The sequence below is a fragment of the Amblyomma mixtum genome, chromosome 7 (assembly GCF_055824585.1).
Source record: "Amblyomma mixtum isolate Tamu chromosome 7, ASM5582458v1, whole genome shotgun sequence".
In the NCBI taxonomy this organism is placed as follows: Eukaryota; Metazoa; Arthropoda; class Arachnida; order Ixodida; family Ixodidae; genus Amblyomma; species Amblyomma mixtum.
Genome location: NC_143018.1, coordinates 93,094,348 through 93,165,198, shown reverse-complemented (window position 1 = coordinate 93,165,198; position 70,851 = coordinate 93,094,348). Strand labels below are relative to the sequence as shown.

Below are 70,851 nucleotides of genomic sequence, written 5' to 3'. Positions count from 1 at the left end.
ATGGGTTCGTGCCTGTCTGTTGTTTGTCAAATAGGTGTTTGATGTAGTGCTAGACATCCAAGAGATGTCTTGGTAAGGGTGGGTCTTCTTGGATATGTTTGTGGCTGCCCTTTGTATGTCAGATAGGTGTTTGATGTTATGCTGGACATCTAAAGGATGTCTTGGTAAGCATGGGAACTTCTTTGATAGGTTTGTGAATGTCCTTTGCTTGTCAAATAGGTGCTTGATGTGGTGTTGGATATCTAAGGGATGTCTTTTCCAAGGTGGGAACTGCTTTGATAGGCATGTGGCTGTCTCTTGTTTGTTAAATGGGTGTTTGATGCTATGCTGGACATCTAAGGGATGTCTTATAGCACAGAAGGAAAGGAGACAGGGTTCGCTAGCACAGTGGTTCTCAAGTTGGGGTCCAGAGACTTGCTAGTCTCTTTTGGAAGGAAGGGGCAAGGGACTGTATGCCAGGCACATAAGATGGATAACTTCATACATTTTCTTTCCTAGTAAACTTCTACACCTTTTTGTGACTGCGGTGATGTTTGGCCTGCACCATATGATGCATTTACTGCGGAGAAAATTGAATCCAGAAATGCATCTTTTTTTTGGCAGCACTCAATTCAAACTCATAGTGTCAGGACCAAGAGCACTCCATGGTCATTTTCTGGGAGTGTACAGTGGTGTAGGCGCTAGCCTTAGACATTCATGCACAAAAATCAGACTTACTGCCATCCCAGTTTGCTTATGGAACCGGCCGATGGTGCTGACACCTACGTTTTATTTCTTGGCCTTTTCTAGCTTGCGTAGCTCAGGTTTTAAACGAAGGTATCCTCTTTGTCATTACAATCTGGCAATCTTTTGATACAGACCAACTTAAATTAGAAAAGTATACAACAGGTGTATCTTACCGGTACTCACCTATGGGGCAGAAACGTGGAGGCTAACAAAGAGGGTCCAGCTTAAGTTGAAGACAACGCAGCGAGTCATGGAAAGAAAAATGATATGTGTAACGTTAAGAGATCGGAAGCGGCGGAGTGGGTGAGGGAACAAACGTGGGTTAATGACATCCTAGTTGAAATAAAGAGGAAGAAGTGGGCTTGAGCAGGGCATTTAAAGCGAAGGCAAGATAACCGCTGGTCCTTAAGGGTAACGAAGTAGATTCCAAGAGAAGGTAAGGGTAGCAGGGGCGGCAGAAAATTAGGTTGGCGGATGAGATTAAGAAGTTTGCGGGAATATGGTGGCCGCGGCTGGCAAAGGACAGGGTTAATTGGAGAGACATGGGAGAGGCCTTTGCCCTGCAGTGGGCGTAGTCAGTCTGATGATGATGATGATGAGGTGGTTGAAACTAATCCCCCCTCCATCCTGTTGTCTCCTTCTCAGCCCAGGCGGGGCTGTTCCAGTGCTCCTACTGCCCGTACCAGTCGGTGCGGCGCCACACTCTGAAGTTGCACGAGCGCACCCACACAGGCGAGCGGCCGTTCAAGTGCGACCTGTGCGAGCGGCGCTTTGTGCAGCGCACCCATCTCATGACGCACCGCTACCGCCACCGGCCGGCCACCGCCTGCACCTTCCTCTGTCCCAAGTGCAACCTGCGCTTCCCGACCAAGAAGCACTTTGACTACCACTGGAACGTGCACAACATGGCCACCTAATTGGGAGGAGGAGTATGCACAGGTGAGCTCGTTCACCCCTTTTGACGGTCGCCGCCGCGGTGGCTCAGTGGTTATGGTGCTCGGCTGCTGGCCCGAAAGACGCGGGTTCGATCCCAGCCGCGGCGGTTGAATTTCTTTGGAGGAGAAATTCTAGAGGCCCATGTACTGTGCGATGTCAGTGCACATTAAAAAAACCCAGGTGGTCGAAATTTCCGGAGCCCTCCACTACGGCGTCTCTCATAGCCTTAGTCGCTTTGGGACGTTAAACCCCATAAACCAAACCAAACCTTTTGACGGTCTGTGAATGTTGACGCTGGAGACAACTTGCATTAGTTGGAAGTGCTCAGAGGCACAGATTTTTGTTCACATTCTTGGAAGTTGCTGAACTCAGGATTTGAAATTAACTCGTCGATTTGCTCACAAACAGATACTAGTATCAGATGGAACAGTAAACGGCTTGTGAAAATTTGTGTAAGTTTTTACTGTGGAGCAGTTGAATACTGCAGTTGAAAAATAACGAGCATGATGGGTCATCTCCCCTGCTCAGCGGGGTAAAACTTTTCTGCAATGCTAGGCTTAAACAGATAGGATTGTAAATTCACTTCCAGGGTCTATTTACTTCAGACGCCGATGCTAGTACATGCACCAAAAGGTGTTCTCAGTGTGAGATCATCCCTGTAGGTCTAGTTTGAAATTAACTATCTGTTGACTCTATTCCAGAATAAGCAAAATTGCTTGCCGACCACAAAAGTCAGGGTAAACGAGATGTGGTACAGTGAACAGTAACGCACACCCATGAATTAATCACGTCACCTGTTAACAGATCTGCATGAACGTATTTCCACTGCTTCTGCATACAAATTTTGTTAGCGTTGGATGATACGACTATTTTTTGCAACCCTGGTGAGATTTGTATTGTCGAGGTTTTACTGTACAAAAGCATGGAAGGTTTGGCACCATGAAAACAAATTTCTTTCATATTACGAATCAGACGCACACACCTAACACACAACTACTTGCTTCTGGAAGCACAACCACCGGCATGCAAGCACTGCACTGGCCCACTTTCAGGTACCGTATTTATTAGCTCTTGGTGGCTCCGATAGGAGCCGGTAAAAAAATGTGACAGCAAATGCCGTCGCTGAAGCCAGAATTGCAGAGTCGACTTCAAAAGGGAGTGTGGATTGGCGGCAGCAGCTGCATGGTAATGGTTCACAGCGGGTAACGCCGTGCAATCGCCTCCATCAGCCACAGAAACAGGCCCTGGCAATTGGTGCGACCGTTGATGGATTGCCACCACTGCCAGGACAGTTGCGACTGCAGCAGGGCCCGGGAGGTCTTCCGCCCGTTCCGCACAAGCATGCGCTTCAACTTCTGCCACGCATTCTCGATCTTTTGCGTGTTGGCTCCTGTCACCGGGTTGATGAAATTAGTGGCGTGGTTGATATGCCAATCTAGGTGCAGTGGACCTCCGTTTGCATCTTGGAGGCTGGGGATGCACTGGTAGGCGGCCCATTCGTCGCTGTACACTGTGGTGCCTGGCTGGATGTTGGCCGCGATGATTGCGCCCAACGTTGCGGCGTCCCTTCTCTTCACTTCGAACAGCCGGAGCTCGCCAGTGTGAGACCAGACCATCCCAAACACCCACGGTCCCTTGTCAGCAACACCGCCGTAGTTGCGGTGCCTTGGGGGTGCAGCGTCGCCGGTCAGGAGCAGACCCCTGTTCGCCTTCCTCTTCCCCTGCAGGAGGGTTTCGACAATCTGTACCTCCTGGCCGACTCCTCCCATGGGAGGACTTCCCTGATGTAATTTCTCCAGTCGTTGCGAGCGTCGTTCCACAGCTTAAAGTCCTTGAACACGAGCTCCCGTGTCTGGGCGGATGTAAGGCCCTTCGACATACAATAGGTTATCCATATAACCTCTTTCCTGGCCAACTTCACGTTGGGGCATCCGAGGCAGTCCCTACATGCAAAGAAGGAGCCTTCATCCCGTGTGCCTCGCAGAACGTCAGTGCCGTCCAGATGAGAAAGTTGTTACCTGCACTTGTTGAAGTGGAAGCTTAGGCGCTTTCCTTTCGTGGACTTCCTGTCTCCCTCGTAGCTGGGTTTGTCGGCGTTGATACCGAGGTCCTTGCAGACAGCCCAGTACTCGGATGTTGCAGGGCGGCCTCGCTAGGTGTTCGCTTGGAGTGGTCGGGCAAGTGTAGATTCCGGCGTCAGCTTTAGCTCCTGGAGGAACGCTTGCTCCGATTCAAAGCTCCTGATAATTGACATAATTGACAAACGACGCAGGTTGATGACGTAGTGCTGAAACTCCAGCAGCTTTGCTTCGAAGTCTCCAGGCAGCTTCTGTCGTATCGAAGTTGTTCGCCGCAGTGAGAAGCCGTTTCACGAACATTTGGGCCCACCCACTAGACGCTTTGAAGTTTCCCATCTGCAATGCATCTGGCCTTCCAGTAGATCAGTTCCGGTTGCGCTGCTCAGTGACAAAGTCCGCCACCTTTTCCTTGAGTTCGACATGACGGCCACGGCGAGGCCCACGGAAGCCTTTGCGGTCAGGCTCGCATTTAAAAAGCACCTCACGCTGCAGCCGTCACCCGCAGATGGTTGACCCGTTCACACCCAGTCGTCTAGCTGTATCAGGATTGCTTTTCTCTTAATGCGAGCGTCGTACTGAGCACGTGTTGTCATCGCAGTCGAAACGGGATCTCAATTATAGTGTTCTAGAACACTATATCTCAATCATCACAAAGAACGACCATTGACTGTTTTGAATAAGTTTTGACTTCGAATGGATTGGGATTTGGTCGGATTTGGCTTCTATGATACTCAGGTTGCTAACACAACGTCGCAAAACTGCGGAAACCGAAACTGTCTCGAGGAGTTCCACTGCTCCACCGCTGCTTCGGTCTGTGGTGCACTTTGCTGATCGCTGTAGGGTATTTCATAGAGCTAATATACCAACTTTTGTAACTCGGAGTTCCATTTAGTCGACCAGTGCGGCATTCTAACTTTTCTTTTTGTTTCGCGTAGTTGGGGGCCGACCCAACGTTACTAGGCCGACCTGCACGACGCAGCAGCCAATATATAAAATACCGGATAGTGTGTGTTTTTTTTTTTTTAATATTTGATTATAGCGTGAGGGGTGACTTTTCACTTCTATTTTTGTTAAAAAAAACTCGCACTACAATCGAGTAAATACGGTGTATTCATATCCTTTTAACCTGTCCTTTTTATGAGACGCATTGAAAATTGATAATTTATTTTATGAGGAAAGTAAATGGCGCATTAATTGTTTCACATCTCGGTGGACACCCGAATCGCACCGTAAGGGAAGGTAAGAGTGAAACAAGAGAAAAAAAAGGGCCGTAGTGGAGGGCTCGGGCCGCCGCGGCTGGGGTCGAACCCGGGAATTCCGGCTCTGTAGCCGAGCGCCCTAACCACTGAGCCACCGCGGCGGGTAAGTTGCACTCATTTTGGAAAATTTTGCAAATATCACACTGCATTCCATCATTCTCTTTTAATTAGGGGATCACCTTATTTTACCATTTCATGGTGTGCATTATTTTAACAGAACTAGGATTGTAGAGAGTATATAAAGCTTTATTTGTTATTATTACTTTTTTTTGCCAAGGTAACTTATTGAAAAGGATACCTCACAGCGCCAAGCATGGTAGCGGTGGTCAGAAGTGGTCAAAAGTGGTCAAGCTGAGTAACATCATATTTCTTCTCTGTTCGTATACATTCTTTTCCTTGTCTCTCTTTTCCTACAGCAGACAGACATTATTGAGCCTCCTCAAGCGGGATTTTCCAGCTGTTCATTTTCTTTTTTCTTGACCCTTCTGTCTACATGTTGGCACGGCAAATAATGACAGTAAAATTTGTTGCAGATATAAAAGGGATAACCAGTGTTTTTCAAAAAGTATGCTAGAGTCTGCTTGAAGTAGAAACTTTTGTTATTGAGTCGGTTGTAAGTGTGTTAGTATTTTTCTGCACAAAGAACGAATTCAGTGCCTAAGCGAATGTGCCATTTCTTTTTCTCTTTTTTTCTCCTGTATTTCTGGTGGTAATTGCTCAAGATTGGTGCTTTCATAGCTGTGGAGCCCTTACTACCAGACGGTGCCAGGTGAACTTGGTGCCTGAGGACATCATCACTCTTTTTCTCCTGTCATAGCCCAAAGTCGAGATGCCAGCAAACATTGGCTGCCAACGTTACGCAAGTAACATCGTCTATGATCTTCTGGCGGTCACCAAGGGAAGATGTGTGCTCGTTTGTGTTGTTGAGGCCTCCTCCAATAAGCTGTATTGGTGCCTTTATAGAGAAACATTGTTATCCTTTTAAGTGAGAAGTAGTAGTACCAGAGCAAAACTTTTACAGGTTAATCACAGTACAGACAGATCTAAAGGCAGCTGTAGAATAAATATACATCACCTTACATACACTCAGAATAGTTCTCTTGTTTGTGTTAATGCCCCTCCTTCTGTTTCTCGCATAGATACGACTCCTGAAGGCCCTACAAATACTAGGCATTCAGAACACTATTCAACGAATGCCAAATAAGCAGTCAGTTTTTGCTTTTTAGCAGTGTTGTTGTTATTGACCTGCACAAGTTGCTGTCCAGGGCCACGCTCAGACTGTTATTTTCTAGGACAGATTGCCCCATTTTTCAAAGAAGTAGAAAAAACTGGATTGATCACCATAATGACACCTTCACCTGATTGCGAACATATGTGATATAAAAAGTTAGGGTATTCTCCCCTGCATTCACGGGTGTTTCTATATTTTTTAGCACCCTTCGGTGTATTTTTGTTTGATGCCAAAGATTACTTTAAGTTATGAATAAGGAAGAAAGCATCATGTGATCCTTGCACAGCCAAGCAAAGTCTGTTGCTCGCTGAAAACTTCCTGCAGCGTTCAGCTAGGAGTCCTGCCATTGCCTCTGGCAGCTTGCCTGAGAGGTTGATGCATTGTCTGATGATGTGATGTCATGCTTGACATTGTAATCACAAACCAGCGTGCCAAAATAAATGTTGATATAATATTCGTTCTGATCGTCGTTGCTTGCCTGTCTTCAATGCTGTAGATGTTAAGCCTTCTAATCATTTCGGCTATAATCCCTAATTTTGAGAACAGGTGGTGCTTTAGTCCTTGCACCCTATTTAGCAATTTCTACTTGAGCGCCAAAACAGTCGCTCCTTGTTGTTCTTTTGCTTCTATAGTACTAGTCCACTGTCGGCTTAGCCTTGTTCTGTTACTCTTGACAAAACTTGTAAATATAGTTGAGCTTTTGTGCTATCTCTGCTGTCGTATTCAACTGGTGCTGATGCTAGCCTCATACCCTTGGGTGACAAAGCAAGCGATCTTCCTCTCTGATCATTTTAGCCTGCATTTACACCACACTTGCATAACTTTTCGTTGTTTTGTGTTGCGCATAGTGCTAAGAAGTGTTTCACACTACAAACTACGGTACCGTCAAAAAAAATTTTCATTTGTGGCCTAAATGCAGCATAGATCAGAGAGATAGATACCTTTTAATGCGATAGCATCTAGGCTGTTGTCATGCAGTTTCGGGCTTCTCCGTAACAAAATTCCCTAATTGATCAATTCCCTGATGATGTCATTATGGTCATGTGACCCCAATTGACCAATCATAGAGCACCACGAAATTATTCAACCCTGTGTTACCACCCATGGGCCAATCGTACGGCACTGCCAGATTTGAAAATGTGAGGATCTCCAAAATTTGGAAGCTGGCCAACCCGCAAAAATTCCCAAGGACCCCCAAAATTTCTTAACTAGACCCACCCCAGAAAATGGATTAAGGTTAATTAGTGGGGTGGATTAGTATAATCCTATAGGATAATTTGATGGAAGGTACTCAAACATTCTAGAAGAAGATGACTCATGCATTCTACATAAGGGTAATGGAAACAATTCCAACAGAAGTTTTGGCAGGAAAATTGCAAGAACATTGGACCATTAGACACTCATTGTAAACACCGCAGCAGGCAGCTATCGCATTTTCTCTAAGATTGTGGTTAAGAAGCTCCCCCCCCCCCCCTCTTGTTTCTTCATTATTTTTTTTTTCATTGGCTGCTGTGTGTAGCTAGCTTCAATGTAAGGAACCAAAAATGAAGCACACGTAATGGCTCCAACTCCAGCCCTTATGCATGATTAGTTTAGAGTTGAGGTTAATGCATAGCATGCACTAGACAACAGCCTTGAAGCCAAAGTGTATAGCACATCTGTCGCATGGTAGGTAACCATAGAATCGTGAAAGAGAGAAACTTGAGGCTCAAGGTTTCACCTGCACGAAGGAAACCAGGACAAAAGGAACACATGCACTCACATAACTGCTGTTAAGCCAACTAAGAGTTTATGTGCACTGTGTTTTTGAATAGCCTGCTCCCATTATTTCCCTACACCATGGCACCTTTTTCACTGTAAGGTGTGAGAGCCGGTGTGTCAGTGGCCCTGACTACAAGAGCTGTGTGTTGTAAACAAACAATGCAGGTCAAAAATTATGACTACTTTGCAACTGGATGCATTTGTAGGATAGAAGCTCTAAGAATTCCATAAGTAATGGTCATGGGTTGGTTGCTTCTCAACGAAAACAGAGGTATGGGGTATATGTGATATTTCTCGCTAATATTCCTGGGGCTTTAAAAAAAAATTAGTTTAAATGCATTTAGTCATACAATGGAGAAGTGCAGAGTTGTGGTAGCATTTCATGTTGCGGTTTTGCCATGCAGCCTCTGCAAGCTTTGGTTTCATTGCTGTGGTCATTAATTGCTGATTACTGAGAAAAGCCAAGAAACCACAGTAAGTTCTATCATACACAGCTTAGTTCTTACGAGCAGTGGCTGGGCAAGAGTGCAACTCTAAGATGCTCTGCTCCTGTTTATAGCCTGGTTGTGTGAAGTGCTCATGGATTTGGTGGCGTGACTGCCTTTTTTGGTGCTGGCCAAGGCAAGTGCAGCATTTTTATATTTTTTTTCTTTGTTCTGATGTGTCATATGATCACACTGAAAACTGCTCTCATTTGTAATTCTACTTTAGCAGTGAAAGAGATGTAGCATGCCCTACATGGTGCCTTTTGTTTATTTTTAGTTTTTTTACCTGGCATGTGCAAGTGCAGACGTTATCAGTGCCTCTGCCTGTAGTCGCGGACAGAGAATTTAAAAGTATAATACATACAGCCAAATGACCAAACCAGCCCACTTCTGTTGTGCCAGTTTCCAGGTCGGTTTTGGGGTGGCTTCATTGAGAAACGTTGCTGCTAGATGCTGTAAGGATGACATTCCAAAATGTATTCTCTGAACCTGCACTTTGAGACACTTTGGCATCTGAGGCCACAGAGCAGCCTGTGGTGCTAGCACTGGAATATTATGATAAAGTATCTACGGACCTTGTCAGAAATACGCGCCCAGGTCACTCAGTAAGATGAATTTTGTGTAGTGAACATTCCAGGGCGGAAGGAACTCACCCTCTCAAGTACAGGATGTAGAGATTTAGAGAGCTACATTACATTGCTCAGAAGCAAATGCGAGCTGTGTATTTTAGTGCAAAAGAATTTCCAGCCAGCCGCCGCGGTAGCTCAGTGGTTATGGTGCTCGACTGCTGACCCGAAAGATGCAGGTTCAATCCCGGCCGCGGCGGTAGGATTTCGATGGAGGCGAAATTCTAGAGGCCCGTGTACGGTGCGATGTCAGTGCACGTTAAAGAACCCCAGGTGGTCGAAATTTCCGGAGCCCTTCACTATGACGTCTCTCACTTTAAACCCCACAAACCAAACCAAACCATTTCCAGCCACTATCCCCGGGTCACAGTGATGTCCGTTTATGTGAAACCTGGCCAAGTAAAAACTGAGGAAGAACATCAGCACTGCCGACAAGTAAAGAACAGCAGCGTGGGAGACCTCCATCGTGCTCTGAGTAGGTGGTGGCGTCCACCTACAAACTTAGTTATGCACATCTCCTTTCCTCAAAACCAGCGCAAGGTTTAGGCTGTTTGCACTAATTTGCATTTGAATGCTACTTTTTTAAATAGCCATTTCGTCGGGCCATATCCATATTGTATCTGCAGCAAAGTAAGTATTCTTGATCATAGACTGCAACTCTTGCACGAGTTCTGGACAGTTTGGTGTGAGCACCGTTAGATTACTGTTCGTTAACTGCGCATTGAAATGGGATGAAGGCAGCTTAATTTAATTTGTTTTTATTTTTTAGACCGCGTCCTATTGTTGAATGAAAAACGGGAGCAGGTATGGAGCCTCACGGTCTTGAGTCCCGGTCGCCGGTGCTGGAATTCTGAAGTAGATGAAATGTGAAAACGTTCGATAGGGTAACGGCATATCGGTTCAAGAGCCGCAGCCAGCTGCTATAGTCGATACCTTCAGCAAGCCTTACCATCTGTGTTAAATCAGTTTGCCCAATTTACAGTCCTGTTCTTCACTTGGATTCATATTTGCTAGCGCTTAGTGAACACACGGGACAAGAACACAAATACACAGGACAGACGCTAGCGTCTGTCCTGTGTATTTGTGTTCGTGTCCCGTGTGTTCACTAAGCGCTAGCAAATATGAATCTAAATGCTTTCCAACTAGCCCAAGTTTCCGCCTTAATAACTGTTCTTCACCTCACACCGGCTTTACGATGGGAGCAGCTGCTTCTGTTGGATGAAAACAGCTCATGTTGACGGAGTGGAATTGCCCTCCCTCTCGAAAACTCCCGCAAGCTGGTGTGGCCGTCATTTCAAAGAGCGCGCCGTTTTTCGCTGCCTAGTGGAGATCAGCGAAAATACCGTGTCGGCGTATGTGCAGAAGTGCCAACAAAAGTAAAGAAAGATTGTTGAAAAAAAATTAAAAAAGGAATCTACAATCAGAATACAACAGTTCCCCTTTATTTGTGACGCAGTGGTGATATAATTTCACGTGTGCGATATTTTGATTTGAGAAGTTGAGAACTACGCTTTTCGCCACTGTCACCATCTCCAAGCAATGTCTCCAAGCACTTGAGCCGAGACAAGTCAATCCCTACTACCTTCAACTGTTTTGTTTGTTGACAATCGGCGTTCGCTGTGTGGCTTTATTTTACCGATGGATCAGCAACAGTAACGTGAGTGCAGCGGACTACGCAACGGCATGAGCACGTAAAGGGCTGCTAGGCCCCGTTACCAGCTTGCCGTGTGCGAACAAATGTTTGCGCCAAATCGGGTCGTCAGTTAGCAGGCAGCGACTGCTGGACGACTTGCGGTAGCAAGCGGCTCGAAATCTGTTTGCATGCCGGTTTTTGAAGAATCGAGCGCTTTCCTTTGAGCACTGCTGGTCGACTGAAAACTCGAGGGGCGGTTAGACGCATTGCGAAGTATCTCGTACAGCTGTTACCAGCGGGTTTGGCTTGCCCTAGCCGTTGTCTGTCGCGCTTTAGAGCGATCGGTGACGTCCGAGGTCGGTTTCCGAAGTCGTTTTCGGAAACAAGCTAGGCTGTCGACGATTCGTCGTCATTCCTGCCTTTCTAACGCGTTTATCGGGTAGATCATGCATTTCATGTTGTAGTTTACGAGTCGGGGCGGTTTCGAAGTCGCTGATCTCTAACTGAAACGCAGCAAAGGTTGCAGTTAACAGCAGTTTCACAACTGCTGCACATTCCTCTTAGTGATGGAACTTTTGGGGAGGATTCTGTTTCAAAGGGCCTCTAAACACCGTTTGAACATTGCTAATGGACCTTCTTAATCGTTAATATGCATGGCGCTGAAAAAACCTGACCAAATGCCACTGCTCCGAGCACAACAAAGAACCTAAAACTGCACTGCCAAGATAGCAGATTGCAATTGCCATTTCCTACGCCTCGCTTTGAAGCCGCTGCATCATTTGTACTTCTTGCGCTTTCTGTTTATTTCTTATCAGAGAGGGCAGGCAGCTGTTGGTAAGATTTTTTCGGTGTCACAAAAGTTAGTATGACTGATTGAATGAATCCAGAACGAGTGCAGAGGTTGAGAAACCCGGCCAAGTGAAGGATATGAATGCCAGATCTGAACCGATAGTATTGGCGCATTTTCTCAAGAGAAGGCACAGTAACAAGCATAGCTAAATCACTTGTTTGTAGGAGAAGCATTGCAAGCATCTTGCTGTGTCTACAAAACACAGGCGCATAGACTTCATCAAAACTGAAATGAAGAGCGGAGAGGGCAGGATTCACACAGGCCCTTGAAATCCTTCAACACCCGTGATTCTCAAAGAACTGTTTCAAGGTCCCTTGAAACTCCTTACATTTTTGCGCATTCCTTGAAACTTGAAAAATTGGGGTCTGCCTGGTTTATCTCTAAAAAGCAAGATTACATGGTGAGCGGGAGCGCCCCTCGTAGGGCACTATAGAAACGGAGACGGTGGGCAAAACCTGAAGTGGCAGTGCGCTCCCGGCCAGACTAATGTCATGAGTGGCCCTCTTTCTACCTTGCCTTTATAGGCCATAAATCCTTCACGACATACTTTCTGCTACCCTTCTACACTTTCCTGTTTTTCCTGTACATGTTTTCCCGTTTCTCTAGACTATATTTCTCTTGCGCTAACTATTGTGAATAAATCTGTCTCTAAGTGGAACCCACTGAGAGAGCATTGTTTCCTTGCGAGTGTTTCGGGTGGTGAGGATGTGGTCTTTAGAAATACTTGCAACAGTTGCTGGGGACCATAGTGGGGAGAGTAACGGAGTGGATTCCAAGAGAAGGCAAACATGGCAGGGGGCAGCAGAAAGTTAGGTTGGCGGATGAGATTAAGAAGTTTGCGGGGACACGGTGGCCACAACTGGCGATGGACAGGATTAATTGGAGAGACATGGGAGAGGCCTTTGCCCTGCAGTGGGCGTAGTCAGGCTGATGATGATGATGATACCAGAGGTGCTTCTTTTCCCTGCCCTCTCCCTGTCTTGCAAGGTTTCCTATGAGGGGCGCTCTCCTCTTACCAACACCAGTGATGCAAGCCTTGGAGATCATTAAGCACAGTAGACATTGCGTCTCCACTAGACGTTGTGGCACCATGCCAGACGGAAAACGCAAGCTTCAGCCTGCCTTGGTTGTTCAGTAGATAAGCAACCTAATTAGACAGGTAGTCACCTTTGTCGTTGTCACCCTCTGTAAAATTAGTACATGGCTGCTCTAATGTCTGCATTTAGTTTTTGTTTTCTTTTTTTCACTGTTACTGCATGCCGACTTATTTTGGTGCCTCGATCAATTGGTCCCGATACTAGCCAGTCAGGCTGTGGGACCGAACAAGTTTTTCAAGGTATATGTAACACATGGATGGAAGTGTCAATACAAATAAACAAAACATAGAACATGGCACCTGGGTCAGAGCAGACTTGAGTGATCCGCATAGAGCAAAGTGCATGTTGTGGCCGAAGACGGTTCATGTGGCGACAATGGGTGACACTGAAAAGTCAGCGAAATAGCTTGGAAGCATATCTCTAGGTCAGTGGCGTGCAGAAGCTGTGCTGTTGGACATTTCATGCATGCTGGCAAGGAATTTCCTGGATTGCTTCCACGGCAGGCCGCAGCAGAAAGTCGGCAGGCATGTCAGAAAAAGAAGGCAGGTGAATGAAGTTCTACCTTTCGAAGTGTTCCAAAAACAGACAAAACAAAACTGCAGAAAAAAAAAAACACTCAGATTTCTGTGGGAGTTGGCTGACGAGAATGAGAGTCCTTTCAAGGTTAACAGTTTACGCCGAAGAGCCGGAGAAAGGGGAACACAGATGGTCATGGAGAGGGAAATTGGAGCTAAGCAAGAGTCAGATCTTTGTTATCCAAACATGGCTACTTCCTGTTTGTATGCTTGAATTCCTGTTACTCTTTAATTTCAGGCTAAATATTTGGTACGAACCCTGGGAGAGGGAAAGGCTGTGGAAGCACTGAGGACCATGATTGGTTGAACAGCTTCAAAGAGGTTTTGTACTAAGAGCTTCTGGAAGCGGTAGGCTTCTTTGTATTCGACAAATTTAGCAGCTTTGTTAAACGGTGTTTCCAGGTCTCCTTGTGCCTCTCTCGGTTGTGCCAGTAGCTTGCTTTGTTTGTAAAAGAGCAGAAGGGACAAGAGTACATCGCATTGTTGTGTCATTCAATACCTGTTATGTGTTCCCAGCACAACTGCAAGCAGCGGTTCGGACAGCAGGACCACTCCTCGTTTCTTGGGTTAATGGCCGGCACGTGTGAAAGGAGCGAGTGTGCTGTGTTAGGTGAATTGTCCTACTCCTTGATGAGCTTGAAATAGCAGTGCATCTACGACAGATTGCCACAGCTCTATGGAACACGGACACAAGAAGAAGACACGCAAGACAGGACAGCCAACTGGTCCTCACCAAAATCCCCTTAACAGTGCGTCATCATCATTAGGCACTGTGTTCCTCTTGATGTTTAATTGCAATGCAGTCTACTAGGCCTTTAAAGCAATCATTCTTCTTATGGGAATGCATGTGGGTGCTTTGAACAGAAGGCAGGCAGGCCTCCTTGAAGCTTTTCTTGTACTCGTTTGTGCAGACTCCTCGTCATTCAGAAGTAACCAGTGATGATAATGCTAGAACATGTGTTGAGAAGTGTGTTGTGAACGTGTAGTGGAAATAAGAATGCTCCTGCTTTTCCATCGTGGCACAAGAAAATGACACTGAGGGCTTTTTGAGCCCTCAGTGTGAATGCTCTCAGTGAATGCACTGAATGCTCTACAGTGAATGCACTGAATGCTCTACAGTGAATGCGCTCAGTGCATGCTTGAGCCCTCAGTGTAAATGCAGGTGTGAATGCTCCTTGGTTGTTCCACTGCCGATAGGTGTCTTTGCTTGATGTGTTCATCCAACTGGATCATCAGCCAGCCTCGATCATTTTCTTTTTCAATATTTTTAAGCCTCTTGTCGACAGCTGAGCTTGGGGCTCAGTAAAACTATTATTTGTCTAGTGTGCAGCTGTGTGAGTGTCAGAGAGGCAGCTAATGTCACTTGGTTTACTGCTGGCGTGCTATGTGCATAAAGGTGTGACGCTTCTCCTTTGCGGTCACTTTCTCAGTTATAACTTTGAAAATGTCACAAGGCTGTCGCCTGTACAATGCAAATCCTGTGTTAAAAACTCTATTTTCATTGAGAATGTTGGATGCAGAGCACGCGGGCATTGCTTACGAAATGTTGGCTTTGGCCCTGCTTTTTGTGGCACACAATAATGCTTGCTGTCTCCTTGTTCCAGAATGAAGCAAGATGCTGAAACTTTGAGACAAACTGGCAAGACAAGTGTGCGGTGGCCTCACTTAGACGGCAGTGATTTCTCGCAGTGCTGTATATTAGACCTGTGGACTTATTGCTTTGCGTAGTGTCTTCAAAAGAAACTCTTCAATGCTGGGTCATAGTCGAGCAGCATTTGGATCCTTAAAATACACTTGTGTGCACTTGCGTTTTGCCCTTATACTATGTGTGTAATGTCCTTTAAATTGTGTGCTTGCGTTCGGAATGGTTCATGGTCAGATTCAGAGCATCGGTGTGCTAGTGGTCGTGTGGTAGTTTGTTATAACCAAGTTATTTATGGTGGTTCAACTTCACTGTGAGTTTTTTTCATGTTTGCCTTTTGTTTTCTTTACTATGCTGCTCGGTGCATTGAGCTGTGTATGTTTGAATCAATTTCTGTATGGCAACAGCAGTTCAGCAACCTATGATGAAGTGGTGGCTCTGGAGTCCAAACCGCAAAACGTGTACATTGGCAGGCTGAAAGGTTGGTTGACTCCTCCTAACGTCAGCGGTGAGTTCAAAGAAAGGCGGGAGCCAGGACGTTCAATCTGATTTTAATTAGGAAAACCGGCCGCACAGGACAGTAATTCGAAATTTCTAAGAATGAATGCTCGGAACGTGTACATTGAGTTCCCGCAGTTAAAAGACCAGTTCAGATACCGCTTTAGTGCACCTTTAATGTGTTGGAGTTAGCATTAGAACTCCATGTTAGATAAATCTGTCCATCCATCTGTCTCAAGCCTCAGTTTGCAAGTGGAAAAGTGGAGAGGGGGGAATTTCCAGTTTACTTTCATGGGTGAGTGGGAGGAGAGGGAAGATGAAGAGAGGGTGGGAGACAATGTGTGGTGTAGCAGCTCTTGGTGGCTTAAATCTGTGTGGTAAAGCCTGTCACTTTTTCTAAAAAGAAAAGCTTGGCTTGTTGCACCTACAGTGGGGCTGAACCATGTCCTGAACTGATTTAGAATTGTTCCTTTGAATCGTTTCAGTATATGTTTGGTTCGGTTCCTGTTTGGAGCTAAAATACAGGATCTGTTCCGGTTTCGGGTTCAGTTTCGGTTTCGGTTCAACACCCTGGTCTTAACCGCAGAAGCTGCGATTACTTCTTCATCCTATTTAAAGGGACAGCGAGGACAAATTGAAATCGTCCTGTATCGATCGGATACTGCTTTCTAATCACAGACCACTCTCACTGAAAATGGAGCTTTTATAAGCTAGAAGTAAACCAAAAACTGAAATACTAGTGACACTCTCGTCGGCTGATTTCGCAAATAAAATTTGTGCGTTGTTAGTAAATATTTGGGCGCAGATCCCAGAGGTTGCACTACATCACCATTCATTTCAAAACAGTGACCTTTTCCCCCCGTCCTTTTCGGTGAGGACGTCACAATTTTAAGTCGAATGGCGGGAAGGTTTCTAAATCCAATTTTCTCAATAATAAATGAGTCTTTTGCTGCTGGACAAATGGCAACGTAGCCAGAGCAAGTAACGCTATTTTTGCTGATAAGAATAATTAGGTGGACTTGTCTTGTGTGCCCCTTTAATGTCTCCTCTCCTAATAGCCCCAGGGTCATATGGCGGGGTTGCATAATTTCAGTCACTTCACCCTAATCATTCCCCTGTGTCAGGCTGCAGTTGATAGCAATGCGTCAAGCTCTGACGTTGTTTAGCAAGTCATGTGACAAGTTTCAAGAAATTACATCCACAACTGGTAGCTACTGGACTGTTTAAAACTGGCCACTAATTGCAAGAGCTGTAAACTCTAACTGGCATGTTGGCTTTGTCTGGTGTGTGGTATCCGTTACTTGCAAGGCTGTGAACCTCTACATTTCATTTGTGCTGTGCATTTATTTTGTCCTTCTGTTCTCTTCTCATTTTCTCATTTAACATGGCTGCTCCACTATCAATCAGTGCTGGTCATTTTTGCTTCTATGCTTAAGGCTGAGCTAATCTACTATAGGGAACCGTTAATATGATTTTTTTCACTCTTTTGTCTGAAAAAAGTCCTCATTTTTGCTGTTGGAAGCACATGCTGGTTTCATGTTGAAGGGAGTGCATACCTTGCTGTGAAGTCCCTCACTCAGTTTAAGAACTGTGTATTTTGATACGCATACTAACAGCAGTTTACACTGTTGAATCATGTGCTGTTTCTACTTGCTGTGTAGATCCATTTTGATCCTTGCTTTGTCAGTAGGTTTTAGGGATATTGCACCAAGCACTTGTAGCAAGGCACATACCACAGCAGAAATTTGCAGTTCAGTTGTAATTAAACAAGAGCTACAGTAGTCTACAAATGCTGGAATGGTGGCATTCTTTGGGGCAGTTCTATTATAACTGCTTCAATCTAATCAAAAAAATACTGATATGTTTACGTAATTTTGCACAATGTGAGAACCCAGCGATAGCTGTTGTGCTGTGCTACATGTGCGATGAAAACAGTCATTAAAAAGGAGCAACATTGTACGCGTAGCTCACTGTAACAGCTATTCCATCTCCCTCTCAATCTCTCTTATCCTCCTCACATTCCTTCATTTTGCAGACATCTATGTCGATGTCGTGCATCCAGTGGTCGGTGCCATTAACAGCTCTCGCTGTAAAAAGTTTTGCGCTACTGGTTGCACTCGCGCTTGTGTTCACTGCCTTCCTCTGCTCTGTCCTCGCAGGGCTGCGCATATCTTTGGGCCGACGGGCGGCGGCAGCGGGCGTGGTGCGGCGCTTCTACTGCGACCTGTGCCAGTACTCGACCGTGTTCCGCCGCAACCTGACCGTGCATCGGCGCACGCACACAGGCGAGAAGCCCTACTCGTGCCGCTGCTGCGCCCGTCGCTTCACCCACAAGAGCGGCCTAAACCGGCACATGCGTACCCACGGCGAGCAACCCCGCCACGAGTGCCCTCACTGTGCCAAGAGCTTCCTGCAGAGCGTCCACCTGGTGTCACATCTTCGCACCCACGGAGTCGCGCCCCCCGACGGCGAGGGCGAGGCAGGGGAGGAGGACTTGCAGCCCATGAGCTGCCCACTGTGCCAGCATGCATTTCCGGGCAAGAAGGCGCTCATGCAGCATCTGCGACGCCACGTCACGGCCGACGGGCAGCTCTTGTACCCGTGTGCCCGCTGCGAGCAGGTGTTCACCGAGCAGTCGAGCTTGGACCAGCACGTGAGTGCTGACCATCCGCTGGATGTGCCCTCCATGCCGGCCAGTGACGAGGAGGACACCTGGGAAGGGGACAGCCTCCTGGGACTGGCTTGAAGGCACTGCGGCGGCCATCGTCGATGAATTTCCCACGGTCGTGCCTGTCATTATGCCCAAGTTTCTGCCAAGTCAGTGCTTATGGCTTCGTATTAGATATGAGGTTGCTGACACCCTGGGACTATGCTGAGGTGCTTGTTGGGCTATGTGTTGGAAAGAAGATTGTTCCAAGTCTGAAGTCGCATTTTCTTCTGGTTGCTTGGGAGATGTGTTTAACAGATTCAAAGGCATCGAGGCATCTTGCTTACCTCTTACCTGATGGAGGTGTCTGCACTACAAACAACTTCAATTGAAGTCGGAACTCTTGTGCTTCTATGTGTGCTTTCCTGTGAGCTTTGATGGTGACCCTCTCTTCAATCCTTCTTAGTGGCCTGCAGTCTTTCAGGTAGAGGAGAGCACGTAAAGATGCTTAGAGCCATGCAACGTCCTCAGCATTTCTTCTGTGCCTGTGATTGGAATACCAACCAGTCTTCTGCAACTGCAGTTCCAAAAGAGCAGTGCTTGTGTCTCGTGTGCCGATACTAAGTGCTTCCCACGTGCGTACTGCTGGACCAGAAATGCAAGCGTGAATCCAGTGGTCGGCTTCTTTCTTTGGTTCATCGTGAGGATCCCTAGAGAATCATTGATTTCTAGTAGTGCTTCACATCGAGCACCCTGAGCTGCTACTGGCCACAGTTAAGTGCCGTTGAACTCATGGACTCCTGTTTAGTCAACCCACCTTGTGTGTTTGCCATACGCCTTTTGTGTAGTCAGCATTGTACAGTCAGCACAATGAGCTTGCATTATTGACTGTAATGAGAAGGTTCAGAAGAGCATCAGTAGGGTTAGGTTAGAAGGCATTTATAACGTGAATGGCTTCTGCAGGGTCGACCTTGTTTGGGTCAACAGTGGAATAATTATTTCATGTACAACCATGGGTTAGTTGCTTCCAAATCAGATGCAGGAGTTGCGTTGTGCTGCGTGTTTTATTTCAAACTACATCGTGCACTAGCACTTGCCTGCGCTAATCGTCGTGTGTGAGGAGCATGCAAACAGATGAGGCTGCAGCATGTAGGGGAGAGATGCAAGAACGCCATCATTCCTTCCTGCGGTACTTGCTTTTTCCTGGCAGATCACAGTGCTCAATCCTCCTGGTCAAGCGTGACTTTGCGCAGTTGTTTGTTGATTAATTTAAAAAAACTACCAAAATCGCCAAATGTTTTTGATGATTTTAGGGGCTAATGACTGTTGTCAGGCTTAAAACACGTGTTAAAGGCAGAAAATGCATTTCATGGACAACTACTGCCCTTTAGTGTTGAAAATTTCCACCAACGCAGTTGCTGACTGCAACTTGTCTTTGGCAGTGGGAGCAACACAGTATCGGGCCGGACGAGTACAACTCATCATTGGTGATATTCAATCTCCCATGACCATAGCTCGGGCTTGGTGGTTAAAGGGGTAAGACAAGCTTGCCATGTACCGATGCCAAATGCTTTATTAACCAAAATAAGCTGTGAAATTTATCCCCGTGTGGGATTTGGTTGCAAAAGAGGCAGGCATTTTCTTGATAGAATTGGCCCAGATTTGTGCAGGTGTGCATAAGATATGGACTTGGTGCAGCGGGTAATTGGTTGATCGAAAGGCAGAACAACGTGGAATGGCTTCCCATTAAGGGTGTGACTGTCAGCCGCCTCATAAACTGGGAATAGCTTAGTATTTGTCCTGAGCTCCTCTCGCAGTGTTTTTCGGTGCGGACACCCAAAAGAGATTGCTGTGCTTGCTTCATATTATTTGTCTCTCGGTGCTGATCAGTAGTGCCACTGATTAGTGTGCTGTTCATCTGGAAGCTCAAAGGGTGCATTTAAAGTGTATATCTTTTCATAAGCAGTGAAAAGGGCGTAGCTCACATGGTGGGAACCACTGCTGAGCTGAGTCAAAGTGAATGACAGTTCTCCACGTAGTCCGAGAAGTGGCTGTAGCACTATATTGCATCTGTGTGTTTACAAAGAAGAATAACTGAGCATCAAGATGCGTGTGAGCTTGTTTTTCTGCTGTTGTACTGTTTTGAATGCTTCTATCTCATAGGCAGATCAGTTGCATGCTCAACTGTTCACTTCTAATCTGACACAGCTTGTCGTGTTCACTCTGAGAGTTGCCAGTTGCAGTTTGTTGGGCTGCGGCGACTGCCTTGGTGTTTTTTGTGTCCTTCTCGTAGATTAGTGTTGCTGGTTCAATTCCCACTGTTTCTTCAGGGACAGTGAAGGTTGCTGTTTTTATTGCTTCACAATCGGAGCTAGTTGTGATGGCCATTACATAGAAGCAGTCTAGCTGGATTGCGACTTTTATGGTTTGGTTTATCGGGTTTAACATCACAAAGTGGTTTGGGTTATAAGGGATGCCATAGTGGGGGACTCCGGAAAATTTAGACCTCCTGGAGTTCTTAAAGTGCACTGACACCGCACAGTACGTAGGTCTAGCATTGAAAATTGATTTTGAAGAAAGGAAATGGCAGAGTAATTGTCTCACATCTCGGTGGACACCCGAACCATGCCACAAGGGAAGGGAGGAGGGTGGGAGTGAAAGAATAAAGAAAGAAGTGTTGGTAATGGAAGGCTCGGGAATGATTTTGACCACCTGTATCTGACCATGATGATTTTGAATGATTTTGACCACATCGCATGGCACACGGGCGCCTTTTTGCGTTTCACCTCCATCGAAATGTGGCTGCCGCGGCCGGGATCGAACCCGCGTCTTTTGGCTCAGCAGCCAATCATGATAGCCACTGAGCCACCACGGCAGCTAGATTGCGACTTTTGATGACAACTTTCTTGAGCTGTTGTTAGTGGTACACATGCTGGAGTGCTTTTCGAAAAATTGCCGTTTTGAAAAGTTAGCGCACAAAGCGTTTAGTGTAGGCATTCTGTTTGGCTGCTTTGAGCGTTTTTGTTTTATGTGTTGCATTTCTCTCAGTCAGAGAGTTTATATTCATGCATGGGACACCAAACTAAATTTCACTTGCCATTGTTTGTTATAAGTTTTGTATGGCAGTGGCCGCCACCACTATGGGATGCCAGCCTTAATGATGCATTTTGCACTCGCAGATCGAACCATTTTCCACATTAGGCTAACCGCATCATTAACATCTATGCTTTCACCCACAGTTGCCACTGTGTGCCGAGAGCAACTGAGAACGTCCTTTACTGAAATGGTGGAGTGCTGTAGTTTGCAGTAAGCTCACTTTGTAAGCATAAGCTGCACAAGTAGAACCATATTTACTCTTGTAATGAACCCACTCTTCACTTTTTTTGTTGAAAATTTACTTTTTTTTTAAGCATTAGTTTTCCTTAGCCTTTTCCTCAGTTTCATGCCATCCGCATCGCAGACCTTGGCAGTGCACCAAGATGCTGCACGCCGGTAACATCATAGCGTGTTTATCTTTTGGCAAGAGCTTTGGCAGGGGTGGCACGTTCGGCGAACTTGGCAGAGTGCCAAGACGCCTTGCATCCTTGATAGAAGCACCAGTGATGGTGGCTTGCTAGGTGCACTGTGCCTGGTTTGCCAGTGTAGGCTTAGAAAGCCGATGAGCGCTCGAGCATCAGAGAGAGTGCAGCAGTTTGCAAGAGAACATTGTAAAACATCTACACTGATATGCTATGAAGGAAGCAGGACTTTCAGACCCCCCAAGCGATTTGGTGAGCTAGAGATTGGAAGCGAAAATGCCTGACCTCTCTCGCACCGTAACTAACACTTGAAATTCACATTGCACGCTCGTAACTGTCCTTGCGACCTCGAGAGTACCAGAAGCTTGGAAGAACGCTAACATTATCTTAATTCATAAGAAAGGAGACACCAAGGACTTGAACAATTACAGACCGATCAGCTCACTGTCCGTTGCCTACGAGGTATTTATTAAGGTAATCGCTAATAGAGTCAGGACAACCTTGGACTTCAGTCAACCAAATGATCAGGCAGGCTTTCATAAAGGATACTCGACAATAGACCATATTCACACTATCAATCAGGTGATATAGAAATGCGCAGAATATAACCAACCCCTATATATAGCCTTCATTGATTGCAAGAGAGCATTTGGCTCAGTGGAAACCTCAGCAGTCACGCAGGCATTGCGGAATCAGGGTGTAGAAGAGCCTTATGTGGAAATATTGGAAGATATTTAAACAATTGCACAGCTACCATAGTCCTCCATAAAGTCAGCAATAAAATTCCAATAAGAAAAGGTGTCGGGCAGGGAGACATGATCTCGCCAATGTTATTCACCGCATGTTTACAGGAGGTATTCCGGGGCCTGAAATGGGAACAGTTGGGGATAAGAGCTAATGGAGAATACCTAAGTAATCTGCAATTCGCTGATGATATTGCCTTGCAAAGTCACTCAGGACATGAACTGCAAAGCATGATCAATGAGTTAGACAGGCAGAACAGAACAGTTGGACTAAAAATTAACCTGCAGGAAACCAAAGTAATGTTCAACAGTCTAGCAAGGGAAGAGCTGTTCGCATTTGGTAGCGAGGTGCTGGAAGTAGTACGAGAATATGTCTACTCAGGGTAGGTAGTGACCGCAGATCCTGGTCATGAGAGGGAAATAACTAGAAGAATAAGAATGGGGTGGAGCGCATATGGCAGGTTCTCTCAGATCATGAATGGCAGTTTGCCAATATCCCTCAAGAGAAAAGTATACAACAGCTGTATATGACCGGTACTCACCTATGGGATAGAAACGAGGGAGCTAACGAAAAGGGTTCAGCTTAAGTTAAGGACAACGCAGTGAGCTGTGGAAAGAAAAATGATTGGTATAACATTAAGAGATCGGAAGCGGGCGGAGTGGGCGAGGGAACAAATGCGAGTTAATGATATCCTGGTTGAAATCAAGAGGAAGAAATGGGATTGGGCAGGGCATGTAATGCGAAGACAAGATAACCACTGGTCCTTAAGGGTAACGGAGTGGATTCCAAGAGAAGGCAAGCGTAGCAGGAGGTGGCAGAAAGTTAGGTGGGCGGATGAGATTAAGAAGTTTGCGGGAATACGGTGGGCACAACTGGCGAAAGACAGGGTTAATTGGAAAGACATGGGAGAGGCCTTTGCCCTGCAGTGGGCGTAGTCAGGCTGGTGTTGATGATGATGAACTGTCCTGCGAGTTTTTTAACCTCAAGTAAAAAAATGCCCACCTGACCTTCATAGGCTGTGTTCAGCATGTTGGCTATATCTCACCGCATTTGGGTGGTGGTGTCATGATATAGCAAGCATCTTTCGAAGCAAGCGATGCTAAACACCGGCGGCACAAACACAACTGACAACGTGCTTTTGTTGACGATGGATGGACGAATGGGCGGGCGGGGAGAAACAGGCGGATGTATGAAATTTCAGCTTGCAAAAAACTCTGCCAAAACTTTTTTTTTTTTTACCTTGCTTTATGAACCTTCTCCTCAGATTGATGTCAACTTTTCTGGAAAAAAAAGTGCGTTCATTACGCGAGTAAATACGGTAAATCGAAATGCTGCTGCACATTGTTATGGATTTAAGTTTATTTCAGGCTGTAGCATGTATAGATCCAACAGATCATGTAGACTGGTTGATTATGGTGAGTTGTCGACATTGTAGTTGAGTTGTAGCATGCGGATAATTCATCGGACGATGCTAGCTTGTTATGCCTTGGTTTGATTGCAAGGCAGTAGGAGGTAATGTAAGTTTGTCCGTATTTCTGTAGGGATACATACAGGATGGTGAGCACAATGTGACAAATTTTGTCATTTTTATCTAAATACCTTTTCATGCGGACCTTACCTCTTGAATGCGTGGGCATATTTTAAATAAAAAACCTCACCGGAAGAAGTGAGCAAAAGCTCGTCTGCATTCTGACTTCTGATGGTTTCTGCGTTTGTCCTGTAATCCGCCATTTTGAAATTTTTCTTGCAAATTTAGCCACCAGTTCGCTGATCCGTGTGAGGAGCTCATGACTGCTAGCTCAGGTCTGCATGATTTTTTTCTTCGGCTATGCTTTGAAAATGTGGCTTGAGCTGCTAGCGCTTCTGATTTCTTTTTACTGGCCCACTTCGCTGAGTTTTCAAGCTGCCTTCATGTGACAGCTTCCACTGTCCGTTGTTTCTGTCAGAAATGTGTCAGAATTTGTACAGTGGCTGCATCATATCAGACTGCAACCGCATTTTTTCACATTTATGCTGCGTGTAAAATCCTTAGAGGCATTCGCGTGGGCTAGTCATTCCAGCTCTTGTACGAGCCTCTTTGGCAGAGTTCCAAATCATGCCAGCATCATAGTGGGCGTCTGTTGAATAGCAGCTCAAGAGTGTCATCGTGCACCAAAGCAACCAACTTATGCATTTACAGCTGAAACTCTGTCCCGCCTAGTGACACGATGCTTACAGAACTTTTTTCACTTCGAGCTTAAAGTGGCAAACGTCTGATGCAGGTTCTGTTGTTCCCCATTCTCGTGTCAGTATTCACTGTGTGCTGCTAGAAGTTAAGCATCATTAACATTCATCTCTAGTCCATTACCAACTCAGTTGCACTGGCATTGAGAACACAGAGGAACTGCCTTCTCATTTTACGTACCTGTCCAGTGTGTTATCGAGTTCCACTTTCATTTGTTGTGACTCTCCGTTATAGCAAATGCAGTCATATATGTTGTTCCTGCTGTGTGAGTTTGTATACGGTACTTGTGATGCACAGAAATGAGTCGTGCATTGTGCATGCAGTTCCTAGTTCCTAAGCATCTGGTCATAGCAGTGGTGTCCGTGAGGTCATCCACTGGTCTTCATGTGTTCTCATCACATGTTTAGCTTTCAGTAGTGTTCAACGTGCGAAAGTTGCGTGCCCTTTCGTTTGAAGGGAACCACGTTGATCTTTTTGCCCAATGAGCTGTAAGAGATGCTCTTGCAGGCAGTGTACACATAGGTCACCAAACTCGCCAAGTCATCTCACGGTCATATAGAGTGGAACTTTGTCTCTTTCTTGAGTGCTCGATGTATTACACTGTACACTTGTGGCGAGGATTTAATTGATGCATTTTTGATGCACATAACACACATGTGCGCTATTCTTTGTGTCGAAATTAGCATGTGTTCCGTTTGGTTTTCAAGCGGTGTAACATATAGCTGTGTGCTGCCCATTCAATTAAGGAGCCTTGGCAGAGCTGTCCTTTATTTTGTTTTTTTCTGAGCTGTGTTATAGTCTGCCTTTTAAAGTGAGTGGATAAGTAATATGTGTGAAATAAAGTGCAAGCATTGACAAATGGCTTTGAAGTGATCGTGTGCTCCTTGGGTGGGCCGATGCGTTTTTGAAAGAATGGTGACCGTTGATGTGTGCGGCGAAGACCGGCTGGACCATGCCCATAACTGACGCGAAGTGGGAAGGGATAAGGAGTGCGGCAATAGTCGAAGTGCTGAAAGGATTAAGGTAGGGTTGTCCTTTATCACTGCTGCTGTTCATTATTTATGTGAAAAAGTATGTAAAGAAGGCTACAAAAAAGTAATCTAGGTTATGATCTCTTGTACAAATTAGGCAGAATGATTGTAGAGCAGTGGCTGCTGGGGCTAATGTGTGCTGACGATATTGTGCTAGTAGCTGATAGTTGGGAAGATTTACAGACTGGTTAATACCTGTGCAGACGAAGGATACTTAGCACAGTTAACTCGGGGTTGATTATATTCAACGATTCCACTGATCAGATGCGTATAATAACAAGGTCATGAGATACGCAGGCTGGCAGAATACAAATACCTCCCTACTCCTGAAACCCACACCAGCGGGCCCACACCTCTGGATGCATTGTCCCTCGAGGTCCTCGCCATTGCGCATGCCCTTCAGTCATTTGCTCTCCTTCCCTCTCTTCAAGAGTACACAGTCTATTCAGACTCACAAGCCGCTATACACCACATGCAGAAACGCACCCTGGCCCCTTCTCTCCAACAGGAGGTCGAACAAGTGGTCTCCGCATTGCAGCCTTCCATCGTTTTCCTCCGCTGGGTCCCTGGGCATTCAGGGATTGACGGCAATGAGCTGGCCTTTTGGCTCGTCCGTGACACATTTTTCCGGGCACCGTTGATCCCCTGGCCCAACCCCTCAGAGTACGGTGGGAAACTCACCCTTCGCCGCACCATAAAAGAGGTCTACCTTGAGCTCCGCTCGACAAACGCCTTTACCCTCCCCCTCATCCATCACTCACGGTGCCGGAGTCTCGCCTTCTTCGGCACATCCAAATGAACGCAGTCATCACCCCGTCTCGCCTCTTTCTCTATCGCTATCAATCGGACCCTTCCTGTCCCAACTGCCCCTGTATCTATGCGGACCTTGCCCATTGCCTCTTCTATTGCCCGGCTGCTTAGCAGTCGGGTTCCTACCCCCCGCCTTCTTTATCCATCACCACCTGGCTCGACTGGCTTGGCGCTGAAGGGGAGGAAGAACAGCGACTTCTGGTCGCCCAGGTGGTCAACATGCTCGGCCTGTAAATTATGGCCGAATAAAGGTCTTGTACTACTACTACTACTATCTTGTAGTACGGGCAGACAAATGACAGATATTAATGGAAAAGCATGGTGAAAGGGCAAAGAGATGCCGTGATAATGAAGCATAGAGGATTGTGGGGAAACAACAGGTATGAAGTACTGAGAGGTATTTGGCAAGGAATAATGGTGCCAGGGCTTAGTTTTGGGAATGCAGTTTTATGCCTCGGGGTGGAAGTTCAGTTGGGGGCAAGAAGTAAATCTGAAAACTGCTGGCAGATTAGCACTATGTGCCCAATGCAAAACCAGAAATGAAGCAGTGCAGGGTGACTAGGCATTGTTCGAAATACAGCAAGCTTAGGGTAAAATATTATACAAAGAACACCTGAGGAAATTGGGCAATAGCAGGTGGGCAGCTAAGGTACTTAAATACTTCTACAGAAGACGCGTTGACTCACAGTGGCGGAAAAGGACTAGACAACTATAACCATTATAAGTATGCAGGAAACCAGGACAGAGAAATAAAGAGTTTCAAGTGACAGGTGAAAAATACGAAGGGTACTCTTTGAAGTGAGATCAGGGCATCTTAGAACGTGAAGCTGCAAAAAATCAATTTACCCAAGAGGATGACACCTTGTGCAGTGTGAGGTAAATCTGTAAAAACAATGAACATATTTTTGCTAGTCTGCAGTAGCATCCTTCCAGATGCTGGTACCGACACAGTCACTCTCCCTGAGGCCCTAGGGTTTTGAGATAACAAAGGCAACAAAGGTAATGTGAATGAATCTGAGGTAGATGTTCGCGAAAAGCAAAAGGAAGCTTTGGTGGTTCGAGAGATGTTGATTTAGGGATACCAGTTCAGGATTAAAAACTGGTCAAACAGCAGAATTTGTATTTAAACAGACTGATGAATTTTTAGAAAAATATGCCGTTAAGTTTGACAGATTGGTTTGGAGAAGTGCAAAGAAAAAGAAATACTGAGCAAAGTGGAACCTTTTGTAGGGTTTCTCAATAGCTGGCACCATCGCTAGTACACTTTACCACCGCCTAAATGAGTTTCAGTGTGCTTCCAATGGAGGAAGGAATTTTCCCTTCCCCCAAGGCACCCAAGGTCCTTCATCCACTGTGGGAATGCTGGGAAGACAAGGTTTCTTATTTGGCTTGGCTAGTGTTGAGCCAAAAACGTGGATTCTGCTTCGGAATCGGCAGCCGCGCCGCGATGCTTTGCGCGCAGATGAAATTATTCTGATAGCGCGCTTTTCACTTCTTCAGTACATCTAACACCTGTTAGGCTGGCAAACTTGCACAGGATTTCTTCGCAGTTTTCTACGAGAACAGTGAATCTACGTTTGATGCCCAACGATAGCCAAGCTAAATACGAAACCTCATCTCACCGGCATTCCTGCGCCTGTGCTACCTGTGCCATAGAGTTTCTTACTATTACCTAGAGGGAAAGCTGGCAAGCCGTCTATGGGAGTTTGCATGGAGACCCCACGTGACCACCTCAGCCACCATGGGCGCTCAAAGCATCATGGGGCGGTGAGCTACTTGTTGCGGAACTGTAACTTTTGGCCAAAAAATAATAAAAAAAATAAAGCTGTTTGATAGCTACAAACGTCCTAACATTCAATATCTTGTCTAATGATTGCAACAAACGAGCAGAAAAGCATTTAAGTGCAAAGTTTGCCTAAAATAAGACATGACTAGCTTTCCTATTGGCCAAGTGATGAACACTAAAAAAACTAATATTTCGTAATTAACAGGCGCACTTTTAAAAGTAAATATGTTTTCAAAAAAAAATGTTGTTGTTTAGATACTTTAAGAGGTTTTTTAATGGCATTTCGGAAGAGTAAAACCTTTTATTGGCGTCGTGTGTCGTCGCGTCTTCACTACTATGGCTTTTGCACACTGCGTTCGCGCGAAAGTCGTCTGCGCACACACGAACTACGTTTTCGGAATGAAACGCCTTAGTACTGCCACCATGGAGGTAAAAAAACTAGGAGGGAGTGCGCTCAGCCTCTGCAAGCCATCCTCCTCTGACGCCGCTGCCGAGGGCCCTTTTGCGCACTGACTCATGGGAAATAGGCCCTCCTCCACAGTTACCAGACTGCCAGCCAGCGGTGCTTTTTAGTGAACGTCCGTGCTCCGAAGTAGCGCAGCGCAGCGCTTTGGCGGAATGCGTACCGAGCTCGAGGTTGTCTGCAGGCTCCGCGTCTCTGTTGATTACACTCTTGAGTTTTTGGGTGCACTGTAGAAAACTGCGGGTAAACTTTTCATCAAAGGGTGCGGCCGCGACCTCGTCACTGTTCAACTGTGGTTCATAAAGAGAATGGAGAGGAATTCCTTTCGTCGTTATACACGCATACGGAGCGTTTATTTCAGCGCATGCTATGAGCGGAGAACTCAAGAGTAGGCGAAGAAACGAGCCTCTAAAAAAGGGCGCAGCGGCTTCCAGAGCGCTCACGGCGGACGGACGTGTTGAACGAGCGCTCCGGCGCGCTGCGCAAGATTCTATTTCTCGGGCAGGCGGACTTCGGCCCGCCCATGGGCCCTCCGTTCTCCGCTATTCTCAAGGCACAAGTCGTGCCGAATACGCGCGCGCACATAGGCGGTTCCGACGTGAAATTCAGCAGTGAAGTATTTCTCTCTCTCTCGCTGTCGAGAGAGAGTGCCGGCGGCTTTACGTCTGCCCCTGCGCGGGGTCTCCCGGCCACTGCGCACAATCACTTACAAAAAGAAGTAAACTGTATGTATACATAGCCGCGCGCTCGTAGCGTCCTGTCTCGGACTAATCGCGCGCGCGGCATACTGCACTAGCGGCCGGGGTGGGGCGCCCGGCCGCGTATACCGTCGGAGGTAGCACCCACGGAGCGTTCGTGTCACGCGTGCACTACCTGGCGAAGAGCGAGCGGGAAGTCAAGCCCGCCTGTTCGATGAACGCACAGAGGCTCACCACTGTTCTGTCACGGGTATAGAGGCTAGAATATCACGGGTGCGCGCAGTGCCGCGCGGCCACAGGAGCGCTTCGAGACTGTCCGGGATGATTCCCAGCGCCCTGCAGGCCGCGAGAATCTCGCGACGCGGCACTGCAGAAGCGGCACAGCGAAGGAGCATGTGCTCCAAGTGTCTCCACTGCGCCGCAGTCAGCGCACGCGTCGCTCGGGGATGGTGCCCGCTGCGGCGAGCGAGCAGTTTGCGCTCACCACGGAGCCGTCAGTGAACGCAAGCAGATGGTCGCCTAGTTGCTCGTACAGCGAGAGAGCGAAACCGAAACCGAAATCCAGCTAAGAGCTACCACTGCCTTGTCACGTGAGGGCCTATTTCCCATGATGCTTTCCATTATATTTTTTATGACTAGGCTTCAAGATTGTGACGTCATGGTCCCTCCTAGTTTTTCTTCCTCCATGACTGCCACTCTGTGTTCCCGAAAAACTACGACTGTGCCGCAACAAGTAGCTCACCGCCCCATGATGCTTTGAGCGTCCATGTTGGCTGAAGTGCAGCGCCGCCAGCTTTCCCTCTAGGTAGTAGTAAGAAACTCTATGACCTGTGCCATCCAGTTGGACAATGGTAGGAAGTTTCCTTGGAAGTTTCCTACTCCTGCATTTCCTACGACCAAGGTAACAGGCCAAGGTGAACCACATCGGAAATTAGCCAGCCCCAACGCAAAGGAGCATTCAAAAATCCAAGCACCATCGACATCAACAAGATGGCCGCGTCCACGTCGAGAAGCCGTGGTGGCTGTTGTGGCGTAAGCCGCCGCCCGATTTAAAGGGTTCAGCCTTATCCATCCATCCAACCATCGTTCTGTCGGTGCTGTTTTCGTTTCAAATAGCTTCCGCGCGCAAATGAGCGCTAGCAGACGCACCCTGCCTCGCGTTGTGCCTGCAGAAAAATACTTCAAGTGTACACGCTCCAAATCTTGCTCGAGGGACTACGCCATCTGGGCCGAAACTACCGAGCGCCTGTGTGTGTGTGGGCGTCGGTACGACGAGCGCTGACGTGCCATGCCCTGCGGCCCTTGCTTTATCAACGCAGGGTACCTGCCGAAATGCCAAGTTCGTAAGTTCGCGAACGCTGCCTCCAGTGCGGATACCTTGTGAAAATGGTTTTCGGTGCGGCCTTGCGCGGTCTAGATGTGCGACGCAAACAGCTGGGGCACACCAGATTGACTTCCCACGCACTTCATAGCGTGGAGGTTTGCGTCCGCAGACTAAACGCGTCCGCTCGGACCGGTTACAGTCCAGATCGGACTGATTACATCTTTATTCTTTATTCGCGCATCAGCTTTTTAATTCGCGCTTCTTTTGTCAGAAACACGGGGCTCCTACACCAAACATCGCTATGGTGTGTCTCGTTTCGGTGTTGCCTTGACGTTCCCGTTTCGTGTTGCTTCTTTGAATGTAGAATTTAAGACTCCGTGCGCGGACTGGCCAAGTTTCGGAACGTGACGAGCGCTCGTTGATAATGTGGTGCGCATCGTGCAGGCGAGCGGAACCCTGTTTTCGGTGTACTGCGCCCATTTCATTGCTAGTTTCATCGGTTCTTTCCTCGTTGGCGTTGCGTAACCATCCTCGCAGCGCCTCCCCTACCCCTCCGCTCAAAGAGTGTGTTCTGGTTGTTCCTATTGCACTGATCTGTGCACCTTGTGTGAATTATTCGTAAGCGGCGACTTGGGTTTTCCCGCGTTGAACTTGCACTGATGCCGCGAAAACGTCACCACGTTCAGGAATTGCCAGATAAGTGTTGTATTTGACATTCGAGGGAAAAGGCAAAAAATTAATTTATGCTTTGAGCAAATGCAGCGGGAATGAAACAAACTAGATGCTGCATCACTATTCTCTCCGTGCACTTTTTGAGATCTGGGTGCATTCCTTCTAGGACTGTGGCAAGCAGCAGGTCAACTGCGCCCAAATTTATTTCCCTCTGGTGCAAAGTAAGGGGTGCAAACATTATAAGAAAACCCAAGTCGCCGCTGCAAATAATTCAAAGAAGGTGCACAAATCAGTGCAATACAAACATCCGGTAAACAAACGAAAACGGGAAAATACGACGAACACACTCTTAGAGCGGAGGAGGTGGGGCGGCACTGCGAGGAGGGTTATGCAACACCACCGAGGAAAGAGCCGCTTCATCTACATGGTCGTGCTGTCTAAGCTGGTCGCGAACTTTTTGTGAAAACTTTTCCGAGTTTTCTTTGGTGCGGGCTCGGAATGCTTTTGGTGTAACAGCTGTGCTCGGCTTTTTTGTATTATGGCAGAGTGCAATGATCGGACGCATAATCAGGACCTGAAAGGACACGACATGAAGCACACTAATCTAGCAAGTAAACCTTCAACTTCGCTTCAGACTCCATACAGCCACAATTGCTTAGCGAGCTACCCTGGTATCCTTTCAGCATAAACTGCCACTCAGCAAAAGCTTGAAGAGAAGCGTGCTGTAATTGAGATGGGCACCAACTTAGTGGATGGCTGATTAAATGACCACCTAGGGACTGTAATTTTCACGGAAACCGAATCGTGTGCTGTTCAGAGCGAACAAATTAAATAAAACCTGTTCTTTAGATGCCTGCTGAAAGAGATACACAAGGCTGAGGCTGAGTGCATGTGGGGATGCTATTCTGTTGAATAACTGGTGAGGCTTCTTTTTTTCGACTGCATAGTTTTTAGTGTGAGAAAATAAGGTTCACAATGGCAGGCAACTGTGCCATTTTCATGATGACATCTAGTTGCAGCAGTAACAGGTAGCTTCCCTTACTTGTGTGGTGTCTCGACTACTGAGCACTATGCGTGCAAGACGATTGAAGTCATTGCCGCATTTGTGTAATTGCAGCTGCATGTCTGAAAAAAAAAAAACGCAATAGGCCAAAAGTATCTCATAGCACTGAATACTCCATCTGTGTGGATCCTACATTTTCATTATGCCAGCAGTGCCCTAATATTGAGTTGTAAATTGTAAACACTCCACACCAAAATGGTGCCACCTTAATTCCTGCTACCTAAGATTCAACTCCATGTAACTACTCGGAGTGTCCAAGCCTGGGGTAATCGCCATAATGTGGCATATTTACCCTGGCGTTAATTCTCTGAGCACAATGAAATTTTCTCGTCATTGATCCCAGGGCTATGACCTATACGCTCAAAGTGAACTCAGGAAAGGGACGAGCAGACATGAAAGATGTCATGTAGAGGAAACGAGCGTTAACATTAACATTTCCACAGACGTAAACAATAGCGCGAACGCCCGTGAAGTTTCGTTTGCAACCAGCTGGCTTTACCTGACTTTGTTTATTTTATGTAGTCTCTTGTTTTTCCCAGGTGCCGTCTCAACTAGCACTAGTGAGTTGTTTAGCTCTAATAATATATTCACTTGTAAGATCCTCTTTACTCATGATGAGGAGTCATTCACTGACCATTCAATATTCCCATCGTTATTGTTGCTTTTGCTATGAGAGTCATCGCAGTGAAACTATTGTTTCTTTCATTTTTGCCTGTATTCCAGCTTGCACTTTCAAGGTGGGTCACTTACACTCCCACCTTCCTTTACAGTGCTGTTTGGGCATCCACTGAGATGTGAGGCAATTACTGTGCCATTTCCTTTCCTCAAAAACCAATTTTCATTTTTTACTAACCAGCTGACCAGGTCAGTGTGGGGAATTGTTTTTTTTTTCTTTTTTTCAGAAACTGCTTTCTGGTACAGAGATTGAATGAACATCTCTTCTCATGCATCTGTCTACGAACTTTTCTTCTATGTCTGCTTTTTGATGATGTCCGTGCCCAGGTTGAATTTGAATCTCTCGCTGAACATAGAAGTTTTTTCTTCTGATGTCTTGTGGCACCGAGCTGTTTGTACTTGCGGGCAAACATTTTTGCTTGTGGTTGAAATGTATTAGGTACGCCAATGTTTGCCTGTAGGGCTGCGGGCAAACATTTTTGCTTGTGGTTGAAATGTATTAGGTACGCCAATGTCCGCCTGTAGGGCTCGCGGAAATGATCTCAGTTTCACCATCTCTTGTCACGTGTGATGTTGAATAACAACTCTTTTTTGGAGACCTAGTGAATAGACATATACTCTTAGTAAGAAGAGCTCTCTCCAACTTCAGCTGTTCACACCGCCAAAAATAAGATTCAAGTTAGGGGGTCTAATCTGATAAGTGTCATGAATTGTGTGTTGATTTCAATCATAATAATCTTGATTTCAAAAGACTAGACGGTGTGGTTTGTGACCGATACTGCCAGTGTGACTAAACTGTTTGGAAACAAACCAATCAATTATGTATGTTCATACAACATCTGGATTATGTTTTGCAGACATCCCCTGACAATAAAAGATGTTTCTCATACAGACAAGAAATATTAGGAGGTGCTTACCATGCGCTTCTGTGATATATGCAAAGAATCTCTTTAAAAAATGGGTGATTATCGATTCAGGCTGATGATGTAAAGTTTGAGGCATATACTCAGAAAACTTGGGAGGGATCCATAAAGGAAAATTCTCTCGAAAAAATGCTGTTTGCCCGGTTATTTTATAGGGGGGGGGGGGGAGGGGGGGGGGGGTTTAAACACACCAGAACAAAATTTGGTTTCTACACTGCCAAAAAGAAAAAATAAAATAGCTCACCAGGATGCTGTAGCAGTAGAAAGTTCAGGTGCTTCAACCTTAAGTATCCTTACATATGAAATCAGCCTTGTGCACTGGCCTAAAACATAAATTGCCCAGAGTTTCACGCTAGCTTATCATTGTGGCAGTGGCCAATGCAAATTTTCATTTTTGTAGTGGCATAAATCGACAAAGTAACAAAAGATGTAGCAGCGTCAAGAAAATAACAAATCGAAGTATCATATTGTTAAATTTCCGTCATGTGCTCTCTTTCTGATATCAGCAGAACTTGTGGGTAAAGGGAGATAAACTGAAGTAAAAATCTGGTCACTGACTTCAGCTGCCAGTACTAAAAGGGTGTCCTAGAATTTTTGTGTGGAGTTACTATCTTCACAAATCGAGGGCAGTGCGATGATGCACTTATGTGGCTATGTGGTTGCATGTGATTGATGAAAATTGTTTTACGACTGTGCCAAGTGCCTGCTGCTTCTGCTCCATAATGTACTGGAACCATATAGGGAAGAGAACATTTCTTGTTGCAGCTTTATGCATCAGTGACAAGGACAGATAACCAAGGCAGACTGCTAATAGTGGAAAGTAACTTTGTACAGTGTCTGACAAGCACCCCTCTTACACCGTGCAGGTAATCGTAGGGTCTGTGGGTCATATCTAAGATGTCACTAAAGATATAGTGTGAAGCCAATGAATGTTGGGTGGCTGGTTGAAAACGGACCTGTCTAACAGGTGTGAACAAAAATTTCAGCAGGTTCAATATCAAATAAGTGTGTGTAAGCTTGTAAATAGTACTGTTGAGTGATGTTTTCATGCAGTCAGTTCAGGAAATGCCAGTAATTAGTCAACGAAATGATCATTACAGTTCACTAAAAGCCTATTTTTAGGTGGTGCTCTATTTTTTTTTTTTGCTAAGTTTTTCTTGTGACTGATTTCGTTTATTGATTTGCTTAATGTTTTGTTTCCAGACAAAGCACTGTCGAAAGCAAGTGGATGCAACCATAGGCAAGCTTGCTGTGTCATTAACTTCCAACACCCTGGATGTCCACATTGTGCTGAATTAAGCACTTATGCTGCTCCCTGCAAATCTCTTAGCTCATCAAATTTTATTTATCAGCTGCCACACTTTGTTCCCGTTTGCAAAAAAGCCACTTCAAATCAAAATGAAACCTACTTTACCTGTTCTTGTAGTGTGGCTTTCCCATGAAGTCATTCCGCTATTTTGGTGCATGCAGTGAAAGGACCTTAAAGGTGCACTGAAGAGAATTCTGAACTTGTCTTTTTGCCGCGGGAACTCGATCTACACGTTCCTAGCATTCTTAGAAACTGCGACTTATTGCCCTGTGTGTCCGATTTCCCTAATTAAATCGAATTAACATCCGGCTCCCGCCCTTTTTTTTTAAATTCTGCCTCGTACGATGGGCGGAGTCGACCAACATGTGAAGTTCCTTTCAGCCAGCTCCGTGGAGGCTTTGCTTTCGCTTTATTTCGTTTTTTAGGTTTCCATGAATACATAGTTTCATTCGCAGATAATAATATAGTGCAAAATAAGCCCGCAGAAATAAAAGTGTGCGCGGACTATTTGCTACTACGGACTACTACGTATTACTCCGCCGATGGCAGAGCGGCAAGCCGCCACGGGACTGGCTGAAAAGGCACTCCACACGTTGGTCGACTCCGCCCACCGTACGGGGGAGAATTAAAAAAAAAGGCGGGAGCCGGACGTTAATTCGATTAAATTAGGGAAATCGGCCACACAGGGCAATAAATCGATGTTTCTAAGGAAGCTCGGAACGTGTAGATTGAGTTCCCGCGGCAAAAAGACAAGTTCAGATTCCTCTTCAGTGCACCTTTAAGCTTCACTTTTTCCATCTATTCTGCCTCGTGCTTTCGCAGTTTTTATATATATCTGTTGTAATCTGGTAAGTTCTTGTGGTTTGTATTATTTGTTGTGTTTACCTCTCTACCATTCAAGCTAGTGTACTTGTTGCACCTGGTAATTTATGATGTGTAGCAATCCAGCTCTGTATTCATCATGCATGGACTGAAATGTACTGTATAATCTTTCTCTTGCAGTTGTGGAAGCTGACAAGTGGGTACCCGTGAACAAGCTCTGTGGATATCTGGCTTGGTGTTTTCTAGTCCCTGTCCCATAGCTCCTGTTGTGTGATTTTTGTTAGCAACCCACTTTGATGGAAATATTGCCACCGTACGATCCAATCAGTGGTGCCGTACGGCGATTGAACTGTTTTAGCTGAAACTTGCCATGCCCTGGGCATTCGAGGTGCTCGAAGGTTGTCTTCACGCACATCTTGTCTAATTAGAACCTGGGCTATTTTCTTCAACCGTTTGTCGGTGACATATTTGGTGGAGGTGCTGAGTGGCGTCCCATGTACTCGGACTGCGAGGACACTCTTGACGCCTGTTCTCCACGCGTGGACTCTACACTCGTACACAAAGCGAGCTGCCGTCTGCAAGGCCTACAACCGGAGTTCGGTCAACTGACAGCGCCAGTGAGAGTGGTAAGAGCCATGATATCCACCATGGCTAGCCAGACAACTCAGCATTCCCGGAATGCCCAGCCATCTGTCCTTCACGCACCTCGGTTGCCGCCACCATTCTATGGGGACAGGTTCGAGGACGTCGAAGACTGGTTGGCCAGCTTTGACCGAGTGGCGGGTTTCAATGAGTGGGACATCGAGCGCAAATTGCGCAACGTCTACTTTGCGCTGCAGGACTCGGCCAAAACATGGTTCGAAAATCACGAAGCTTCCTTTACCACCTGGGAGGTTTTTCGTCGAGAGCTGCAAGCGACTTTTACCACCAGCGAAAGAAAAGAGAAGGCTGAGGTCGCCCTGCACTCGAGATTGCAGCAGTCGGACGAGAGCGTCGTGATGTTCATCGAGGATGTGACGCGACTGTTCAATCGGGCCGACCCTGCTATGCCCGAGGCCAAGAAAGTGCGCCACTTAATGCACGGCGTAAAAGAGCAGCTATTTGCCGGACTTGTCCGTGACCCGCCAAGAACAGTGGCCGACTTTACAAGGGAGGCAACGGGTATCGAGCGCTCTCTGCAGGAACAGGGCACGCACTGCGGACGTCAGGCTACTGTAGCAGCCGCTTCCTAGTACACAGCACTCAGACGAGATGGGCATACCAGACAGCAGTAAGCTCGAGCAAGGAAGAAGACAATCTTCAAGCACCTCGAATGCCCAAGGCATGGCAAGTTCCAGCTAAAACAGTTCGGCCGCGTCCCTTCTCTTTGTGCTTCTCACTGCTGCGGCACCGAGTTGGTGCCCTTCAGAGAGGGGGAGCAATGCCACCGTACGATCCAATCAGTGGCGCCGTACCGCGGCCGAACTGTTTAAGCTGGAACTTGCCATGCCTTGGGCATTCGAGGTGCTCGAAGATTGTCTTCTTCCTCACTCGAGTTCCCTGCTGTCTGGCACGCCCATCTCGTCTTATTAAACCTGGGATGTGTTCTTCAACCGTTTGTCAGTGACAATATGAATAATTGTAGCTCACCAGTTGTATATGGTTTGTTGTAGCTACACTGCAACTGACTAAGGTGACACAGTGGGAGTGTAGTGTAATTTCCATGTTTTTTTTGCTTTTTAGGAAATAAAGAATACAAACCTATGTGATTATTTATTATGATTGCCTGCATTTGCATTTGTGTAGTTGTAATGGTCATGAAAATTCCAGATCCACCAACACATTTTCACTGCTAGTGTTTCAGAGCACTCTGTACAAAGGATTCTGGTATCTGTTTAACGCATGTGCGGATGCATGAGGTACTTGCTCCTGCTCTAGCCTATAGGCACTGTTTTTGTAGTTCGAAGTTTGTTTCTTTTTTTTTTCTTATCACATGTAGCCTAAAGTTATAGCGCGTGTTGTTCGGTCTGTGTATGCCTGACTTTCCATGCCTCATGCCATCCACACTGTAGTAATGTAGTTGTGCTGCCATTTCATGGTGAACTATTCTATCAATGAGTGGAATGAAATGAACATAGGTTACATAATTTTTACAAGGAACGTTACATACCAGCCTGCTCTGATCAAACGTTAAATGCATTTTTCCCTAGTTTCCTTCTCGCTTAACTGGTACTGAAGTGGAACATTATTACCCTCTGCTGTGCTGTTGTAGTTGCCTTGTTCATTTTGCTTTTTTGTTGATCATTGTTTGACTTGGATGAGCTTTTATTGTGATGACATTTTATTGCGAGTGTTCTAAGTGCCTTGTTGTTCAGTGTCTTGTTCTTTTTTTGCATGTGCTGCATGCTCTAGTTGTGTCCAACTTTCTTATTTCCTTATGATGGAAAGTGCTTTGTTACAAATTTTACAAGTTTTTCTCACATAGTCTTTAAAATCAGTGAGAGCCTTGAAAATGCTATATCCATAAAATTTTCTGTTGTCAAAGACTACTAAAGCTGCAGTATGAATTAATCATTCATGCCTATCTTCTACAGGTGGGCAGCTACAATTGAAACAGCTGTCCGAGTGCAAATCAATTAAACAGGCAATACAGTGCTCTCAAGGCTTCATTCATTTCCGGGAGAGGCAATCTAGGAAAGAATAATGCAGAGTCAGATGTGGCACTGAAGTGTAGGTAAAAAGAGTAAGGAAAACAACAGCATGCATAGTATTCTGCCACTGCCGGCTTCATAGATGGGCTAACCGATTCATTAACAAAGACAAGAATGAACTGTGTCCCATTGAAGACATTGGTGTAGATGTGACCGAATAATGTTGTGGAAACCATAGCAGCCTGAGCTTTCTCTCCGGCCTACAATTTGTCAAAAGTGTCCAGCAGGTGGTGTTGACAGTCGATCCTTGTAGCAGGGCACTTAAGGCACATCGGCGACCAGTCCTCACTCAAATGGAGCCTCTAGAGCTTCAAGGGGGACGTAAATATGATACCGCAAGGCTCGACAGTGAACCCTGTGTGCCTGACACTCTTGACAGAGACTATGTTTTCTGAGCAATTAACAATCGAACAGCTAGTGTGACTGACGGCGGTTTATCTCCTTGTGAAGCAGGCGAGTTGGGCTACCTGGAGTGCGTGTCTGTGACAGCTTCCAGCGGCGGTGGTGCCCGGTCAGTTGAAATGCGCGCCTACGAGTGCAACGTGTGCGGCTATCGGACCGAGCGCAAGGCCCACATCCAGCGCCATCTGCGCGGCCACACAGGCGAGAGGCCGTACGCTTGCGCCCACTGCGATCGCTGTTTCGTGCACAAGCACCACCTGGACAGACACTGCAGGCGTGCCCACGGGGACCAGTTTGAGCTGCAGCTGCCTAACTTCGACGGCTTCTGAGCCACGAGACTCTGTTCTGTGATCGTTCACGTGTGACTTCTTTGTGTAACTAAGGGTATTGGTTTCCAGGCTTTAGGGCCTGAGACATGTAGTGGGGCATCTATGTGACATGCCTGAAAGTCCCGGTATGCCACCTTCCAGAACTTTGGAGCTGCTTCATGTGTGCAATAATTGTGCCCTTCTACAGGTCTCAGCAGTGAACCACGCAAGCTGGAAACTTTGGATGTACACTAAATCTGTAGGAAACTCTTCATGGCAGAAGTACTGGCTGTGTGGTGTGTTTAAAAGAAGGGCTGGAAGGGCGTACTTAATCGTGTGCGACTCGCTTGTTTTAAGATGAAGCAAAATACTTTTGATAAGTAAATATATGGGAGCACCGACAGAGGTCAGTGTATACCCAAGAGCACTGGTATGAATGGCTGCTGTTTCTTGAAAAAATTGGCTGTGGTTTAGCTCTGGTTAAACCTGGAGTGACGTGATAGCTACAACTGGCTAAGTGCAACTCGCTCAGTCGAATTGAAAGTCTGTCTTTCGCCGCTCTGTTTCGCTGGGCGTTCCTTCTTCATCTTCGTCCCTGAACATGGATTCACACTCTCTCCCACTCGGTTTCGGCGGCGCAGCGCGCCGCCGGCAGCTGCTCCGCACCGCGTGACCAGCCACGGCGCCGCCACGCTGAAGGCTCGAAATGCAAGCATAATGTAGGCGCGCACACCAACTGCGTGCTCTGACGTCACTCCGCGCATGCGCACAACTGACGAGGCGGGTGGAATCTGCTCCGCCGTCGGCGCGGTGCGCACACCAGCTGCGAGCTATGACGTCACTCCGCGCATGCGCACAGCTGTCTGAGTGGTGGTGTCATGACTCGGCGCGCAGCCACGCTGACCTCGCGAAGCGGCTGGCGTAGTGTAGCTATCGCGACAAAATACAAAGAAATGAAGGCTGGCATATCCGTGCTCTCGCAATTTGTTGTACGGCTGTTGTGGTATGCGCGAGGGCCTCTAAACGCAATGTAGTCGAAAGTTTATTCTTGAATTAAGGTATGACGCTGCTTTTTTCAAAATTTTTTTTTAAATTTGACCATTAAATTTTTATTTCACATTTACCTTATAAAGTACCATTTTATATGATATTCAAAAGCACAAAAGAGTGAAAAAAGCCATGCTGGCATTTATTATCCACAAAAAAATTGCCCAAACATGGCTGTTATGCAAACGTTCATAACTGGTGAGTGAAGAGCAGGAATTGCAAACTTTTCGGCACAGCGTTAGCCAACTAACCATACCGTGCAACCAGGTTGATGTCTAGCGCCTGTGTTGTCTTCGTCTACCCTCGTCCCTGTTTTTTTAGCGCTACTATGTCCATTTCCTCCTACATCAACTGACTTTATTCTCGAAAAGAACCACGAGCGCCTGTGTTGTCTTCGTCTACCCTCGTCCCTGTTTTTTTTTAGCGCTACTACTATGTCCTCTCAATCCAAACACTAAATAGCCCAGCTTTCTGCCTTAAAATTCCCCGTGATGCGCCTTCCTGTACTTAGTTACCTTAACCAACAAGGAAGGGCGCCACCGTCGCAGCGACACGAGTGCCACGGACGGCGTGATTGCTGCGCGCGCCCGCGGGTGAGACCTCTCCCCCTTCGGCCGGGAATCTCGATTCTCGACGCGCGCTGATGTTCAGGCGCGGCGCACCACCAGCGGGGCGAGGCCGTGGGGGAGAGCGCTCTCCCGCATCTTGTCCCGTCCGGTCGTGGAGTATCTCCCCTGCCCTAGCGTGGGCGAAAGTTGCTCGTAACCGTGCTGGCAGTGGCGTAGCCAGAAATTTTGTTCGGGGGGGGGGGGGGGGGGGGGGGGGGTCATGTTGCAGCGCGGCCTCCTCATAGAATTTATGGAGGGATCAAACGCAAGAATAATAACTGCATTGCCATATTGGCAATGCCGTTGTGTATTAGATAACGCTACGCACTGTCTAGACAAGTGAAATATGTATTTTTTGAATAAAAGAATGTATTCGTATGTCTTAAAAATCGTGGCATACATAACTGATACCAGTGCTTCCATGTTTTTGCGTATTTAATAAGTAAAAACAAATATCGCACGAAGTCTAGAACTATATAAGTGCGAAACCAGCAAAGCAGTGCATGCAGGTGATACGAAAAACGTAAAGGCCATGAAATGAGCAAGTATAGAGGACAAATATTTTAATGAATCTTTCTCGTTCAAGAACCTTCACGTTTTTGTGTATATGCAATGGCCCGGAAAAAATCCCAACGACGATGTCCTTCGTTCCAGTGTACCGCGCAGCAGCAGCTGTCACCGGTCATACATTGTGAGTAATTGCAGCAGAAATTTTAGTCGCAACAATGAACACAAGTATAAACGAGGAGCTCTGCAAAATATGCATTAGAAGTGAGAAGATAAAATGAAGCATTAGAAATGCGAAGATTCAACTTGATAAAGGACAAGAAGTGTCAATGGAAGCAAAGTCACTCAAAAAGTGTCAATGGAAGCAAAGTCACTGCATGTATACACAAAACCTTGCAACAAGATATTTAAATACATGTATGTCGCATTAAATCTACGTATCTAAGCAAAAGTCACTCCATATAATGCGTCAAACAAGGCAAATAAACATCATGCGCAATCACAGATAGTAAACTTTACACACGGAAAGACAGACGATCCAGGCAAGAACAAAACTATGATAGCAGAAGTCTCGATGTGTACATGGGACATGCTGCGGTCGCGACAGCACCATATGGTTATAATAAAAGAGAAACAATGTAGAAATCAACCTTAAAGTACGTATTTTTTAACTGCCTGCACGGCGACAATTATTCTGCACCCATAATTACAGAAGAAAAAGTAAAAGCAGTTAGCTAAAAAGGAAAGAGAAGGACAAACGAAAGCCACCAATGATGCCGCTAGTTGAAATAACCAATATCCGATTGTAAATGTTGGGAAACGCCGCGGGGGCAGGGCTTTCAATAAGCAAGTTCAATCAGGATCGGTATTGATTCCGTCAAAATGTTCGTATTCGCATGGTAATTTTGATCATGTTGCTAAGTGATGCTTGCGTTACGTGACTCCATGTGCAAGGGCGTTGCCACGAAATCCAACCCCAGTAAGCAATGTTCGCGCCAAAATGTCTTTTCTAATCTGAAAAAGACTTCGTGGGGGCCCATTCAGAATGACTTCCGGCGCCGGTGGTTGTTTTGGTCAGCGGTGCGTGACAGAAAAAATTTCGGGGGGGGGGGGGGGGGGGGCTGCAGTTTGCTCACGCAGTGAACGCTGGGCGTATTGCTGAAGTGCCGCGTATACGTGTCTGCCACAACACCATTGGCTGCAGTTTTTATGATAGAGAATACATATTACTATAGGTCTAAACCACAGGGACGAAGGAAGAGCAGACAACACAAATGCTGTAGTGTTTATGGTAGCCATAAAAACGCGTATTCATATTTTCTCAACCTACTACAGGACTTTGTTCTTCATACTCGAATTCATTTTCACCTGGTGTTCAATGGGAATCTATGAGATATATTTCTACAAATAGAAAGCTATAAATTCGCCTTCTAGATTTTTTTTCTTTTAAGGTTCATTAATCTGCTGCAGAACGGATGGAACCTGCTAGAAGTAGACTTTTTGCCTGCTGCAACGCCTGCTCCAATACGATCTTGGCCTCTCCCACTACTACAGTGCACTAGAATATTATTCTAGATCACTATGCCACTTCTGTAAACTCTTTAATGCTAAAAATTTGCTAACGCTCTAGTGACTCTTAGTTCGGTCGTTTACAACACCGGTGTTCGAAAACACCTCACCAAATCCACTGAGAGGGCACGGGTTCACGATTTAATCCGGCAGGAGTGTTCAAAAATTCAACGAAGATTCGCACCAGTTAAGAGCTAGGCTAGTGATCACATCAGGGGCTAGCTATGCTCCTGACCTACTCAGTCGTGAACTGCGGAGAGCGCGAGGTCGCTAGCCCGTGATAACTCTCCGCAAAGCGGAACTTGTTTTCGTTGCACTTGTCGACGCTCGATCGTGGATTCCGGCGTTCGATCGGAATGCGGCGCCTGATCCGATGGCCGCCTCTGTCGGGTCTCGCCGGGGCCTCGGGGCGTAGAGTCTTCTTCTGTGCGGGCACATAGCGAACGTGGCGGCGTGCGGACCCGCACAGTTGGCGCACCGCGGTCGACCACGTGCGTCGCAGCTTCGGTACCCGTGCGGACCCGAGCACACCTTACAGCGCGTGGCAGCACGGCACCAATTGGCCACGTGCCCAAAGCGCTGGCAGTTCATACACTGAATCGGCGGCAGCGCGTACGGCTCGACCGCGTACGTGTCGCCGCACAGAGTCACAGTGGCCGGCAGGACCGGAAGCTCGGGCCGGAACACGAGCACCACGCTCGTCTGGGGCACGTCATGGCGGCGGCCGTTCGGCTGCGCTCGGTACGCGACCAGCCGCCGCGCCGACACGACGCCCGAAGACAAGTACAGGCTCTCGCGCATCGAGGCGCCGTCCAGCCAGGCGGGCACACGACGGATCTTGCCGGCGTTGTGGCCGTACCAGAGCGGAAGCATCACTTCCACAGGCGTGCCGCAGAGTTGCTGGACGCGCTGAAGCCTGATGGCCGCCTCCGCCGTGCGGGCACCCACGACGAGCAAGCTGTTCCGCGTGAGCCGCATGTAGTGAAGAGGCACTCCGGCCGTGACGTCGAGCTCTCGCCTCACGTCTCCGGGCTGCAGGTCGCGAATAGTTTTGGTGGCGTCCAGACTGCGAATCAGTAGAGGAATGCCGGCTCTGCAGCGCTTCCCCGCACTGAACAGTAGCGATGACCACTCGTCGCCAGTCCCTTGGCTTGTGTGCGTGATGTGCGCTGCGGCACTGTGACTTGGACCTGACTGCGTATTGTAGTTCGACGCTAGGTCTGTCTCGTGACGTTGTTCTGCAGCATCGCGTTCATCAGGCTTGCCGTCGTTGCTGTTGCCTGCGGCGGCACTCAGGGCTGTTTCCAAATCCCCGCTCTTCTCCGTGTTGCTCATCGCTGCCTAAATATAGAGCTTGTAGTTTCGCTTGGTGAGCAGTCGCCGGTAGAACAATGGCATTCAAACCTTTCTACAAAGCCAGCTAGCGATAGGAACAAAAAACACGCAGGTGATCTTCATGGTGGTTCAGTGAAGGCATTCTAGCACAGGCAAGGTATATGAGTGACGTCGAAGAGAATCAGCTCCGCACCGCTGGGCAGCTACCACGGAGACGAGGGCCTAAAACTTTTATAAGTGGCTCGTGTTGAGGAAAAATCGGAGCTCAAACAACAGCGCACACTGGATGGACGCGATAACACGCCCGTCAGGCCGACGATGAAGCCGATGGAGGGAAGAACAGGGAAGGCGGTTAACAAAGGCTGCGCAGGGGGGCGGAAGCACGCGTGCTATTAGTTTCTGGCACCTGCGCCTGTCAGCGCGCAGCTTTTCATACAGTTGCCCGCTGTGGGAGCGTACAGAAATGATGAAGCCCCTCAAGGACTCTCCCTCATAGGAGAGCTCGCTCGGCAGTGTGCAGTCATCGTCTGTTGCCCCCGCATTGTGGCCTGAAAAGCCGTCATAACTAAGCCGGAAAAAGATACATTTATTCACTCGAGCAGAAAAAAGCTTCGACATTGCACAGGTTGCGAAAATATCCGTTTGCCTTGTCGTGCTCGCGGTCCAAACGCTTTAGATGCGAGGAAAAAAGAAAAAAACTTAACCAGGATCGGAAGCAAAAAGCTGGAGCGTTTTTTTAATTCAGCAAAGATCTCTAATAACATTCGAGGGGACACTTAAAGGGGTTGTGAAAAGAAAATGAAGCTGCCCGGTTTTAATTTTTACTGCTTCCATAAACATTAGAGATGCTAATTCCGAAATATTTCGGCTCAGTATTGAGTCTGCATTTAATAAAGCCCGTTCGAAATCGCTGCCTTTTTGTGCTCATGAAACGACCATGAGCCGCCATGACGCGATAGCGTAATGGATTAATTCTCATGTATATGCAGATAACATTCTCTACTTTACATTCATATAGATCCCTGCGAGTCCTCATACCCCTCCTGGCGCAGTGGTGCAGCCCCTGATGCGCCACTGCCCCGCGATGGCAGGTGATGCCACCGGTGGGCCTTGTGCGGCCACCTTGCTCTTCCCGAACGACCAATCATTAACTGTCACCTGTCACAGTGGACAGTTTTCTCACTATCCGCTGGGTAGGTTATGATGACGTCGCAAGGTCACGTGACCTAGGCGGCCCACCCGCCTCCTAGGTTGCTATCTAGGGACCGCCTACCAGAGCCATGTCCATGCCAGAGCTCACAACAATGTCAACAACGCCGGATTTTATGGCGAAGGGGGCTTTAACGCCATCGCGTTAAAACATTGAAAAACAGCCGGTGTTCTCGCGCAGTTGTCGCAAAGTCAGAAGAAAGGAATTCAGACGGCGTTCGGTCTCAGTTTTTCATAGTGAGCGAGAATTACTATGCAAAGTGAAGTAGTGTGCAGGCATGAGAATAGCCTGACCTGTGCCCATGCCGGGGTTTAAAGTTGAGGGCTCGGGGCCGTATGTACGGCTCTTGATTTACTGTTGTTGGATGAGGTAGTACACATGACTCACATGAGGCGTTACAGCAGCGCTGCGAATGAAACGGAGCCACCGAGCGGGCTGAGAAAAATACCAAACCTATGCGTTGATTCGGCACAGAAAAAGTCCTGCATTCATATGATTAAACATAGTTTGGATAAGTAGATTAACAGACTAAGAAAAGCAAGGCATCCGCAGCATATTAATTATTATGTCAATCGTCGAGATCTTGCTATAGAAAGTGAAAGGGCGAAAAAAGCACTACAAAAGAAAATGAAGTGCATGACACCGACAGCAGTGCCGTATATGTTCATCGAATGTCCCATAATCTGAAAAAGTGGCAAATAATTACAAAGTGCCTGTAGTTTTCCGAGTCCCCGTGAAGCTTGCAAAGCTGTGCCTCTGCATAACGCATGCAAAATAGAAAAATGTTGGATGAGGGAAGCGCCATGGCTATCTGCATGTGAAGTGTACCAGCGGCGTTGTGTATGAAATGCCTTTCTTGTGTTAACTAATACATATGCGACAAACTAGCCGATGTGTCAGTGACAGGGCACGGCAGCATGAGCTGCCAGTTCTGAACGATTGAAACTTCCATCTGCCGCCGAAAAAATTGTGAATGCGAACCAATGTTGACCAGTATATAGATTTTGGGCAGAAATTGTGGCATATATAGTGGCACGCGAACTACTGGCGTTTTTATCAGAAGAAAATATGATCGAAATATTAGCGACACGTCAGTACGCTTGAAACGAAAAAGAACATCACTTGGAGACACGAGTGTACGATTATGGACATATGTATACTCGCCGTCAAAAGTAAATGGAAGGCGACTTTGCCAAAAAAATTTAATTTCTTTAAATCTAAAGCATAATGGTCCATGTTTGTTGGTGCACAGTGCAATTAGCTAAATCACAATTAGGCTGCACATATGTATTCAAGGATGCATGAATTGGGGGGCCAATGATTAAATTTTTTCGTGAATATTGCCTTCCATTTACTTTTGACGGCACCTGTACATGCGTTCTTTCTGAATAAACAGTTGTGAGTTAGCACTTGTCCTGTCCCTTTTATGTGTCTGCCGCCGCGGTGGCTCAGTGGTTACGGTGCTCGGCTGCTGACCCGAAAGACGCGGGTTCGATCCCGGCCGCGGCGGTTGAATTTCTTTGGAGGAGAAATTCTAGAGGCCCGTGTACTGTGCGATGTCAGCGCACGTTAAAGAACCCCAGGTGGTCGAAATTTCCGGAGCCCTCCACTACGGCGTCTCTCATAGCCTTAGTCGCTTTGGGACGTTAAACCCCATAAACCAAACCAAACCAAACCTTTTATGTGTCGCGCTAAAAGGTATTCTGCCATGAAAACATGAACCAATTAGCCCTCAAACAAACGCTGCTGAAATCCGTGATTGATTGAGAGGTCACGTGGCCTTATGATGGCATCACAACCTCCCCATCGAGTTGTGACCAAAGTGCCCACTGCTGCCAAATTCCATACAGTTGCCCCCTGCCCACCGTGACTTTGCGCATGACTCCTATGTGAACTTGGGAAGAGCAACCTGGGTCTTTGGGAACCTTGGGAAGAGCAAACCAAAAAATCTGTCGGAGACGAAAAGGGCGACAAGATGCGGCGCCATTCGACACGCGATTTCCTCGGCCAGGGACCTTTGTGCATATGTGCGCGCGCGCGTGTGTGCGTGCGCGCGCGAGCCGACCAAGCGGCAGGCGCCCGAAAGGGGATCTCGCGGCCATCCCCCCGCAACCGTCCCTGAACCGGGCGGCCGACTTTGATGTTGGGCAGCCAGGTTGACCGTCGTCGTTTTCCGGGAACTCTACTGTCCAAGGTCGGAGAGGCCGGAGCGGCGGCGGAAGAGGGAGAAAGGAGGACTCGGCCCGGCATCCAAAGGACAGTGGTGTTGTGAGGCGCTGAACGGAAAGGTCGTGCTTCCAATCTCTCTGTAAAGTTTTCTTGTTTTGCCGTTCGTTCAGTTGTTAAGTTTTACCAGAGTTCCTTCATTGTGAACGAAACTAACGAACGCGTACGTAGAGCACGTACTCTATCACGTACAAAACAAAATCACTCTAATCAAGAGGCCCTGCTTAAGAAAGAAACTGTTGCCGTCATCCCATAATCTAAAAAAATTAGCGCAGCGACTAGGCGCTAGAGTGATTTTTTTTGGCTCCAATTAAGTTGTCACCGGTGCACCAAAAATATCACACAAGTCAAAAAGGCAGCCTACTGAGCAAAGAACCATGGCGAAAAATCTGTTTAATAGCATCGAAAACGTCGTTTATCACGTACTTTTTTCCTGTGGCAAGCAATATATAGGACAAACGGGCAGATGCCTGAAAGATAGGCTTCGGGAGCATGTCCACGTGTGGGAAAGGTCTGTCAGCCTACTGCCATGATTGTCAAAGCATACCCCTTCTCAAAAAATGTGTTATTTTAAAAGTGCACGGGAGTGTGCTGAAACATGAAATAATTCAGGTTGAATGGATTACACTTTTGGAAAATGACTGTGTAAATAGCCCGCTTGTCGCGCTGTTGCCAAAGGAGCTTGCGTATCTGCGTGATAAGATTTGCTAGCTCGGTGTACCGATGGTGCAACTGTGATAAGATGCTATAAAACCACTCTTCCTGTGCGCAATAAATTGTTTTTGGAAGATAGCGCTGTGTTTCCTTCTTTCTCAGTCCTTGTCTTTTTTTTATTTCACGTTTTTTCCGTGATTTGCTTTCTAGATATATGAATGCAAACAGTATTTTAGAATTATTTCTCTATGAAAATGTAGCTACATGTTTTGCCACAGCATAAAATATAAGCAAAAGGCACTGACATATTCAATCAACCAGCAGTCTTCAAATATACAACTATTTGTTGTATGGTATAATTGCGGGAACATCCCACATCTAATGCGACGATTGTGCGAAAGCAGTTGAATTTACCCTAAATGATTACTTTGATGCTTTTACTCTTGCAGCGACGCTGCCAACGAAGAAGCTGCAGCCCCAAAAGCGAGCACGAGCGCTCGAGCAGTCGGAAACCGGTCAAGCGATGGCCTGCTGTGGCGGCTCTCCAACCGCGGCTACTGGACCTTTACAATAAAAAAGAGCAGTCTGTGCACACTGGGCCGCCATCCAACACCAACTCGCAACAAGTTGGTAACCTCGGATGACAGCCACGATGCTGCAACCAAGCACCTGCAGCTGCTGTACACGTGCAACCGGATATTTCGTCCTTGCCTCATCTCTTTGGTGCTGCTGCCGCCGTCCCACTGCTGTGTCTGCGCCAGTTTTTGGACGCGCCCTGCCCCTCTTCCTGACATCCGTGCCCACCATCATATCCGAGCATCAAACTGTTCCCTAACTCCTCCTGCCCTATAGCATGCCTTCCTTTCTCAAGCTGCCCGATCTGCTGTAGCTCTATGGACCTCATCTAGTGGCTGGCACTGCTGGACTACCACTTAAACATCAATCACGTGTCCAGCCACCTACTCCTTTACCAGCACGCCAGCTCCGAGTTCCCACCCCACACGGTCACCTGGTAAAACTTCGGTTGTCGATACCCAGCGCAAACATCTAAGCTGACTACAAGAAAGGCCTTGCCGCCTACTTCGGCTTGGATCCTTCCGCATCCTTGCGCTCTTGCTCCAGCTGCCCTACTTTAATTGGACGCCCGTCTTTTCACCACCACTCGCAGCGCATCCTCACACAGGTCCTTCAGTTGCCACTCGACAAGCCGCTACCACTCAAGTTTCGACACGAGCCACACATGGATGGTTCCGCCATGTCCTCTCGCTCCGCAGCTCCCACATGAATTCCTTCAGACCCTCTTCACACCCCCCAGTCAAAAATTGGACATTCCCATTGGTTCCAGTTGTGTTTTTAGCCACCCGACCAATTGGACTCAACTGGATCCAACTGGACTAGCCAGTTGGACCCATTAGGCCAGGCAGTTATTTCACCCAGAAAATATTCAATGAGAAAGATAGCTAAATGTTTGTGAATAATATGCTCTAGGATCTTGGATAAATATTTCTACCTCTTAACATATTATAATGAGCAAAAGGAAAACTGATTTATGAGGACTGCAGGGAGACACTGTGCCTAGTGCCAATCAACATTTTTCTACCGAATTGAAATTAACAGCTAAATGTTTGTGAATAATATGCTCTAGGATCTTGGATAAATATTTCTACCTCTTAACATATTATAATGAGCAAAAGGAAAACTGATTTATGAGGACTGCAGGGAGACACTGTGCCTAGTGCCAATCAACATTTTTCTACCGAATTGAAATTAACATGCTTTTATGGAAATCAAAGCCAACCGACACACATACATCATGCACGAGCAACACTGCACATTCAGGCACTAGTAGCATATGTACATCCAGTGAACACACTTCTGCTCCAACTTATATACCCAGTTTATGAGGCTCTCATGCTGGGGCCAGTGGCACTTGCCCACTGAGAGCAGTTATTTCATTTAATTTCAGCTCCAGTGGTGGTGTAGATGTTGAGTACAATTTAGTAGGTTAAGCTGCTGATAACTCTTATTATAAGAACGATATTAGTTCTACCTTTTTTGTCAAATATGCAAACATTCATTGGATAAATTGGGTGCTGTTGGGCGGACCAATTGGATGCAATGGGTAACACCAATCGGGCTTACCAATTGGAAACCAAACTTGTCCAATTGGATAGTGCATTTGGACCATCCAACTGGAACACCATCCCAATGGGAACCAGTTGGAAACTGCGCTCGTCCAATTGGATCCAACTGGAGATCCAATTGGTTCCAATGGTTTTTTTGACTGGGCCCTGACAGTGGTTTCAGCCTGGTTTGGCGTCAACGGCGCTGGTGCGGTGAACCAATCTGACGTAAATAGCGCTACGTGACGCAATGCGCGCGGATCGGGCGAAAGCACAGCACCGCGTCGCTCCGAGGCGCGGAAGTGGGATTTGTTAAAAATGTATCGTAAATTATCGGCTCGCTTTTGGGGTGTTGTACGCGGCATAAACGCTCGTTGGCCTGTACTCTACATAATGCAAGCATTTTATAGCCAACCTCCAACATCCTTTTCAGGGACCCTTTTTAACCCTTTCCTGTGCCTGTTACAGCCACCCTATCCCCGCAAACTTGATATGATCCATCCACCTAACTTTCTGCTGCCCATGCTATGCTTACCTTCCCTTCGAATCCAATCTTTTACCCCTAAAAACCATCATTTATCTTACCTTCACATTACATAGCCTACCCAAGCCCATTTTTTCTTCTTTATTTCAGCTAGGATGCATTTAACCTGCGTTTGTTTCCTGCCCTACTCTGCCCTTTTCTTGTCTCCCAACTCGGCTGCTGACCCGAAAGACGCGGGTTCGATCCCGGCTGCGACGGCTGAATTTCGATGAAGGCGAAATTCTATAGGCCCGTGTACTGTGCGATGTCAGTGCACGTTAAAGAATCCCAGGTGGTCGAAATTTCCGGAGCCCTTCACTACGGCGTCTCACATAGCCTGAGTCGCTTTGGGACGTTAAACTCCAATAAACCAAACCAAACCAATCTGTCTCTCAACGTAGCACCGATCATTTTCGTTTCAATATCTTGCTGCGTTGCACTTAAGTTCAACACTTTTCTTTTGCCTTCACGTTTCTGCCCCATAGGTGAGTACCAGTAAAATAGAGATGTTATATACTTTTCTCTTGAAGGATATCGGTAAACTGACATTCATAACCTGAGAGAACTGCGCTCCACACCAATCTTATTCTTCTGTTATTTCACTTTTGTCATTCGGATCTACGGTCACCACCTGCCCGTTTGAAGTCGCAGGCCACTGACGACGCGGTGCCAGCAGCGGATAGAGGGACGGCCGGTGGGGACCGGTCACCCACGAGAGAGGAATGCTTTTTCTTTCTCTCCCAAACAAGACAGAATAAATTAGGGGGCACTTTGACGATCTAAAGTGCGCGTGGCGAAAGCCTTTTCGAGCCGATTTAACTGGCCTCTCGTGATTTCCGTTCACGCTCTGCAGCGCGAGCGCGCTTGGTTGTTGGCGAAACGGGAGAACGCTTGGGAGGCATCCGACTGGCGCGACTCGAAGGAGACGTCTGACTCGGTCGGCTTGGAACGTCAGCGCCGCACGACGGTAGCGCCATAGAGTTTATATGGGTGGTGCCACCAAAGCGCATGCGCAGTAGGGAACGGCGCGGGCACTGCCAACCACGTGGCGATGACGTCATCAGGATGATTGACAGCTATAGGGTGAGTTTTCGCGGACTGTGAGTAAAGCTCTATTTTTTTAAACAACGTCGAAATTCGGGCTTGTTGGTTCATACTTCGGAGCAATAGCGCGCAGTCAGGACAAGGGACCAAGAACGAGTAGACACCTTAATTGCGTTTTAGTAGGTTTTAGTAGGAAGTTATGCACACAACGCACGCTAAGAGTGACCGGGTGTTCCTTTTATGTTACTAACTTTTTTAAGTTATTGACTGAGTTTTACGCACAATGTAGCGAAACGACCCTAGTTCATAGTCGGAAGAGGGCAACACTGAGTAGCTGCTTTTATTATTTTTTTTTTCAGTTTTTTCACTCGGTTTCGCGCATGCGCATAACTCATCAGTTCGGCTCACGCAAAGCTCGGCCCTGACCCGCGTAGTGAAGCTTTTCGCTTCACTACGCGGGTCAGGGCCGAGCTTTGCGTAAGCCGAACTGGTGAGTTATGCGCATGCGTGAAACCGAGTGACGTCACGGGCCGCGCAGGTGGTCGCTTCTTGCCGCAGCCGTCGCCTCACCTTTCGGCGCAGCCGCGCACTACTGCGCATGTGCGTCGCCTTCTCGCTGTGGCTACAACTGCGCGCTTCGCCTCCTCGCCCACTGTTTGACCTTTCGTGCGGGCAGTTTTAACCGCGTCGATTTCCGTCTCCACCTCCGTACAGGCAGTGTGTGGACGGCCGAACGCATCTACCGTTATCGTGGTGCTCCCAGTGCATTGTGCGCGAACTGCGACAGCCATGGCGTCAAACCAAGCACAACTGAATCTTTTCGCCTGTTTATTCAGGCTTATCCAGAGCTAATCCACTGCCTAATTTTTCTTTACTTTGTGTGCGCGGCCTGCGCAGCAGTAGCGCTAATTTATCTTGGTTTTCGCTGGCGCGAATCAGAAATTTTACGAGGTATTTCTCACGGATATCAACATTCCAGCGCTCGTTCAGCTTTTCATGAGGTGCGTATACATTAGTTACAATTGCGTGCTGGTGGTTATAGTTTCTTTTCATTCCTGTGGCTTTGCATTGCTAGCGGCCACTGCCGGCACGAACAAAGGGAATTTGAATCGCGTGGTATGATAGAATGCGGTGGAGAGTTTTAAAATTGTACCAATTATTTCATCGAGAGGGTTATCTGAAAATGTTAATCTTTATTTTTCTTTCTATTGTGCTGCTGTCTGTATTTCTCAAGTGGCAAGCCGTGTCCCGGTGGCTCAGGATGAAAGTTTGGGTCAAGTTCGCGCTCGCACACATCCTGTATTACTTCGCTAGCCGATCGCAACAGTAAACGAAATGAGCTTTCTAATGTTTGACTATATCAAATATTCCGCTTATCAAAATTCTAGCGCTCGGAATTTTTTTCTTGTGATAAGCTTCTTGTTTAGGTAACAGGTAACAAAAAGATGCACAGGCTTAGCTTGGTTAAGCCAAGAGTGCGTTGCATATTGCGCGGTCTTTTTGCGCGAGGTATTGCTTGGCGGCACTCGATTTTCTCAGCAGCTTTTCCTCCGTGACGTATGGATGGATAGGAGCGCCCCCTTTGAAACGGGGCAGTGGCAACCGCCACCGTGCTCAGCCGTTTTTTTTTATTGTGTTTGTAATTCTCACCAAGAATCGCCATCATCTTTACCTACAGTTTTTCCTCCGGCTGTCGTGACGTCACGTCACCTGGTTTGGTGGCTGCCCGGCCGCGCCCAAGGGCTGAACTGAGTGATTGCAATATGCTACGCATAAAAACGTGTAAGCAGCGTACTACTTTTTCGTCGTGGCATGCGTGCGGCCAAGCATCAGCAGTGCACGGGCAGCGTGATGGCTGCGCGCGTGAGCGCAGGGGATACTCTCTCTTCCTCTTTGGCTCAGGAACTTGTCGCGCGCGGATGTTTCAGCATAGTGCTCTGCTCTCCGCCAGCTCGTGTCGTTCGACTTCAGAATTTCCCCTTTGCCCTAGCATGGGCGAACGTTCACTCGTAACAGTGCCGGCGAGTCGGGTGATCTCGATTCCTGCGCGTATTTTGTTGCCAGCTGGCGTTACTGGTGTTGTAGAAATGCCTGTTTGTGTCAGCCAGTGTGTCGTTCCTTTGCTCTCCTCAAAGCAAGGACCACCGTGGTCGGCATGCGATCGGTAGGACGTGTGATCACGGGGTGGAATATTGGCAGTTTTGAACTGTGCCAGCAGCAGCTAAGCAGGGAGAACGTATCATCCCCTATTTCAACCCCACAATTCGGTGTACACCGGCCACAAACCAGCGAGCCACTTGCGGCGCCGGCGCGGTGCAATTATTTGACATGGGCAGATATTTGCCAAGCGCCAGCGCCAGCTCGCGTCTGGAACTGGCGCATGCGCAGACGAGTTCAGGGTACGAAGGTACGCGTAGGCGCTGCGCTCATGCGGTACATGGAGTTGCGCCTTAAGTGGTAGCGAACTAAAAGACATGGTCTGTAGTCATACTCCACTGTTTGGTGATTAGTAGCTATATGTGCTCAAGCTTTTGTGCCTCCTGTTGCTGTCTCAACATGACCTCAGCATTTCTTAATATAAAGTACTTCTGAACATATTTTGAGACACACTACAGTGTGCTAGACAATTCCACTGTTCAACTGACTCATGGAAATCAATGAACACATTCTGTTGGTCGAGATGGTTAAACATTTTTTATAAAAAGGGGCAAAAAGTAAACCAGACAGAAGGCCACAAGATAAAAATGTAGGTTACTTAACATGCACTGCTGGGTCTGTTGCTCTGACAAATTCTAACAAATAACACAGCTGTAGACAAAGATACCATACGAGAGACGCATGCAGGCGCACTTGCGTGGGCGTCATTATCTTTGTTTACTCATGTTGCCTTTTCATAAAAAATCACGAAAATCAGTCATTTAAGGCAAGCAGTAGAGAGTAAGTGTGCACAGAGTGGTTTCTGCTTACCAACTTTGATTAATATCTTAGAAGCACGGAGATGATACTCATGCAGTAGAAAGTGAATAGTGAGGATGGAGTCGAAAATGCGAACACTCAGTCAAGAACGCAATGCCTTGAATATGTTTCCGTCACAGTTTGCTGGCAACCTGCTTGATGATGTCAAATCCTCATGGCTGCACAAAATTACTGTGTGCATTGCAGAAAGGCCAACAGCCAAGACAATTGGCCATTGCTAAAAGCTGCAACTGTATGATTTATTCTATAACTCCAGCAAAAAAGCTGCACAGCCACTTTGGTGCTGTAATTGTAAGGTTTTTGCCTGAAGCACAGGCTCACTTATGAAAATATGACAAAACTGCCCATCAATTATCACCAAGGAAGAAATGCAACGTGAAACGGTGCAGCAAAAACTTTTCAAAGAAGCATAATGAAAAATCTGTCAGCAAGTGCTGCAGCTTCATTTTCACCAGCAAAGTACAAGCAGCAGACGAAAGGAAACAATGAGACGTGCCCCGATTCCCCATTAGATGGAATGTATAGAGTGCAGTGACAACCATGAATTTTCACCAGAACGCTACAAATAGGGCCGACGACCGAAAATTCAGACGCCTAATTTTTCGGACATGCTTGGTTATTCGGAATTTTTCACGGCACCGTGACATGGCCCAAAAGAAAATGTATAAGAGCGCCGAAATTTCGGATGCACCGCAACTTGCTGCTCGATTTTTCGGACCTCGTTCGCACTCGCCGCCAATATCAAAGCCGTCATATCGTGTATATTGGAACCTCATTAATTCAAACTGCACTAGAGGTCTAAAACTTCATCAAACAAAACGAAATTCAAGCTGAAAGGGAGCCTCTCAAATTGCGAGATGAAATTCTGCACGAGAGGGAACATATATGGGCCCGTGTGGTTTCGAATTCGTACTGTTCTTGAACGTCGTCTGCCGCCCAAACTAGAACGGCAGCCAGAGCTAGCGGAACTCATCTCTGCAGAGTCTTTCATCCCAAATACGGGAAGAGGCAGCAGCGAGGCGCGTGGGAGGCGTACGGCCTCACAGAGACCGAGAGCGCGGGAAAAAAAAAATGGTGGTGCATTTCAAAGCGATCGAGGTCAGTGTACCCGCGGGAAAACGAACCACAATCCTAACTTTTTGTTATAAAGCTGTAAATAACTGGCGTTTCGATGAACCCCAGATGCCTCTCATTAAACGCAAGCCACCTCAGAGTGCACATCGCCAATGCCGATTTTGACTCTAGTCGCTAGACCCAATTACGAAGGCCAACGCCGAAGGAGCACTTGCTTAGGCCGTGTATCAGTTCCTATCGTTTCGCCATCTTCACGTTCTCGTTCCGGGCCCTTCGTACTGTGGACGCAGCGCAGTTTCCGTAGCGGCGGGTTTGCTTCCCGTCTAGACTTTGCCTCAACCAGTGCGTTTGTCGGCGACATGTCGAGGGCAGCACAGCCAGGCCGAGCTCGTGAAAGCGGTCGCCGCCCATCGTCTGTGCACATGACGCGCGGCAAAATTTATTCAAGAGGAGCTTTCCAATGCGCACAAAACTCTTTCCTCCATTTCCTCCGCTATATCGGCGTTAAGTCTTGTTTTTTTTCTTTTGGTGAAATTTGATTTTTCCGAACTGTCCAATTTTTCTGTCGTTTTTGCGGTCCCTAGAGAGTTCGAAAAATCCGTCGTCGACTTAAATAAAACATGTAATTTCAAGACAGAGATCACCAATTTATATGACAACAGCAAATAAGAAATGTCAGAGCCGCATTTGCTGGAAAAATTGTTGTATGCAATAGAAAAAAAAAAGAACCTTTCTTACATCTCATTTTAGAAAGGGAAGCATCTTGCACCAGTCAAGCATTCAAGGTACATACTGTGCACACACTGCCTGATTTTCCAGAACTGGCTTCTTAACATTCGATCGCTCTAACAAGCAAACAAGACGCAAAAAGCATGCTGCTTAAGATATTTGAAACCAAAACAAAACAATGATGCTAAACAAACACATCTAATGCAGTTGCACTCATTTCAAGCGGGGAACAGCAAGTTTTGGTGTAGTTATTCACTTTAAAACATTGTCACCGCTCATACTTCCTTACAAATATAACGACACATATCAGATAGTGTCAACATGATTAATGTCAAAATATCCTTCTGGATCATTTCAATCAAGACATCACAACGAAATTGGCAGACTCTTACAATGCGCAATGGCTGACAATAAATGCTCGCAGAACACCCTGCAACATATTTCAATAGCAAATGCCTTCAGATGAATAAACTGCACAAGAGAACTTCAGACACAGCCTGTGCGAAAATCTACTTGTGCAAAAAAAAAAAAATCTACTACAGAGTTGCCTCCTTGTGAGATCGCAGATGGTAATGCAGGCTCGCCTTCCGCGCAAAGGCCAGGGGACATAGATGGCATTGGTGCGGCTTCTCGCCTGTGTGGACGCGGAGGTGTTCCCTCAGGGGTCCGCTCTGTTTGAAGCGCTTGCCACAGTGATCGCAGTGGTACGGCTTATAGCCTGTGTGGACGCGAACATGGCCCTCCAGGGTGCCCTTCTCTCTGAAGCTCTTGCCACAAATAATACACTGGTATGGCTTCTCGCCCGTATGGATACGGATGTGCCTCACAAGGTGGTCTGAAGCAGCGAACGCCTTGCCGCAATGGCTGCATTGGTAAGGACGCTCTCCAGTGTGGGTTCTCAGGTGTCTCTTGAGAAGATGGTTATGCACTGTAGCATAGTCACACTGGGGGCACGAAAAGCGCTTTTCGCATCCTTGCGAATTTTGTTGTGGAGACGAGGTGCAGCTACTCTTAGCTGTGACCAAACCTGCGCAAAGAAACAATGCATGGATTTCTTTAGGTATAAAGGGTATGCCTCAATGCATTGATAACAGCTAGTGTATGTCTCAAGGATAGGTAATGAATGGCAAGGATGCTCAAACTCAAGCTGGTCAGACCTTGTCATGATCGAAGAACCAAGCCTTGCTAGAGACCATGAAGGCCTAATATAACAGCCATTATCTTTTAAACTATCAGTGAAGGCTAGCTATTCTATACCATATCACTCAAAAACACTGTTTTGCTTCTGTAGCTGAGCTAAGCAAAAAACTACTAACATTACATGCCACTGCATGACTTTATCTGTGTACAGCATGACTTGCTACAAAAAGAGAAGCACACATTTAGTACTTCCTAGTTCACAGGCACTGACATGCCCAGGGCAAGGTTGCATTGCAAGCAGGTAATATTTTTTAGCACAACACCCCTAAGGTACACGAGAACAAACAATAATTCTCAAAACATGGTTGAACTTTCAGCTGCTGCTGTCGTTCATGCGCTCTGTGATGCAGCCGTCCCAACCAAGTCAACGCTGAACTTGAAAGAAAAAAGCTAGGAAAGGTGCAAGGCATAAATTAAAGTGAGAACTATAACAAAGCAGAAATGCGAGACCTAGCAGATATGGAATAATTTTAATAGATATAGCAACTGAAAACTGGCTCTTAGTTGTAGGCAAAACATGCATGGACGCCAACCCTATCAGCGACAAGGGGATTTCTATGCCACTGGTGTTACATGATGTTTCATGAACAATAATTTTGTATAATTGCACGGGTTTCAGAGGCACAGTTTCAAGTTCCCACAGAATGTTAGTGTTTGTCCTGTCTCCTATGTATGTGTCCTAGTTTTGTGCGCTACTCTTTTAATTAATGAATCCCTAAAATATCGCAGTCACAGAACGCACTAAGAGTTCTAAACAGTGCAACAATAAATATGACAAACTAGGCAGGAACCAAGCATAGTATATAAATAGACACATAGGAACAGCAGGAACTGAACAATCGCTGCCAAGAGGCAGCCATTAAATAAAACATAATTGTTTCACTCTCGCAACAATCTAAAAACAATGCAATACTTGAGGAAATAAACATACTGCCACGTATCATTGTAGTGTTTGTTCGTTCACGCTCAAGGCTGCAGGAAAGGGTTGTTATCACTTTTGTTCGTGACGCGAGAAGCGACCAGACTAATCTCGATTGATCGCAGCCATGAAAGGCTGCATCTATGTTTTTCTAGATTACTGTAGATGATCTTGTCCTGTTATCTGGAAGTTTCCTTGCCGCCTTTAAATTGAGCGATGACGCGAGCGGCGGGCATTCGTAGATCGACGATTGACGAGCACGCTTGTGGCTTACGCCGCCACCGAGTGATTCAGTTCTTTTGAGGGCGCAAGTGAGCCCAAATAAAGAGCTTCGTTTGAAAGTATTTCTGGTGTCCTCCTGAAGAAGAACTTCGCGCCCAACAGGACAGTGCATCTTCTTGTCGTGCCCAAAAATCTCAGGCAAGAAATTATGCAGGCATGTCATGATGAGCCGACTGCGGGCATCTCGGGATTGCTCGCACGTTGCATCGCATCCAGAAGAAGTACTATTGGCCGCGGCTAGCTACCGGCGTTTCCCATTACGTGAAAACGTGCCGTGAGTGTCAGCGACGCAAAACGCCTCCGACTAGAGCAGCCGGACTCCTGAACCCTATACCACAGCCAACTAAGCCCTTTCAGCAAATCGGGTTGGACCTCCTCGGCCCCTTTCCGACTTCATCATCATTGTGGCCACCGACTACATGACCCGCTACGCCGAAGTAGTGGTACCGCAACAGAAGTCGCAAAATTTTTTGTCGAACAAATTCTCCTGCGACACGGCGCCCTCGAAGTGCTCATTACAGACAGAGGAACGGCATTTACAGCGGAGATGACGCAAGCCATTTTAAACTACAGCCAGACAAGCCATCGGAGGACAACTGCCTATCATCCACAAACCAACGGACTCGCAGAGCGTCTGAACAAGACCATCGCAGACATGCTCTCCATGTATACATCGACGCCGAACACAAGACGTGGGACTCCATTCTGCCCTACGTGATCTTCGCCTATAATACTGCCGCCCAGGAGACAACCAGGTTTATCCCATTCCAGCTGGTACACGGCAGGAAGCCCACGACAACACTCGACGCAATGCTCCCGCACGTTTCCGACGAAGACAACCTCGACGTCGCCGCCTACCTTCATCGCGCCGAGGAAGCCCGATGACTTGCGCGGCTTCGCATTCAAGACCAGCAGCACACTGACGCCCGACGCTACAATCTGCGCCGACGAGACACGCATTAGAAGCGAGGTTATCGTGTTTGGATATGGACGCCAGTTCGCCGCCGTGGATTGAGTGAAAAGTTGCTGCGACTGCACTGCGACGCTACTTTGGCCCGTACAGGGTTGTCCGTCGCATCGGTGACCTCGACTATCATCCCCGACGGCACGACAGCATCTCAGCGACGCTAGGCGACGCGCGCGCACGCCCGGAACTCGTACATGTCGTACGCCTGAAGCCATATTATGAACGCTAAAAATGTCGAAGTTTTCATTCTCCGTGTTTATTTTCATTTTAAAGCATCGAGACGATGCTTCTTTTGAAGGGGGGTAATGCCACGTAGGGTTGTTATCACTTTTGTTCGTGACGCGAGAAGCGACCTAATCTCGATTGATCGCAGCCATGAAAGGCTGCATCTAGGTTTTTCTAGATTACTGTAGATGATCTTGGCCTGTTATCTGTTATCTGGAAGTTTCCTTGCCGCCTTTAAAATGAGCGATGCCGCGAGCGGCGGGCATTCGTAGATCGACGACTGACGAGCACGCTTGTTGCTTACGCCGCCACCGAGTGATTCAGTTCTTTTGAGGGCGCAAGTCAGCCCAAATAAAGAGCTTCGTTTGAAAGTATTTCTGGTGTCTTCCTGACCGCTGGACTGCCGTCACTACAACGTGACGGCAGTCTCTTGCCTTTTGCAAGCGATTTAAAACAGAGACTTGATTATTTAACCACTTGGGAAGAAGACGTCAGCATACATGTAGTGCAAGCTTGACATGGGCTTGGATGGCACCAAACATAACAATGTGGATGCTGTAACAACTCCATCAGGTACCAAACCAACTGCTCCAAGCAACATTCGGCAAAAACATCAACATTTCAAGCATGTTATCTCTTAGAGTAGATATACACTTAAGAGGGCATACTTTCTGATTGGAAAATGTGGAACCTCTATGAGACCAGTAAAATTTTGTAACTTGTAAAATTTTCATCTCAACAAATGTCATTTCAGTGGCAAGAAATTGTGCTTATCATGGTTCTAAATTTAATTGTAAATAGACACTGTAGCGCGATATGATAAGCAATTCTTGTAATTTTTTCCTTTGCGCATTACGAAAAACAGCAAGCACAAGTAGAAACATCATGAAATGACAACTTCAAATTAGGATCAACTCTCCCAGAACTGACTTGCACGTCATCAGAGGAAGATCGGCTTTCAACCTGAAAAATAGACAAAGCGAAAATACATCACCTCTTCGGATGATCTCACTGCATCCTTTCTCATGCATTTTTTTTCATACTTCATAGCACAGATATAGAAGACTGTAGTAAGATGAGATTGCTCGGGGCAAATGCATAATGACACAGCAAAAAAAAAAGTGAGGAAATAACTCCATAGTCTTACTAAGTGTTCTGACGCTAGTTGAAACATGCGAAAATAGAGGATCAATCAAGAACTTGTTGAAGGCCTCAGAAACCTGTGCTCTCTGCAAAGATTACATTCACTTGAAAAATGCCTAAATTTGCAAAACAAATATTTCGTAACCAAGCACAGGGAGCAAAGAAGAGGTGGCCAACCTTGTTAACTCTTCAGATCTACAATGAGCTGCATAATTAGAAAAAAAAAAAGAAAATAAAGTGTCTTCTCTCACTTGCAAAAGCAGTGGACAAGCTACTGCAAACCACTTGCTCTCATGAGTTGTGCTTATGAATGCTACATGAGATGAGTAACAAACAGAAGCATGACACATGAAGAGATCAGAAAATACCAGGAAAGCTCTATGGTGAAATATATAGTTGCAGGGTGCAAAAATCAGGATGACGATTGCAATGACCCACCAAGGCAGCCATTTATGACAATGACCCTTAGATGCTTATGCGCCACTAAACCAACACGACAAAATGTATTTATGAATATAGATGTGGCCACAAAACAAGACAAAAAGCACCACAAATGTAGGCCCATTCCAAGGAATCTCTTGCATTGTAAAATCTGAAGGAGAGGAATCTCCAACATTATCAAAAACAAGAATAAGGTTTACTGTCCTCTATTGTATGGCCTTAAAGGCAATCTACCATTCTTAATGTGCCCGTGCACGTGGCCCAACAAAAATACTTGTTCAGTACCTAGCTAACGGTCCTGGTTCAATACATAACTGTACTATTATATTGACTCCGGCTTCCAACCAATAACTGCCCAGTGAGGATGAACCGGAGTTGTTCTAAAGCACTGCAACTTTTTTACCCTTGGCATCTTCATGTGAGCTCCGATGGCTGAAAAAGAAAAAAAATAAATGAGCACAATGACAGGAGCAGCTAACCCTAATGCTCAAAGTTTCACAAAAAGATGCTGTAGGTTTGTTAAACCGAATGAAGGAGCTTCTTGGCGTCTGTATTAAAACTATAAGCCTGGTTAATGTCTTGCAAAAGAGTATGGAACCGCTAAGAGATGCATGCTATGACAACAATGCTTTTTGCATAACGGGACACATCGCGCCCCTTTCTGGTCTGAGTCAGCATTAAGATGTAGCCCAGGCTTAGTGGACTGATGTATTATGAGCCTTTCTCCTACCACCTCACTCAAAGGGACATTGTGAACAAATTAAAGTTTGTCTCTACTAATAAACAACTACACTGTAACGACAAAGAGATTATTTTCACTGAAAATGGAGCTGTTATAAGCTAGAAAAAGGCAGAAATAGGAGAGTCAACATTATTGACTCATTATGGAAGTAAACTATGATGCACCGCCACAAATTTTTGGGCGCTGATTTGAAACCCTAAGCTGCACTACCATTTAATTCAACACAGTGGCCAAAGAGTGCTTTTCAATGTCGACTTCTCTAGTTTTAATTGGGTAGAGATGTAAAATTTTAACGCATTTTTTTCAGCAATCAATGCATCTTTAGCTCCCAGGAAAACATCAACACAGGCAGAAAGAGCCATCAAATCAAGTTTTACTTCGAACAAAAATAGAATGGAGTTGGCCTCAGTGACCCATTAAAAAAAATTTACGAGTCACGCTCTGTAAGTGCCCTTTTAAAAAAAAAATTACAAGTCACACTCTGTAAGTGCAAGGCTTGGATGTGCTAACAAGCAGCTCACCACAGTAACAACTACTTGTCTATTTTTCAAACCTAAGCAAACAACTTTTGTTGGCATTTTTTAAATCTTTTCTTATTTCATTCCTTTCATTTTGCCTGGTCCATGTTTGGCACGAGGCCGATGCGACTCGGCGACACCCAGAGCTCATGGCAGTTTTTCATGACATCAATGGCAGTGGAGTTTGTATATGTCACCCACCTTTTGCTTGCAGATGGAACTTAGGATGACGCCATGGAAAATTCCATCGCCACTGCTGCTCCGTGCCACACACACACGATGTTCACCTCTATCCACCAAGTAACACGGCACTCGTCGTGCCTGTGAGGTTCCACACTTGCTTCTCAAGAAAAATTCCTCGGTTCAAATCCGACCCATCCAACCATTTTCTGTTTGTGTAATGCAGAAGGACCGCACACACATCGCTGAAATCACGCACCGCGGCCAGTAATGCTGGCACATTGAAAGCAACACATCATTAAGGGCATGACAGGTCAGCTCGTGCGGATCAAAGCCACAACTGCCTGCCTCGGCAGCATCAAGTGTGTATGGCGCGCACATGGTTACTGTGGAACAAATCATGAAGAATGACTGCCCTTCGACTGAGGTGACCTCACAGCCCACGAAATTTCTTAACACAGAGCACATTATGGATCCTTAGTAATGCAGTGGTGATGTCTTGAAGTAACGAAAAAAACTAGAGGAGACACAGGCTACCCGCCGTGGTGGCTCAGTGGTTAGGGCGCTCGGCTGCTGATCTGGAGTTGACACAATTTCGAAGTATGGTCATATTAGCAGTCATATGCCATTTCAAGTCAAACTATGTTCAGAGGGATATTCAATGTGCAGCTTTTTAGTACATCTTTCTGCCAGTTTGAAGTAACTTTGAACAGGTGTATACTTGAAATCTGCAGCAGGACTAGACGGCGAATATTAAACAAGATGGAAAGCAGCATGACAGATGGGACAAGAAAAAGACACACACACAGCTGACTGACAACTGAACCTAGCTTTATTTGGCAACGAGCGAAAACAGAGGCAAAGTGGGTGACAAGTGAAAAGGAAAAACGGGAAAGACAGAGATGGGTTCAGTGGACTTTACCTGCGACGACACAAGCTTGCCTTAGAAAGCGCCCAAGGAAGAAAGTGCCAACAGGGGTGGTGGAGAACCTTCTGAAGGAAGCCCAACTAGTGAAGAAAAATGGCATTTAAACTTGTCAAATGCGGTCACGTGAACGAGGTGATATGCTGATGACTACCTCGTTCACTTCGAGAGCAATTCAAGCCTTGCCTCTGACAAAGTACAGGAGATTACCCAGGTTTACTCAGCCGCTTTATCCGGCCTCACACTCGCAACTGAAACAACACTAGACAATGAGAAGACGTTTTTGTATATCACTCAAACCTTGAACCCTCGCCTTATCTGCTGGAGATGTTCCCCTTGTTCAAGAGAGCCTCTTCTGGCAATTAAAACACTTCCTCGGGCTCACTCCGAAATTGTCAAGAGGACTAACCATCTCCACACTTAGGAACTTGCTAAACAGATCCTGCGTCTCCAGTGCCTCGAAGACCGTCCTAAAGGTCCGTCCTAAAGGACCGTCACAAAGGCCGCCCAAGGCATGAAACCCCGAGAGAGATCTCCAAAACCGCATCCGTCCCATGTGTTCATGGTCTTTCCCATCGCTTCAAGAAAACCGCTAGATGCACAGGTGTCAATGTAGAGGTGGAACATTGTTGTAGCCATGTAGAGGTAGGACATTGCTGGCTGTGTGTGATCAAATGCTGCTGCATGGCATCGGGTTACATCACACAAAAGCGCGCGATGACTGCATTTACAAAGTGAGCGGGCGGAAGGGTCCTAAAGTTCTAAAGATCCTAAATTAGTAGTTATCACCAATTTCTGGCCCTTCCCAACACCTCTATATAACGGTGGAATTGGGGATCATGAAATCAAAGGAAGTATCACGCCACCACACAGTCTCCACACTACCTCCATCCTCCACATGTGCCGCGGCACAGTTGGCTGGGGCCTTCTCCGATGGAAGACAAAACAGCCTCGATATGACCTACCACCAACCTTAATTTGTGTCCCGAGCAAAGTTTGTGGCTACAATTAAAGTGCGCCATTAAAATCACTCCAGACACACCAATTTGTAATAGAAACATTGGTTGGATAGAAGCGTGCTGTACACAGTCCAAAGAGGGTGATATCTATATGTCGAACTGAAGAAATAAAAATGTAAACTCTCGACTGCAAGGACAATAAAAACGGACTGACCATTGGAGGACACGCAAGTTACATAACACATGGAAACTAGCAAACGAAAAATAGGTTTGGTTTGGTTTATGGGGTTTAACGTCCCAAAGCGACTAAGGCTATGAGAGGCGCCGTAGTGGAGGGCTCCGGAAATTTCGACCACCTGGGGTTCTTTAACGTGCACTGACATCGCACAGTACACGGGCCTCTAGAATTTCTCCTCCAAAGAAATTCAACCGCCGCGGCCGGGATCGAACCTGCGTCTTTCGGGTCAGCAGCCGAGCACCATAACCACTGAGCCACCGCCGCGGGTAAACGAAAAATACTTCAGGCATGCAACGTAAAATTCAACATAAATGGCGCCAAGCGCGACCATAGCCACCTAATGAACCCACAGACAAGGAAACTAAGTTTTTAGGAAAGCAAATTCCTCAACTATTATCACACTTCTTGATGGAAGAAAACATAAAATTGGAGCAATAGAGAAATACAAAGAAGTGGACCATATTCAAACTCCACTGTTTAGTGATCACAGTTGCTATATGTACTCAAGTTTTTGTGTCTCCTTGTTGGTTGCTGTGTCTCAACATGACCTCAGCATCTCTTGATGTGCAGTACCGCTAAACATTAACACACTGCATGGTGCCAAATAATTTCATTGTGCAACTGCCTCATGAAAATCACAACGCATATTGTTGGGTGAGTTGGCTGGACATTTTTTACAGCACGAAAAGGGGTAAAAAGTAAAGCAGACAGATGACCCTAAGAGACACAAACGTAGGTTGTTTAACAGGTACTGTGAAGTACGTGCCTCCATGCATTTCTCGTGTGGTTTGCTTTAACTTTACATATGATGCCATTTCATAAAAAATCATGACCCAGTCATTTAAGACAGGTAGTAGACCTTAAGAGCGCACTGAGTGGCCTCTGCTTACCAGAAATCTGATACTCTCAAGGATACCTTAGTGCGAAGATGACGCTCATGCAGCAGATGAGGAAGCGAAAGTGGTTAGTGAGGATGGAGTCTGAAAAGTGACAACTCAGTCAGGAGTGCCGCACCTTGAATATGCTTCCGTCGCGTTTTGCTGGCAAGTCTTGCAAAATATCAGTGCATTTGCCACACATCCCTGCAGAAAGTATTGGGGCCTTTGTGTGGTCACTCCTGCCATTCACTGACACAATGGCTTCCAGTTGGATGCAGTGGGAGTCGTCCATTGAAAGAAAAGGCCACTTCAGCACTGTGCATGTTGGAGAGATCAGCGGCCAACTTTAATAGACACACATTTTCAAATCATTGCTCCCAGCTGAGCAGTCACCATCCCAAATGCATCTCTGCAGATCACTTCTTGTTGTTCTTCTACTGTGCGAATCCTGTTTTTCAGCCTCTGCAATATCCACAACAGTGTACTCCACATCACAAAGAAAGGTGACTGTGCTACAATGAGGTCTGTACCAATACTTTATTTTTTCGAAGTAAATTAACACAAACATTATTTGAACCCTCTTTATGCTATCAAATCTCTATGGTTGCACAATAATTACTTCGTGCATTGTGACAAAAGCCAACAACCAAGAGAAGATGCCATCGCTAAAAGCTGCGATTGTAAGATTTATTCTGAAATTTCCGCAAAAAAGCTGGACAACCACTCAGGTGCTGTAACTGTAAGGTTTTTGCCTGAAGCAAAGGCTCACTTATGCAAATAAGACAAAACTCCCATCAATTATCACCAAGGGAGAAATACAACGTGAAATGGCGCAGCAAAAACTCCTCAAAGACGCATAAAGAAAAATCTGTCAGCAAGTGCTGCAGCTTCATTTTCACCAGCAAAGTACAAGCAGCAGATGATAGGAAGCATTGAAGCATTCCCTCATTCCATGAGATGCAATGTAGAGTGCAGTGTACAATTAATAATGACAAGGCAGCAACCATCATGAATTTCCAACAAAACACCTACAAATAAATATACTGTGTCATTTCAAGAGAGGGATCACCTATCCAATTTATATTGTCGTGAGTAGAAGAAAAAGACGAGGAGTGATCGCCGCACGCCGACGACGACGTTGCTGCTGCTGGACCTGCCTGTTTTTCTGTGCCCTGCTTTCACCTGTTCTCGCCGCCGGTCTGTACGTCAAGCCGTGACAACATAACAGCAAAAAAAAAAACAGTGCCAGAGCCACATTTCCAGCAAAAATTGTTGTTATGCAACAGAAAACAAAGATGAATCTTTTTCCCATCTGATTTTAGAAAGGGAAGAATTTTGAACCAGGGAAGCATTCCAAGAACATACTGTGCACAGTCTGGCCAATTTTTCAGATCATAAAATTCTTTCTCTTACAAGCAAACAAGAGGCAAAAAGCATGCTGCTTCAGAAATTTGAAACCAAAACAAAACATTAATACGCTGCAAACACAACTAATAGTGTTGCTTTCATTTAGGTGCGGAATAGAAAGTTACTTTACAGTCAGTCACCTTAAAATATTGATACTGCTCATACCTTCCTACAAATATTGCAACTCATTGCAGATAGTGCCAACATGAGTAATGTGAAAACATCCTTCGGATCATTTCAATCAAAACGTCATGACAAAATTGACATACTCTCTCAGTGTGTGCACAATGGCTGACAATAACTTCTCCAATAAATGCTCGCAGAACACCCTGCAACATATTTCAATAGCAAATGCCTTTAGATGAATACACTGCGCACCAGGAGAACTTCAGACACAGCCTCCGCGAAAACTTACTCGTTAAAAAAAATGCTACTGAGTTCCCCTACTGTGAGATCGCACATGTCGACGTAGGGCCCACTTGTGTGCAAAGGCCATGGGACATAGACAGCACTGGAACGGCTTCTCGCCTGTGTGGACGCGAACATGGTCCTCCAGGCTGGTCTTCTGTGTGAAGCTCTTGCCACAGTGCATACACTGGTATGGCTTCTCGCCCGTATGGACACGGATGTGCTTCACAAGGCTGTCTGCAGTCGCGAACGCCTTGCTGCAAAGGCTGCACCGAAAAGGACGCTCTCCAGTGTGGGTCCTCTGGTGTCTCTTCAAATCACTCATGCGCCCTGTAGCATAGCCACACTCGGGGCACAGAAGGCACTTTCCGCATCCCTGCGAATTTTGATGCGGAGACGAGGTGCAGCCACTCTTAGCTGCGACCAAACCTGCGCAAAGAAACAATGCATGGATCACCTTAGAAACGAAGGGTATGCCTCAATGCATTGATAACAGCTGGCCTATGTCGCTAGGTTAGTTAATGAATGGTGAGGTTGCTCAAACTCAAGCTGACCAGATCTTGTCATGATCGAAGAACCAAGCCTTGCTTAAGACCATGCAAGCCTAAAATAAAAGCTGTTCTCTTTTAGACTAGACCAATATTTCATATCATGAGGACAGCTAATCACGAGCACGACTCAAAAAACACTGTTGCTAAACATAAAGCATAAACTACAAACATTACAACCCACTGCATGACATTATCTGTGTATGTCATGACTTGTTACAAAGAGAGAAGCACACGTTTATCACTTGCTAGCTCACAGGCATTGACCTGCTCACAGTGCAAGGTTGCAGGGCAGCACTTCCCCTGAATCGCACCACAACAAACAAGAATCCGCGGAACACAACTGAACTCTCAGCTGCTGCTGTCGTTCATGCACTCTGTGACGCAGCCTTTCCTGCCACGTCAACACCGTACTTAAAACAGAAAAAAAAAAAGGCAGAACAAGGAGTGGGGCATACATTAAAGCCACAGCTATAACAAATATATAGAATAGTTTTAACAGTCGTAGCAATTGAAAACATGCATCGATGCCAACCACGTAAGCGACAAGAGTATTTCTGTATCATTATTGTTAAATAAGGTTTCATAAACGATAATGGTCTAACTGCAGGAGTTTCAGTGGCAGAGTTTCATGTTCCCAATGAATGCCTAAAATAATGCACAGTCACGGCATACACGAAGATACTAAATAGTGCAACAAGGCATACAAAGAAACAATGTGTTGCAGCATGGCCAGAAGGCAGGGAACAATGTCTTGGTAGCTGTTGCAGAACTGACTTCTATATCATCAGAAATGTCAGAAGGGGGACTTTTCACCTGAAAATCAAACAGAACAATAAGAGAAAATAGATCACCTGCAGGCAGAGCCCCCGAACATCCTTTCTCGAAATGGTTTTACTTTATTCATGATGTGAACAGCGTGAACTACAAGGGACAAGAATAAGAAGGGACACAGGACGAGCGCTGACTCGCAACTAAAAGGTTTATTCACTGAAACCTTCTTATATGAAGAAACAATCAAAGGGAAGAAACAACACTCTTCATATAAGAAGGTTTCAGTGAATAAACCTTTTAGTTGCGAGTCAGCGCTCGTCCTGTGTCCCTTTTTATTCTTGTCCCTTGTAGTTCGCGTTGTTCACATCATGAATATCTACCAACTCACCCAACTGAACGTTTTACTTTAGGCTTTTGCAACACACACAAGAAAGAGTGAGAAGCATAAGCTGCTTAGTGCAATTACAGAATACAGATGCAAAAAAAGGAAGGGACACCTAGAGTGTTTGCTGAAGAATTTAGATTTGCTTTGTCTCTCACTCACACTCGTTATTCCGGAGAGGCACTCGAAACACAGGCAAGAATAACAAATGTTAAGCATGGCACAAGAAAGCCAGAAAACCACTGAAAAGAATGCATAGCGACCACCTTCCCACTGCAAATTAATATAAATATATGTATCACACAGAGGCAGCTTTCATAGTGCCTATCTTTAAGCATGATTAAGTCTGCACACTGCTCGCATATGGAAAACAGCCTTTCACTTTTTTAAGTTCTGTATACTATGAAGAGTAACAGAAATATCGAAGAACGAGAAATCACTGGCTTCCCAAATCCAACGTCATCTTTGATGCAGCTAATCAAAAATGGTTACGTCATCTTGCTGCTGTTATCACCCAGGTGTAATAACAAGTCTCAACTCCTGCTCTCATTGCTTTGAGCACAAATCAGTGATTCCATCCAAAG

At 46.4% G+C, this 70,851-nt stretch overlaps 5 protein-coding genes across 8 annotated transcripts in view; 2 read left to right on the top strand and 3 right to left on the bottom strand.

The window, feature by feature from the left end:
- Positions 1-2,817: 2,817 nt before the first annotated feature.
- Positions 2,818-3,446, bottom strand: LOC149336864 (uncharacterized). Its single transcript, XM_089553173.1, has one exon. It carries the CDS (start codon positions 3,429-3,431, stop codon positions 2,856-2,858), a length of 576 nt encoding a protein of 191 aa, XP_089409299.1. The 5' UTR covers positions 3,432-3,446; the 3' UTR covers positions 2,818-2,855.
- Positions 3,447-17,054: 13,608 nt separating this feature from the next.
- LOC149336863 (uncharacterized) lies at positions 17,055-19,275 on the top strand. The gene has a single exon (XM_089554782.1). It carries the CDS (start codon positions 17,439-17,441, stop codon positions 18,141-18,143), a length of 705 nt encoding a protein of 234 aa, XP_089410908.1. The 5' UTR covers positions 17,055-17,438; the 3' UTR covers positions 18,144-19,275.
- A 10,888-nt stretch (positions 19,276-30,163) lies between these two features.
- On the top strand, positions 30,164-41,174 carry LOC149336862 (zinc finger protein 784-like). 4 transcript variants are annotated; one of them, XM_089553169.1, is made up of 3 exons: positions 30,164-30,661; positions 35,179-35,215; positions 36,287-37,381. In XM_089553169.1, exon 3 carries the CDS (start codon positions 36,601-36,603, stop codon positions 37,336-37,338), a length of 738 nt encoding a protein of 245 aa, XP_089409295.1. In that variant the 5' UTR covers positions 30,164-30,661; positions 35,179-35,215; positions 36,287-36,600; the 3' UTR covers positions 37,339-37,381. The 4 variants fall into 4 exon arrangements, with proteins under 4 accessions (XP_089409295.1, XP_089409296.1, XP_089409297.1 ...); XM_089553170.1 differs by lacking the exons at positions 35,179-35,215; positions 36,287-37,381 and adding an exon at positions 39,247-41,174 and having other exon boundaries at positions 30,196-30,661; XM_089553171.1 differs by lacking the exons at positions 35,179-35,215; positions 36,287-37,381 and adding an exon at positions 39,250-41,174 and having other exon boundaries at positions 30,199-30,661.
- A 1,647-nt stretch (positions 41,175-42,821) lies between these two features.
- Positions 42,822-44,572, bottom strand: LOC149336861 (uncharacterized). Its single transcript, XM_089554260.1, has one exon. The coding sequence runs from the start codon at positions 44,570-44,572 to the stop codon at positions 43,508-43,510; it is 1,065 nt and encodes a 354-aa protein (XP_089410386.1). The 3' UTR covers positions 42,822-43,507.
- Positions 44,573-55,308: 10,736 nt separating this feature from the next.
- Positions 55,309-70,851, bottom strand: part of LOC149336860 (uncharacterized) — a 23,717-nt gene continuing 8,174 nt past the window's right edge. Inside the window, exons 2-6 of the mRNA XM_089554259.1 lie at positions 68,590-68,992; positions 62,712-62,740; positions 62,119-62,180; positions 60,391-60,562; positions 55,309-58,158 (exon numbers count right to left, since the gene is read on the bottom strand). Coding sequence (XP_089410385.1) covers positions 57,668-58,158; positions 60,391-60,562; positions 62,119-62,180; positions 62,712-62,740; positions 68,590-68,888 — 1,053 coding nt within the window. The 5' untranslated portion in view covers positions 68,889-68,992 and the 3' untranslated portion in view covers positions 55,309-57,667. The remainder of the gene's footprint in view (positions 58,159-60,390; positions 60,563-62,118; positions 62,181-62,711; positions 62,741-68,589; positions 68,993-70,851) is intronic.

Bases quoted from the DNA above. Each gene is read 5' to 3' on its own strand.
- LOC149336861 (XM_089554260.1), bottom strand. From the start codon at position 44,572: ATGAGCAACACGGAGAAGAGCGGGGATTTGGAAACAGCCCTGAGTGCC.
- LOC149336864 (XM_089553173.1), bottom strand. From the start codon at position 3,431: ATGGGAGGAGTCGGCCAGGAGGTACAGATTGTCGAAACCCTCCTGCAG.
- LOC149336862 (XM_089553169.1), top strand. From the start codon at position 36,601: ATGTACTCGGACTGCGAGGACACTCTTGACGCCTGTTCTCCACGCGTG.
- LOC149336863 (XM_089554782.1), top strand. From the start codon at position 17,439: ATGTCGATGTCGTGCATCCAGTGGTCGGTGCCATTAACAGCTCTCGCT.